Source organism: Cinclus cinclus, chromosome 7 (genome assembly GCF_963662255.1).
Source record: "Cinclus cinclus chromosome 7, bCinCin1.1, whole genome shotgun sequence".
Taxonomy (NCBI): domain Eukaryota; kingdom Metazoa; phylum Chordata; class Aves; order Passeriformes; family Cinclidae; genus Cinclus; species Cinclus cinclus.
The window spans coordinates 26,382,491-26,453,767 of NC_085052.1; the positions used below are offsets into that span (position 1 = coordinate 26,382,491).

General features: G+C 43.4%; 2 protein-coding genes across 2 annotated transcripts; one reads left to right on the forward strand and one right to left on the reverse strand.

The window, feature by feature from the left end:
- The first annotated feature begins 13,567 nt into the window (after positions 1 to 13,567).
- CDHR1 (cadherin related family member 1) lies at positions 13,568 to 57,651 on the forward strand. Its single transcript, XM_062496506.1, has 17 exons — positions 13,568 to 14,074; positions 14,836 to 14,931; positions 22,999 to 23,144; positions 23,964 to 24,014; positions 24,838 to 24,927; positions 25,412 to 25,498; positions 27,321 to 27,437; positions 29,029 to 29,172; positions 31,467 to 31,545; positions 34,386 to 34,486; positions 36,217 to 36,420; positions 39,470 to 39,622; positions 43,670 to 43,834; positions 45,923 to 45,990; positions 48,477 to 48,705; positions 49,638 to 49,892; positions 57,100 to 57,651. Exons 1-17 carry the CDS (start codon positions 14,014 to 14,016, stop codon positions 57,649 to 57,651), a joined length of 2,598 nt encoding a protein of 865 aa, XP_062352490.1. The 5' UTR covers positions 13,568 to 14,013.
- Positions 57,652 to 61,977: 4,326 nt separating this feature from the next.
- Positions 61,978 to 65,523, reverse strand: LRIT2 (leucine rich repeat, Ig-like and transmembrane domains 2). The gene is made up of 3 exons (XM_062496046.1): positions 65,414 to 65,523; positions 64,246 to 65,027; positions 61,978 to 62,780 (listed from the first exon to the last, which is right to left on the reverse strand). Exons 1-3 carry the CDS (start codon positions 65,521 to 65,523, stop codon positions 61,978 to 61,980), a joined length of 1,695 nt encoding a protein of 564 aa, XP_062352030.1.
- Between the last annotated feature and the right edge of the window lie 5,754 nt (positions 65,524 to 71,277).

The window sequence follows — 71,277 nt, forward strand, 5'->3', positions numbered from 1 at the left end:
GCCTTGCTCTGCAGTGTTCTTTGTGCTGGCCATGTGCCATGGGCAAGCTGCAAAGCCACTGGGGGACCAGCTCAGTGTGGCTTGAGGACAGGGTCATGTGTAATCATATATAACCACACTGGCTACTTCCTTTGAAGCAAAACCACTCATTTCCTAGGATGTTGTCATTCTATCAGAAACAATTGCTGTCCCAGAAAGCAAATGCTTCAAGCCAATGTCAGTCTATGGCTTCTGACCAGGAAATAGGGAGAATGTGCTGATAGTTAGGGTAGATAGAAGTTAGATAGACTATGCTGTTTAATGTGTCAGTTGCAGAATTCATGCTCTGGAGAGGCAGTAGCACCATCCTGTATCTATGAAGATCTTCACCTGACTATGGAAACTTCCAGCAGCAGCAAACTTGATTGAGCAAACAGTGATTGAGTACCCTCATTAAAGGGAAAATAGGCTGCTGGGAGTCAGTGACCTCCAGCAACCTAATGAAAAGAAAAAAATTTCCATCACATCCCTGTTTATTTTCAGATCACTGCTAATCTAAGCCTGCCCATACAAATATGGCTGAACTTCAGATATTGAAGTTTTGTGCCATTCTCCACACTTCCAATTAAATCTCTCAATTTTCTCTCTTTTTCGTATTTGTTTTACAGGTATAACTTCTAAAATGGAAATAAGGAAATACTGCAAGCCTTGTTCTCAGCGAGTCCCTCCAGTGATTCCTGGACCACTTCCACAGCTAAAATGAGCAGACTGAGAGGAGGGTGAAAAGCATCTGCCTACATGTACAAGTGACAGTGCTTCACTGTCTTGAGGACCCTCCTTTCATATTGCTTTTTGTTTGGGAAAAAGTTTCAGTACTGTTTATTTATGCCTTCACTCAGGCATCTTTAGTTAGTATTGACCTGGCAGAGTCAGGCAAAGTTGTCTGGCTGCCACCAGATTTTGTTTCTGTTGAATATTCCTCTGCACCAAGCAGGGATTTAGCTCCTTGAGTAAGAGAATGAGGAGATCTGGTTGAGACATAGCTGAATTGCACTGGTTTGCATTTCTAAATTACTTAAAAGGTGGTGAAGGGCTGATGCTTTTGTTTCTAGTTATCAGTATACTTGCAAATGCAACCTTTGCTTTGAGTCATTTATTTTATATTAACAAAGGTGTTTGTATGATCAATCATTAATGATTTTTCCTGCAGCCCTTGTGCTCAGTACTTGCAGTCCACTTAAAGTAGATTTCTACAAATGATAAAAATCTCATCACTTAGAAAGGGCTGGTAAACTAGATAAGCAGACTGTTAAATTAGTGGTGATGGGCCAGATGCAAGTAAGATTTTCAATATGTTTTCCAAGGGGGCTAAATCTGACTTTAAAATCAAAGTGGCCTGGTTTTTAGCTGCCTTTGGAGTGTCATCAGGTGGTTATTAAAGAGCATCCTGAAAAGATATTAAACCTAATCAGATTTCATCTGTTCCTCTGAAGCCAGAAGGCAGCTGTTCTTTCAAGACAATGGAGTTGTGCGATCACCTCAATAAACAAAGCTTACTGGAGCATGAAATAAATGCTAAGAATAATACCAAAGGGCTGAATAACAGAGAAACTGAAGCACCTGCTGATACTTTAGTCATGTATCTTGTGTCCTTTCCTAACTGTCCTCTGCATTGCTGCTATTTCCCTGCCTGGGGGAGAGTCCTTAAAACTGAATTACTTGGTTGTTCATAAATTCAGTTTTCCTTCTACTGAATATGAGGAGAAGTAGAAACCTTTTCTGCTGCTGGGCAAATTGCAGATTGCAAATAGTAATTTTTCTGTCAGTACTCATAGTACTAGTCTTAACATAATTGTCAGTATAATAGAAATGGTTTTGATGCCCTTCACAATTTGGGGAAGTTGAATGGGAACAGTCAGAGGTCTGTTGTAACTCACACAGGCAAATGCAATTCCAAAAGGTCGAGTTTATGGACACTTACTCAGGGTCCTGCTCTTACTGAGAATGTTTCTATTGTACTGAGCAATTGAACCTATTTCGGGGTCTTCTGTGTGCTTGCAATTACTTTGTTTTCATATTGTTTTTGAGAGTAGGTAGATCTGACACTCAGCTTTCTATTTTTGAAGACCTGACCATGCATAGCATTTTTTATATCAAGGATAAAGGAACTGCCAGTCCTTCTTGCAAGACCTGTGAATCAGGAGGTTGGTGAAGGAAAAGTGTTTCATTGTTTGGTTGCTGGTCAGGGGGCCAACAGATCTTATTTCTGTTCTTTTGTGGAATTTGCAGGAAGACTCTGTAGAATATAACTGACAACTAAATGTAAAAAGCATTTTTGGTATTGTTTGATGCAGGGTTTTCTCTGTAAAATATGGCCATGTGTTTACAGCTCTGTATAAAACATCACTAACAGGTTTGGAGGTTCTGTTCTCTAATGTGAGTTTAAGCCCTTTTCTTTTATATCTGAAAATTGCTCTATGATCTTTTTCTTTGCCTTACACCCTCCAAGCAGCATGCTCCAAACTCTCCAAACCCTCCTTCAGGCAAAATGTTCCCTCAGATAAGAAAGGCATAAACCCCAGCGACCAATTCTTACAGAAATACTCTAGATCTCTGGAGAGATCCAAGTACATAAATTAATGCACTTAAGTATTTTTACTTCGTTTCCTAGGCTGGCCTGAATCCCTGGTCGGGGGATATTCCAGTTAAAGATGCTCCTTGTCTGAAGTCCCAGCCTTGGCTGAGCAGACTAAAGCAAGAACCTCCAAATTATTTCAGTGTGGATTGTGACTGCTGCCCAAATGCTTTGTTGCATCATACAGAGTTATCAGAATGTTGTGTGTCCTCTCAAAAGTAATTCCTCAGCAAAGTTGGACTCTTCTGTACACCAGGCCATTTCCCTGTGTGGTAGAACAGAGCTACCATCTGATCATGGTTTCAATTACAGGCATCTGTTCTTCCTTTTGTTTTCCTTTCACTTCTACATGTATTTGTCTGGCATTACCAGAAGAGAAACATATTTGCTCAGTGGCTTTTCAAAATACACAAACTGTATGCTTATATAAAGTAGTAAATTTATCTTGTCCAAGCTGACAAATGCATTTTTTGTATCTTGTGGTTTTGTGTGTATTTGGCTGTCAAGCAAGAAAATTGCACAGCCTTTAAGTTGCTATAAAGATGTTTCTGAAGTGTCTCTATGCCTGACAGAACAGATGTTGAATCCTGGTCTGACCCTGTCAATTAAGTGAGCCAGGTGGCTCCTCACTTTGTTTACAGCTTAATATCACCAGCTAACACCAAATCAGTCTATTTTATTTGGCACTATGACTGTGAATTTCCAGGAGCAGGGGAGAAATTGTCCCTGCTGACAGGGACTGTTGGTGTAGAGGCAAGTTTTGGGATCTCTTTTTTTTTTTTTTTAAGTGTGTAGTAGGAGAAATAAAAGTAAGTATTCTTTATACAAAATATTATCCAGAAAGGTGTAACAGGGGCTCTTGATATTGGCTTTTCAGCTTTCTAGACTGGCTCACAACTGATGCAAGGACCTAGGTATCCTCAAGGAATTCAGAATTTTGGCTCTGGAGAAGTTCTGTTTATCCAAAGTGTGGATTACAGGGGCAACTTCTTGTGATTCCATTTGCTAATGAAAACTACAGTCCTCTTTGAACAGTGTCATCTCAAGCAATAAACTTTGCTGAAATATAAAAGCAGAAGGATAAATATATCCTGTGTAGATACACAGCTAACTCTTGCCGAAACTGAGTAGAGGACTCACGGTGGCTTCAGTATTCACTGGATCAAGTCTGAGGAGTTGTTGCCTGACTCTGTTTTGTCCAAAGTTATGTTGCTAACAAGTTTAGGAAAATATTGTCAGATTGTGGAGGCAGGTCAGATGCATGAGCACTTTTTACCAAAGTTTTTTCTGAGGAGAATTTACCCAAAGCCTTTCTCTTTTGTCCCTTTTGTAGATTGAGGGGAAAACCCACTTACACAGTTTTGTGGGTTTTTTACCTCAGATCAGCCAGTTGTTTTTAGATGTAAGCAGTTACCTTCATTATAGCTAATTGCTCTGCAGGACTCATTTTTTTTAATTGCTTCTGGGGAGTAAGGAGAGCTCTCTGATGGCAGAAGCAAGGGTGTTGGTTGCAATCCATGCATGCCTGTGGTTCCAGTAGCCTTCAGTATTATAAGACTTAACAGCAGCCACTGCATAATCTACCTTGGTTTTGAACACATAACTGTTCCATCATGCTTTGTTTTCTGATCTTAGAGCAGGGCTATCAGCACAGAAGGAATTCCCAGAAATTACTTCTGTTTTCAGTGTCTCAGTAGTGGGATCTCTGCTAGAAAAATTCAGTATCTAGATATGGATTTGTTCACGTTGTCATTCAACCTTTCTGCCTACACCTGTTTGTGTGTTTCAGATGTACTGACTGTGAATATCTTTAAGTGTGAGGGATTTAATTCCACACTTCAAGGCTGATGCTCCACAAGGGAGCTAAGGACAGATTTCCTATAGGATAAGCACCTTACAGTCACAATGCCATCTGGTCAGGCTCTGAACACGTTCTCAGAGAAATCAGGTCACTATGTGCCTGTGAGCAATCCTCAGGTGAACGTGACTGGTCTGGCTTCTGCAGCCTCACAGCCACAACAACCTCAGCTCTCCCAAGAAGCTCTAGCACCAAGCCCAGCTTCTGTCAGGCACTCAAGCTGCATCTGGGATGTTCCTTTACAAAGTGATTGGTCCCAGCTGCTCCTACAGCACAGGCGCTCAGGGCTGATGATATCTAGACCTAGACATCTGGTCTAGGAGGCATGGGAGCCCAAGCATTGAAAGGTTCCACCACACAAAAATTTGATTGTTAACTGCCCAGCAGGCACCTGTGCAGTCATTTAACTCCATTGCTGTGCACTCTGTTTGTGATGTGTGGTGCAGTCACAACAATGGATGCATCCTGGCTAAAGGACTCTGAGTACAAAAGCCAAACATGTTGGAGGAGGGTTTCCTTCAAGCACATGACAAGAAAGGTGCTGCTTAGGTCCATGAAGAAGAGTGATTTTCTGCTGGGTTTTGTCACGATTTTTGGTCTTCAGCACTGATTGCACCCTCTGGGGGAAAAAGACATATTCCTGAGGCAGCCTTTAGTGCTTGCCAGGTCTCTGAAAATCAAATCTCCATAGCATGTGCTTCAGATTGTCTCCCAAAACTGAAGTGCACTGGAAAATGCTGTCTTTGCTCAGTGGATCCTCCACACAAAGCTTGCAGTTTGCATTGCCTCAGTCAGCACCAGCTGTGTGACCTGTTCACCAAGCAACACTAAAACCTATTTGCATCACAGATTTCTCCCCAAGGGATTAATATGACTGTATAGGAAGATGTTTTCATAGAAAAAAAAAAAAGAAGAAAAGCTCTGAAGAAGTCCATCTGTTTACAAATGTTATCAGAGAAACAGTGGGGTGGTTAAAAACAAGATTCTGTATGAGCTGAGATAATGCAGCAGTGTCATCAAGTCCCTCCTTTTAAAGCATTCTTTTTGACTCCATGGCTTTCCAGTTGTTAACTTCCATTACATGGGAAACAATAAATGATGGAAATTGTCACTGAGCTCTTATCTTGATGTTGTTTGAGTGTACCAAGGTTAAACAATTCAGCATTTTCCTTTTACTTAGTAAAATATATACCAATACTGCTGCTTTATTCTGCACACATCTTCAGAAGTGTGATTGATGAAAAGAGAGAAAGCAAAAAAGTGTCTTGACCTCAACCTCGCTCCACCTTTGATAGTCTTTGAAAGGAACTCCTTTTACATTTTCATTGAAGTCAAGACTCAGCAGTTTTTAAAACAGATCCTTGAGTCTAAGCAGTAAGTCAACCTGCTCTTCATAATTTTATTATAAAATGTGCTTTGCACTTTTTTCTGTCTTTTGAACAGGAGAGTGTCTTTCAATTTGCTTCCTCAACATTCTTTCCATGCTTTCTTTTGTTCCTAAACATGTCAAGTCTTCCTCCTTGTCAATTCTCATTGAATAGGAAATTAATATTTCGCCTCTTGGCATGATGGTTCCCCACCCCTTCTTTGTCTATGTGGGATCTCAAAGAAATCCTGCTGTCTGAATTTCCTCAAAGGCTGAACTACATTAATTTGTTTCCTTGAATTTCTGTCCATGATACTGACTAGAGTGTATATTTTCAAATAATACATTTTTTAAATGGTGCTGTATTGCCTTTTTTGTTTTCAGACATAAATTTTGTACCAAGGACACACAGAGAATTTCAACAGCTCTGTTTCAAGGCCCCATATAATCACCTTAAATCCACAGTATGAGAAGGGATTTTTATGTCATTTAATTTGTATTTCGCCATTCACTGCAATAACTTTGGACTGTGTAATCTTAGCTAGCAGATGTGAAAGTTTTTTCTCAGATATTTTATCCATTCCTCAACTTAGCATCTATTGCTGACATTCTTGCTACATAGTTGTCTTGATTTATCTTAATGATAGATTGTTAAAAAAAAAGAGAGAAGCCAAATATAACATTTAGAGATAAAGTACTAGAAAGTATGGGAGGAGATGGTGAGAGCATGGTGCTCATAGGTAGAGCTAGTGGGAATGAAGAGACAATCTTCGGGCTCTCACCAGGTTAAAGTACTTCATTTGAGAACTGTCATACACACACTGATTGTAGAAATCTCTCCAGGCAAAGAGTAGATAGCTGATGGAAAATGTAAGTGGGAATAGAGCAATAGTCCCACGTGTTTTGGATGTAAATTACTTCAAAGCTGAGTATTTAACATCCTTGTAATAGAAAATCTGTTGACACATATCTTGTTTTTTAGGCTAAGGACAAGCACTGCTTTGGTTTAAGGCTGCCTGGATACTCAGGTTTCCTCTGGACACAGCAGTCCAAGGGAAAGCCCCCCGGATATGCCCTGGCCAGTTGGGTCTCAATACCCTAACAAGGTTAAGTACCTCATCCCTTAGTCCAGTGTGAGAGTTGCTGAGTTGTGGGATTCCCTTCTGAGAATGGTTTAAGGCACACCCCTGCATTCCCACCAGAGATCATAGGAAGAGCCACCTGCAGTCACAGTGTCATACATTTACCTGAGTAAAATCCAGGGGCTGCATCAGCCCCTGTGGCCAGAGTGCTGGTGTGGTTCAGAGCTGATCTCTAGCAAGGGCTTTGGTTCACCTGTAGTCTTTGCATTCATGCCATTCCTGTCCTGAGCAGCTGAGTTTGGTCAGATGTGGCAGTGAAAGGAGCACGTTTCATTTTCATACATCCCCTGGTTCAACAAGTCATGTTGCAGTCGTGTGAGCAGGACATCCACACAGGGATATCCATGGCATGCACACCAGCCAGGGGGTTTATGGGGAGAACACAAATGTTTCTTTGCTCTGCCTAAACAAGTCTCATTTTTCTCAGCCAAACTGAGTAAACTATAAAGTCTTGATTTATTCCATATTCACCCCCCCAACTCTGAGTTATATGTATAATTTTTACAGGCAAAATAATGAACAATGCTAATTATTTTGTAAATAACTTGGACTGCCTGTCTGCTGCTAAATGGCATCCTTCACACAGATCTGTGTCATGCTCCACAGCACCACATCCATCACAGATCATGCTGCTGAAGTGAATGTAGGCTATCTAAATACATCTGGATATTCTAGGGACTATTTGTTCATTTTCCATCCTTATCAAAAGAAAACTGGGAGAGTGATTCCTAGTTCTAAGGAAGCAAAGTTACTGAATTGTAAATGGATTTTGCAGTGGTTGTTAAAAGCCTCTAAGCTAGTTAAATGGATAACAGGAACTTTAATTACTTAGCAGCTGCAGAAAATGTTCCCCTTTCCTCAGTTACCTGCAGGACCTTTTTTGAAAATCCTATAAAACACTTTTTGGCAGACTAAAACCAGGAGAAGCTGTATCTGAGAAGAAGTTACTTCTTTTTCCCAGGAATTCCCCAAACCTCTGCTGCCACCCACAGTGAATGAAAATAATTCATGATAAATCATCCAGGTAAATGGTCTCAGATTTTTTTGTGTAGGCTAGCATTTTTTTTCTAATGGGATGAAAACACCATCTCTTTACCTGTGTGGAAAACATGGCCACCACATTTTGTTGGGAAAGCACTTTGTTGTATGTTTTAAAACCACTGTGGAAATGCTAAAACTGGTAGATATTTGGTGTCTGTTCTCCCTCTGTCTTCCAGACATTGTAATTTCTTAATTCCTTTGGAGATAAAAACATCATAGCTGTGTGTTTCTGTTCTTGTTGTCCAAAACAGGAGGGGTTCAAACCCAAGGGGCTCAAGTTGATATAATGCTGGTAGTCACATCTCTAAATCTTGGTTTTCCTTTCCATAAATGGGGAATGTTTTCCTTTTTCTGCTCTGTGTGTGTATCTTCCTGAATCAGTTGAGTTACAAAGTCTTTTTCACGCTATGTGTTTTATCAGGCTTAATTTTTTCTGTTGAGGGTGGTGAAATACTGACACGGGCTGCCCTGAGGAATGCCCTGTCCCTGGAAACATTCAGGAGCAACCTGATCTAGTTGAAGATGTCCTTGCTCATTGCAGGGGTTTGGACTAGATGAGTTTTAAAAGTCAAACCATTCTAATACTACCCAGGTTTCACCATTCTCCTGCACACTGCTGAGGTTTAGCATAGCTGCTTAGTGGAGCCTGGAATTACTGAGAGAAGAAAGGTTTATACATTTAACCAAGATCACTCATGATCACATCAGTATCCTTTGATTACTTTTATGTGAATTTAATGATCTTGGGCTATTTATTTATAGAGTGTCTGCTCTAGATATGAAAACTGAACTTAGACCCCTAGGTGTCAGAACTATAACAATCAGCTCATTTTCCTGTTAGAATGTTAAATTAATTTATTAATAGCAAGAAAATAACAGTGAGAGGAAGAAAGAGGTGTTTGTTTGTTTGCATTTTAATGTGTCATGACTACCAAAAATTCCACGTCATTTTAACAAATTTGCATTTCTTAAGTGATAAGAGTAGGCGGAGAGATGCATAAACTCTCACTTAGATGTGGCAAATTTGTTCTGGCAACAGGGAGGATCAGAGTTTAGTGGTAATGGCCAAGGACTCAAGCACACATCTCTGATTAGATTTAACCACTAAAACATAGGACTAATTCTCTTTTTGCTTAATTCCTACTGAGCAATATTTGACCTATTGCAAGTCTGTCTCTCTCTCACAGCTGGTAATTCACAAGGTAAAGGTGGGCATTGAAGACTTCTGAGGGACTTCAGTCTTTTCTCTCCTGTCAACAAACTGGCCCAGGTTCTTGCAGATTCCCCAGTTCCTATAGTTTCTCCCAGCAATCAGACAAAAAGTTTGGTGCTGTGTTATGAAAATGTAAAGTCTGGGTGGTGTAAAATTCTTCACCACCAAAACCAGTCATCTGAAATATCAACAGCTGTTTCTGGATTTCCAGCATCATCTGTATTCTGTATTAATGGAAATTGGTGGAGAGTGATGATATGCCTCAGTACAAGTCACCTCTCAGTCCTTTGCAGGGAGATTTTTAGGAGGAAGAATGATGTGGTTTGGGCAGGCAAGAGTGTTTTGTTTGGTTTGTGGTGGAAGCTGTGCGTTTAACTGTGTCTCAGGTCTGCTGGAACAAGAGTACTCTGATGCTTCCCAGGTGCCAGCCAAGCAGCAAACACCCAGGCAGCAAGTGTGATGGTTATATTTATGTTACCTCAGCATGCCCTACTGTTCTGATGGTGTTTGGAGATCAGCTGAGACAATTCTTGCTCACACCATGCTGTGGGACTTGCTACTTGCCCTTCAGTGTGCAAGGGACAGCCCAGCTGGGGCCAGGGCTGTTGGGGTGTCTGTCTTACCAATGTCTTATGTTCATGTCCCTTCCTTTGTTTTCAAGCTAAAAGACAAACCTCCCAATCATTTTCAAGGTGTGAGAATAGGGAGAGTTTTGAGAAAATTTGGCTGAGGCTCCACTTCTCTCCTTTGCAGAATTGCATGAGGAATTCTGAGTGAACTGTGCTGTGCATGATGCCTCCAGGTATCAATAGTAACTCCCACAGCTCCTTTTAACATGTGATTTACAAAGAGAAGGCCACAGTGTGATTTGGTGTCTTTCTGCACATGCTGAGGTTTATATGAAGTGTGCAGCACTTTTTATGATGAATTTATTTACATGCACAAATGTGCACACAAAAAATGCTGAATACTCCTCTCCAGGGTAATGCTTAATGTCATATACACCCTGAATTCAAGGACAAGCTATAAAAAAAAGTAGCTTGAATTGTTGTTATATGAGTGTGAACTTTATTACTTATCAATACTTGTCCAGAGCCCAGAACAGAGGAAAATGGAAACATAAAATCTGAAGGCAGTACATAGTTATTAAAAAAGCAAAGCAGGACAGTGGAAAATAATACCTGTTATTTCTTTCATTTTATTTTTCCCATGATTTTTAAATTGCAAATGCATGTAAGCATCCAAAAGCTGATTGAAATGCAGCTCATGCAGACCTCCCATTCACATGCCAAGCAGGCAGTGCCCAGGTGGGCAGCTCTAAGGTGAGTGATTTCTCTCTGTGCCAGCTCAGCCAGTGCCCTGAGTCCAGCCAGCCAGCATGGGTGGCAGCAGGTGCCAGCTGGGATTCCAGTGGCACAGCAGGGCACTCCTTCCTTCACTCAGCTGTGAAGAGGCTCCCACCATCCCCACCCCGAGCCCCTGGTGGCATTGCTGGGTAGTGTGAGAGGGGCTGTGCTCCTGGGGAAGTTTAGGTGCCCTTTGTTGTTGGCATCTGCTGCCAGTTCTAATCTGGCCAACATTTTAGGCTGTGCTTTGGGACTAGGCTCAAGAGCAGCTGTCTTTGTGGGACCCAGAGTTCCCCCATTCAGGGTTGTGTAAACTGTTAAATATTCATTGCATCGTTCAACATTTAAACCTCTATTGTATAAAAATTAAGTTTGTCTAACAAACTCCAGTAGATATTGCTAATCAGTGACCCAAACTTCTGTTCTGAAGGTACTGAATCTTTCCTGGATGTTTTTCATACTCAATAGTAAACAAAAACCTGGGAAACCAGTTGATCCAGATCAGGTGGGTATATTTGAGATCAGATGGGTATATTTAATTCTTCTTTTATATTTCTTGCTGCTCAATATGCTAAAAATGTGTGAAATAGAAAGTTTCTTCTACATAGATACAGGGATCCTTCCATTCTCAAAAATGTTGGGACAGAAGGTATTGCTTTCCTGAAACCCCTTCCTGCCCCTTTTCTTCCAAAGGTGAAAGTTCATCAAAATAACTCTGGATCCATGAGCTGTGTTAGTTTTGATCAAAGTTTATTTTCTGACAGAAAAAATGACTCTGTCGAATTTGGCTGTGTTAGGTACAGATCTGACTGTGCATAGACACATATTAGCTGGGTTTTCAAACTGTAAGGGGATTAAGAGCTCAAACTCATTGAAATTCAGGAGGGAGGCATTTTGCTTCCTTGAGATGCAGGCCCTAGAGATTCAGATCCCCAGGGGATGCAACCAGGGGAACAGATAGCTATTAACTTTGACAAGAGCTCTCCATCACTTGTTCTAGGAAAATACTCTGCAGAAAAAAAAAAAAAAAGTGTGGTGTTAGTTCTGGGTTGAAGAGACAGATAAGAAGACATGTAGGCGCTATTTATGTTTTCTTTTGGGTACCATGCAGGTCCATTTCTGTGATTTTATCAGTGGTTTAATACTATTTTTGACAGAGGTGGGATGATTAAATCTGCATCAGGGACTAAATTTATATCCATCTTCTATATGTGTGTCTGCTCCCACACAGTTTTCAGCTTTGAATCCCCGTATCACAAATTTAAATGCACTAAAAATACATTTGTTTTTCATAGTTGCCTCCTGCGAGTTTCCCTGAGCTTTACAAGCCACTGCTGCAGTCACAGATTGGTTCAGTGTAGAGCTTTTGTAAATAGTGCTCTACAAATATAATCATACAGAGTCAGAGCAAAGGTCTGATCCCACAGGAGATGGTCAGAAAGAGATCAAGATGTCAAAGAGCCTTCCCTGGTTTAACTTCCAAGCTTCTGGCAGGTGTTAATGTAGTGCTGTACTGAAGCAGGGTTTGCATCTGTGTCATCACATTTGTTAGTCATCGATGAACCCAGTCTTCATTAATTTGTCTGATCCATTTGCAGCCTTCTTTCGTCTTTTACTCTCTGTACCATTTTCTGGCAAATTCCATTATGGGTGATGAGTTTTGTCAATACTGACCCAGGAGTTCTGCTTTTCTCCTTCCGAAAGCCTTACAGCTGATTTGCTGTGCAGGCAGAGGTGTGCTGCCAGCAGCACGGTAGATCCCAGGGGACCTGCAGGAGCCCACAAGCCCTGTCCACAGCACGGGAGCAGCACAGCGCTGTGACTGCAGCAAAGGCTTCTCCCACCGCCCCCTCCAGCGCTTGTTCCCCCTGCCAAGGTCAGGGTAAAGCCCACTATAAATGTGTGACAGGATCTAATTGCCACCTCCTTCTCTAGGAACAGTACATAGGAGCTGCCCAGCCAGTGCCTCCCCACCATGAGTGATGAAGGCTGTCCCTAGAGCCCTGCCCATCCTCAGTTCTGCACCCCCAGGCCAGGGCTGGGAGGGGAGAGTGTCTTTGGGCTCCTGTCTGAGGAACATGACCCTGCTCCCCCTGGAGCTTCAGCAAACTGTGGTTAAACATGTGGATGGCTGAGGGAGCCAAGGACCCTCACCGCTGCCCTGTGTGAAGCTGTTTCCTGGCTCTGCACCTGCTTTCAGCGTTTCCACTGCCTGCACCCACCTCACCTGTGCCACTGCAGCCACCCAACAAGGGTCACTGCCAGGTAACGTGTGCGGCTCTTGCCACATTTTAAAACACTGAGATGCGGAACTCTTGGGCTGATTAATTTCTTCGACCTATTTTTTTTCACTCTGGCTGTTAATTAAATAACCCAGAAAACTCCATTAGCACATCCTTAAAGGTCAAGTGCTTTGCTGCAGGTCAGGTTTAAACAGCTCAGCCCCAGTGTAAACATCTCAGCACCTGGCAGCCAGGCACTGCAGCATCACACAGCCACAGAATGGTCTGAGCTGCAAGGGACCACAAGGCTCACCGGGTCACCTACAGCCTCTGATGGAGCCCCTTTCAGAGACATTTATCTGTGAACGTCCTCGGTGTGGCTGGTTTTAACCATATCGTGTACTGGAATATAGACATATTTTAGTTAACGCAAACACCTTCTATTTGTCAAAACAAGCAATTTTAAAAAGCCACTCTGTAAACTTTTTCGATGTGTTGATGATTAAACACTCTTTGTAGTAGGTTGAAAATTGCCCGCTGAAAGTAAAAGATGCTTTCAGCAATTCATGCAGTTTAAGAATTAAATGATTGGGCCAACTCATAAAAAGAACATTTTTATTTCTGCAGTTTCAATAGGCAATGTTGTGTATTTTTTTGCTATCATAAGTGTTTTCTTTAAAACGGTAACAATAATTTCCATTGTTTTTGCTAATAATAAATTTTCTTCTTTTGTAGTTTCTTAATATTACCAAAGCTAAAATAAAAAATAAACTTATTTTAGCTTTTAAAAACAGAGAACTGGCTTAGAGAATTAAAGATAGAGTTCAGAAAGAAAACAAATTTCTACTTTACCCTCCCCCTGACTTTTATGTTTGGACAGCACAGATACAGTGCCAACAGCAAAACATGAGAGTTACAGTGGTTCCTCCAAATCTTTTCTCAGAGACGAGTCCCACAGCTCCCTGCAAAGCAATTGGTCTAATTAGGTGGTAGGAAGGAGCTTCTTAAAATTCCTCAGAAATTAAGACGTGTCATCCGCTTAACATCTTAGCATCTGTTACTGCCTCTTCCACGTTTCTCCACTACATCAGTCTGAAGGGAGCTTTCCTGGATATTTCAGAGACATAAAAAATAAAATAAAATAAAATAAATAAAAACAACAACACCCAAGCCCTTACAACACAGAAGAAGTTGGTTCTTTCTGCAGTGGGATGAAGCATGTAAGGCATTTCACCCCCTCCTTATTTCTCAGTTTGGTGCATGTTTGCCTGGGTGAGTACAATAACCATTTTGTTAAGTAAAAATATAGGAGAATACAAGCATGACCTTAAATCCTGTAGTTATCCTTACTGGTGTGCTGATGTTGTTCTGAAATATTTCCCTTGGCAATTGGTTTTTGTGAAAATGTTACCTTCTGTGTTTATATATTTGCAGTTTTGTATCAAATGGGCTATTTTGAATTTCTCAGTAGAATGACAACTAATTTGTTGTTTTTTGTTTTGTTTTTTTTTAACTTTGCTGTTGTCTGGCAGCAAGTAAGTATTTAATTATGGTTAATTGCTCGTAGTAGGCATAATTTTAAGGCAAGATGTTTTTAGAACACTGGTTAAGAATACTGGGTAAGGCACCAAGGCATTGGGAAAGTTTCAGGCTTGTATGTGTAGAGTAGAGGAGAGGTGTTCCATCACTGCAAGCTGAAAAAGTTAATTTTTCATTGAAGCTGCCTGGAACTGGCTGAGATTGTTTTAGGGAGACCCTGCTATTTGTTTTGTTTCTGTCAGTTTGGAGGTTTTTCATATACTCTCTATATTTCCTGCTGTGTAAATACTGGCACAGTGGCATGTAGATGTAATTTTATTAAAAATATCTATACAGATACAGTTCTGAAAGTCCATTGCAGCAACTGGGTGTGTTATGCACTCCTAGTATTCCCAAAACAGCTCCTGTTTACTGAGAGTCAGGTAACTGAGCCAGCCAAATAACTGTCACCTACAAAATGCTTTTGTTTGGCTTCTGTTTTGTTTTAATTTCAGTTCAGGCAAATTATGCCCCCTATTTCTTTGATAATGGAGCCAGAAGCACAAATGGGAACATGGCACTTCTCAGCCTTTCGGAGGACACGCCTGTTGGTCAGTATTAAATTTTGTATGTCTAAACTATGGAACTGGAGTTGCCTGCTCTTATGATTAACATATGTATTTTCTTGTGGATTGTTGATATGCTGTGATCTTATGTGTTTTTCACCCAAGCTTTTAACTGGCCTCAATTTAAAATGGCATGTTTGAATTGTAGCTTCAATTTAAAAACATGAATTCCAGCTCCCTCTTTTTTGGTCCACCAATCTATTCACAGCTTCAGAGCACAGACCTTTGGGGTCAGAAATAAACTCGAGGTTAGAGGCTTCTTACCAGTTCTGTAAATGCTTATGAGAAGAAAGCCTAGTTTCTAGTAATTTTATCAGCCTTGATAAAAGCAAGCTGTACACTGAAACGTAAGGGACATGATTTTTTCCAAACACATTTTTAATGTTTATATACAAATGATAGAAAATGTTTCTACTTGCAGTAAAAATTGTTTTGTCTAAATAACTGAATTTTTTTCCAAAGTTTTATTTTTAGTTTTGCTTTATTGAAAATCCAAAAATTGATACAGATTCCAGCCCTCTGACACAGGTCTATTTAAGTCAAATAAGAGCAAAAAGTGATTTATAATCAATATTTTCTGTGGGGGGGAAATAATCTCCTAACACCTAAACAATTAAATTAAAACTATATTAAGTGGTGAACATCACCTTTACTTCGAACTTTGCACTGAGATTTTATTTAGGATTTTCTTCTGTTTGTCTGTAGCTTTTCACAGGCTGAATTAGAAAAATATTTAGTTCATGCAAACTGGGTAGCGAAGCACCCCTTTACTCGTGCCTCATGCAGAGAGGAGAGCTATGGGTGCACAGGGGGTGCCCCCAAACACCCCCTCGCAGGGCTTAGGCAGCTGGGGAAGGCCAGGATGAGGGAGGGATCAGAAGGCACAGCCTGCTCAGAAAGCCTGACACTGTCACCCACGCCTTCTTAAATCAGAACAAGGTCGCTCTCAGTGCTGGGCAGCAGCTGCCTGGGTTTGCTCAAAGTCTCCATTTCTGACCCAGTGCTGTTAATATCATCCAAGACCCACGCTGGGCCTGCTAGAGGGTGGGGAGACGGGTATTTGGAAGCAGCAAATTCTCCTTTACCTGCTCAGTTTGAGAAGAGGAGGGGGAGAAGGCAGCACATAGTGTAGAAGTGACACATCATGATGACGACCTTAAATGGAGCTTGCTTACCATGCAGAAGGCATTCCCTATAAGTTTGCTCAATCTTAAGTGGAAACCTCAGCTTGAAGGCCAACAGTGATGTAAAAATGTAGTGGCACTTGCAAAAGCCAGAGGAAGACCAAGGAGCTGCAGTTTTTGCTCTACTTGTGCCTGGATCCTCATGGAAACCACGCTTAGTTCAGCTTTGGCAATCCCTACAGTTCTGCTGATTGCTGGAGTTAGATTAGCCAGTGGAATCACCTGTCCAAGTGTAGATAAGGCTTGTAATGCCAGACAGCCACAAAATGGGACCCCAAGTCAGTTTGTTTGGGGTGGTGCTTGCCAACTCCACCACTGAAACCGCAGGCAGTACAACTCTCTTGCCATCCAGCTCCCACTCCTGGTGTGGTCCAGCCTGCAGACATTCACAGAGCACCAGCCTCTCCCTGCCACCACTGGGAGCCTCCAGGCACCTGCGTGGGGATGAGGAGCTAAAGATGGCACAGAGCCACAACATGGGAAAAATGTCCCTCCTGTCAGGACTGCAGCACCACATGGTCTCTCAAGTGACAGCATTCCCTGCAGCAGTGAAGTACAGCAGTAATTTCCACTGATCTAATCTGGTGCTCCAGCAGCCAAAAAAAAAAAAAAGAACAGTGTGCCTCAACAGCAAAACATCAGTGTGAGGGATCAGAGCCTGTGTTAGTGCTCTCCTAATTAGCCTGAGTAAGAGTAATGATATATGTGATGGGCTTCTGTATGTGCTTTTGTAACATTAGCAACCAGACTAGGGACATAGAGGTCTCTGGAGAGTTTGTGCTTTGCCTGCAGCAGTGATAGAGCTCAGGCTGCTCTGAGAGTTGCTGTGCCTCCTGCCTACTAGCTTCACCCAGGATGTGCTCACATGTATTTAAATTGGCTGGCTTGTACTTCTAATTTGCTGTAGGTGCTTTAAAAGACAAGAGAGAAGCAGCTTCTCTCTGAAAGCTCCAAAAGACCTGTAGAAACCCTGGGGAAAGGGAGCTAAGACCTTACTTTTGAGAAGACCAAACATGGTTGCCTTGTCACACAACTTCCAGTGCTTCTTTGGGCTAATTCCCAGAATACCTTGGCAAACAGCTATAAGTACTGCAAGGTCCTCTCTTCTGAAAACACTTATAGAAGTTCCATTGGAACATGGTTGCTTGGGATTTACTTAATGCAAACTGCTGCTTCCCATGTCAGCGTAGCCACTCCCCAGGGAGGCTTTGGCAGAGATAGACACAGAGGAGGACACAAACAGCACTGACACCTCAGTGCTGCAGCACTGGGTGTGCTTCCAGCTTTGTACAGGGCAAGAGGACCAGAGTTCACATCAGACCACAGCCAGATCTTTGTGCCAGAGCTCAGTGCTAAATGGCTACCAGGCTGGCCCTTTTCTGTGGCACTGCAGAGGAGTCTCTTCTTCTTCATCACTTGCTCTGATCTCCTCCAGAAGCAGGAGAAGGAATCTGGTCTCCCATGTCCATGTGCAGTTCCAAGCCTCCACACTTCTGCAGTCATCTCTCAGGTTGAGCAGGATAGTCAGTGACAAAACAGGGGAACTAAAACATCTATATGTTTGATTCTGGATGGCTTCACTCAGGTTTATGTGCTGCAAAAATCGAGAGGTTGCTATTATATCTTCCCTGTCCTTACATAAAGTTTGGAGTCGTGGACAGGATGTTTTTCTTGGCAGCAGTTGGTGTCTGATCTGTGCAATGCCATGGAGAGCAGCTTTAATAAACCTCCAGAAATTTTACAGTCTTTGGCCCTGCTGAGATTTCAAGTGGTTGGCAAAGTAGTATGTGTTAGTTATATTCCCAGACATCTGTAGGCAAGGGACATGCAACATTTGGGAACACTGAAAGGACATTATGGATTCTCTGTGTGGCTGTAGAAAGAGAAATTGCAGTTCTGCAGCTGTGGGAACACATCAAATTCATTACCATTCTCATATCATCCTTAACTTGACCTTCTTTTCCCTTGCCCAGTTTTGCTTATTTACAGATAGTTGTAATTTGTGTACCAAGTCATCATGAAACCAGCAAGGACTATTTTTGCATGAATGCTTGAAAGTACCTGCAGATTCCCAGATCTTATTTATTGCTGCAGGGCATGAGACCCCCTAAGGGTAAGAGGGGCCAGAACAGAAACCCCTTTCAGTGCCAGATTTAAGAAGAATGGGTGAAGATATAAACTGAAGTAGCAGTTGGTGTTTGTGGCTTGGTGGGGCAGGTGGGTAATTAGCTCTTTGCATGTGTACATACAAAATGTGCGTGTGCTCCTAATCAAGGTCTTAAGGCAGGAGTGGGATGCTATTTCAGGTTGTTTGTTTCATCTTACCTCATAATCCTTGTAAGCCTTATAGTGGGGACAGAGTGGGGCTGGGAACAGCTGCAGAGCAGGGGATTGGAGCATACTCAGAAGGCCTAAGTTCATTACTCTCTCAAAGCCCAAATATCGTCAATGCTCTGTAGATCTCTGCATGATCTTCTTGCATTTCCCTTTCTGTTTTTTCCCTTGCCCCCAAGAAGGCATTCCTTCCATCAAAAGCCAGTTTGTAGTGGCAGATCTTTGATCAAAGCTACAGCTGCCAGCTACTCACCCCTGCATGACTGATCCCTTCAGATCCCTCCATCCTTCAAGCTTGTCCTGTTCCTACACTTTCCTGGTCTCCTTTCTTCCCATCATTCACAGCTGACTGTGGAGAGCCTTCTGTCCTCTGTGGTACCTATCATTCTTTCCTTGTTTCTGTCACTCTGGTCCACCCCTAGGAAAGCTGGTAGCTGTAAGAACAGAAGTGTTAAACACAGCCTGCCTTCTGCACCCCTGCAGCAGTGCCAGACATGCACAGAGCAAAGCCCCCTGCAAAGCCGAGCACTGCACAGAGATGCTCTGAGGACTCACAGGTGTTACAGCCTTCAATTTTGTTCTGATTCTTCTGACAGAAACTGCAGACACATCAGAAAATTGCACTCAGGTGGCTTCTCCTTGGAGTTGGTTGCTGTGGGTGCCGCAGGGACATATTGCTGCTGTCCTTGGGGTGGTGGTCCAGGCCCCATGCTGAGCACTTACTGCCATATCCCATCTCTCCAGGACAGCCCTGGCAGCTGCAGGGAGTGTTTCAGCTGCTGCTGTAGCTGCCATGGCTTTTGGGCTGTTGCTCCTGCCATGTCTCTGCTCTGCCAGCTGCCTAGTGCACCATGGTGCTGGGAAGGAGCAGGATTCTTCTGGGTATGGCCCAGAAGGAGCAGTAGCAGGCAGTGAATGGGAAAGGAGCCGGCTTTGGGGAAGCCATGGTGTGTGTCCGTGACGTCCATCCCTGAGCACCCCCTGTGCTTGGGGTGAGTATGGTGTGAAAACAGCTGTCTGTGGCTTTGTGCTAGCTGTCCATCTCCTTTTCTGCTGGGGAAACGGGCCCTTGCTGAGACAGGTGGACAGTAGGCATATGACCCTGGGCAAGGTGGTATTTGCTGTGACATTAGGAACAGAGGTGTCTTGTGCTGGGAGCATGGTCACGCAGGTCCCTCTCAGCATCTTGTTAACAGATGTCAGCTGTGGTGGCAAAGGAAATGGCAGGACTGAACATGAATCCAAAATGTGCTTGGCTTGTTTAACTGACAGGGAAGGGATCTGATTGCTGAGTGTTGCACAGCAGAGAGGGAAAACGTGTCTTCAGTGGGAAGGCAAAACCAGCCCCAGAGCCCAGGGCAGATACTGTGATTAAATCTAAGTCAAAAATGAAGTAAAATGGAGCAATGGCAACATGAGACAGCCATTTAGGCCAAATGGCAGAACAGAGAGAAAATTACTTCTAAGATGGAATAGGAAAACAGAGTGAAAAAGCCTGGCATGGTTCCTGGGAGGAAACCACAGCAGGAAGCAACAAGTAGCTCCCCAGGACTCCCCTGTCCCAATCTGCTGCACCATCCCCTGGGTACTCAGAGTACCCAGCTCTTCTAACTGTGGTATTTGCCATATCCTGAAGTAAAGACTCTTCTATTCCCCTATTTTTGACAGGGAGAGGCTGTTTACTTGGTATCCTCCAGTAAGATTTTAGCTGTCTTTTTCATTTATTTCCTTTTCAGCAAGTAGAGGCAGCACACTGAGAACAGATTTTTAATTGGCATTAACACTGTGCTGAGAAGTGTTCCTGAGGGTGTTAATGATATGGAGAGTACTGTGCAGTGAAATTACAATTTGGAAAAAATAAGGAATTATAATGAGTTAGAAAATAAATTTTGATCCACAATCTAATTTAAAAGTCATGCGAGTATTTTGTATTATGAAAAATGAAGTACCAGCTTTAGCTAAAAAGCAAACAGTCCAGTGTAAAAATCAATGAAGTTCATCATTACTTGCTCCAAAAGCTCAGAAATCTCAGTCTGTACCAACATCAATTAGCATTATTATTTAGCAACAAAAAAGTTCCTGTCTTCCCTATAAGAAACCCTAAGAAATGTCAGAAAGGAAACCTTAAGATTTAAAGAACAAGCCCAGGTTCAAATGCATTCACATAAACTTTCAGTCTGTTCACCAGCCCTGTGCCCCCTGAGGAGTGGTTTGCCTTTGTGTACTGCTGGTATTGGTATTTCAGGGCAGCCACAGCCACAGCAGAGACCTTGTGCCTGGTGGCTGCTCTCAGGTCCAAGAGAGCCCAGAAGTGGTGTCCATCCTGTTTCTCCACAGCACAGAGAGCCCTAGAAACAGGCAGGACAGTCAGCGTTGTGTCAAGTGCAAGGAACAGGGAAAGGTAGTAAGAAGTGCAGAAAACAACTGAGAAGTAGAGACTAATGACCAAAAAAAGGCTGCAGAAAAGCACTATATGTATAAGGATATCAGTGAGGTAATGACAACTGACACCTTAAATCTCCAATTGGACCCAGCTGTGATATTAAGACAAAGCTCTTGATAAACAAAAATAAATGAGTCAATGCTAGTGCTGCAGATCCCTCCACAGTTTTCAGATTTCTGTCTCTTATATAGATAGTTGTATGAGGAAGCAGGCATCCTTTCAGGATACTATTTTATATCGGTCCCAGTTAATTAGTCTCCTTTTATTTCCTTGTGTTTAGAAAGTTGTTACAGTCAGAAGTGTCTCATCATACTTCTCATTGTCTTTCCCTAATAATTTTCAGGGATCACGGTTACAGATGTGTTGTTATTTTCCATTCTGTTTTGTGGGAAAAGTACAAGAAAAATGTGGAAAAGTTTTTGGTAGTTTTGTGAACTGTTGCAAGTCTTGATTGTTTGCTGGTTGGCTGAACCAGCTTGTAACAGGGTCTCTTTGTTAGTGTTCTTGTGGGTGTGTTGGTTTTTGCAATTTTTCTGTACAAATGTGCCCAAATATTTTCCTGGTAATTATCATAAGCGAGTTTACTCATAAGTGAGCAAGATTCCACATAGTTTGGTATAATCTCTTTCAAGACAAGAAGGCAGCCGTGCTTTCCAAATATCACCACTGATGGCTGGATGTCCCATGTCCATTAAGGCCTCTGAACAACTTCACAGTTTGCATGCCAAGGAGGAAGCAAATGAGGTCCAAAATGTTGCCTTGAAAAACTGAGGAAACCTTCGAGAAGCTGACCTGTCAGTGGTGTGGGCAAAGTTCTAGAATGAAACAAAAGCTTACACATCTGGTCAGTGATCTATGCTACTGAAGAAGGGAGATGAGAAAAAATTATCACTTTTGAGAACTGAATTAAACATCTCTCAAACTCAGGGCCAGAGTAGTTTAAAACCAAAGTCTTAGTGTTCTTCTTTAACTTTATGCTAACTTTCTTAGCAGGGATCCTTCCATCCTATACTTGGGTTGCATGCATGAGCAAAACTCACTAGTAACCAGTGAGTCACTTGGCTGCAGTATTCCCAGTCAGAGGGCTTTGTCAGATGTAGAGCACAGTTTCTGTGCTTAACCTCTACAACCTGAATATCTCAGGTAACTTACCCAAGGCACAGCAGATTGGAAGGAAACAACAGTGGTTTATATTCCAAGCACAGTAAACTGGTGTTTGTAAACTGCTTGAAGTTATTTGGATGAAAGTATTAATGCACAGTAGAATGACAGACATGTAAATTTAAAAAATAATACTAATAAACACTCTCATCATGCTTTGAAAATATAGGTGTTATAACTCCCCCAGGAATTATTATTTATAGTACACAAAGTCAGTTTACTGGAAACACTGGCACCAACCTCTCATTTTTTAAAATAGAAATAACAACTTTTCTTCAGTTTCTGAAGGAAATACATAGATGAGTTTGAAAAATTTATTAATTGATATGAGCTTGAGTGGGCATGTCAAGTAAAAAACTTAATGAAAGAGAGCTAATGAGTGGGAGTGAAGTAGGAAAGAAGACTTTTGCATAGATTAATTCTGAGACTGGGAAAACACTAAAATGTCCTTGCACCTCCCAAGTTCCAGAGCTCAGATCCAGTCCTGCAGGAGCTCTCCCTGAAGGGATATTGCCAAATTCTCTGCATGCTAGTTTGCAGTTCTGTTGCTACCACAAAGAAGAGATCTGTGAGGGCCTTTTGGTGCTGCTGACATTGTACAAGAGCATCACTTCTGGCTCACCTGGGCTGAGAGCTGGTGAAGAATTTGTCACCTATGTAAATCCTTGGTTATGAACAGTATTGACCTGGGTACAGCTCCACAGCAAAGGGCCTAAAGTGACAGAAACCAGCCCTGATGAACTCAGTTTTACCAGCTGGCTAAATCAGGACTATTGAACTACCTGCTTATCCATATTTCCCAGTTAAGTAGGTTTGACTGACAAAAGCTTTTCCTGCTGCATCGTAGGCAAGTTCCTAAGGAACAGGCCAGTGAAATGCTCACTGATTGAAATGACTACAGGGAAATGCTGTTGAATATCGTTTTTTCAGGTACCCATGTGTACACTCTGAATGGAACTGATCCAGAAGGAGATCCTGTGACATATGACCTGACCTACGAAGCTGGATCAAGACGCTACTTTTCTGTTGACAGGAATCTTGGAAATGTTACTTTGATCGAGGAGCTTGACAGAGAGGTACAATCAAATGGCACCACTCCAGGTGTTTGTAGAATTTCTTTCAGTTTAATTTGATCTGAGGCTTTGGGAGACAAGGCCAGTTTATTAGCCCCTGAAGCATGTAATAGAATTTGCAATTCTAAGACATTATGCTTCCCTCATCATGTTGCATTCCAGTTGACTTCTCCCACTAACATTGCTATCAACTTTTTCACCTGCTGTCCGTCCATCTTTTTTTGAAAGAGAAGTTTATTCTTTATTTCTATCTTCCCCCACCCACACCCCAACAAGAGCTTAGGGGCAGCTACAGCCATCAAATCCTCAGACAGGGGACTCTCCTGTCACTAGGGAGAAGTAAAGATTTGTGTAAGCAGTGTTTCAGGATGCTCCTCTAGTACGTCATAGCCCTTTAGCCAATGTAACTATGCTGATTAGCGATGCCTAAAGGCAGCCTTATTCTGGGAATAAGGCATTGAACCCTTCCTATCTCCTCACTGAGAAGCTTACACAATATTTGGTAAACCCTTTAAAAATCTGTACACTAAGACAGAAGAATTTTGAACCAAAGTTCCATTTTGGGGAACATTTCTTGAAAAAGGTGACGGGTTTTCTTAAGCACTTCAGGAAGCAACAGGGATTACCAATACCAAAGCAACCATCTCCTGACCGTAGCCACAGAAGGTTCAAGGACCTGGAGCTTTCTGGCCCCTGCTGGGATTGCTTTGTGGTATTAGTTGTTACTTTCATCTGCCTGCCTAGACAGGTTTAAATCTGCAGTGTCTTTTCCAATCAGGATAAACACCATCTCTTTAACAAAAGAATTTTCTTAATTTACAGAAGGAAGATGAGATTGAAGTTATTGTCAGTATTTCAGACGGCCTGAGTACAGTAAGTATTTAATTATGGTGTAGCTTGTCAAGCTGTCTCTCCTCACATACCTACTCCTATTAAATTACCTTAAAGGGACCACCTCATTTGATCAGAAATCATAATCTCATTAGAGTCTTACCTCCTGTTCCAACAGCCACTGAACTCACAGTTACTCAAGTCTCACTTCATCTCCTTGCTCAGCTATTTGAGGATAATTACAATGTAGTGTGAGCTGAAATACTGACTTAGCAGCCTGCAGAATTACAGCAGCTTCCTATGAAGTTTCACTGCCAGCACAGTCGGATTTGTGCCTAAGATCTGGAGGTTTTTGGAGAAATGTGTGACATTATAGGAACTAGTGCTAGGTGCCCAAGAGCTGCCTGTCCCCGTCCCCACCCCCACAGTGTTTCTCTAGCATGATGTTAAGAAGATTTGCTTAGGCTGAGATGGTGGGGGCTTTCTTTGCTGCTAGATAAAGCTCTGTTCACGTCTAATCATTAAAAATTTATCTGAGGCATTGAGCACACAGTCCTACTCCCACAGATTTTCTTGGCATTTGTTCAATTTATGGACTGATGGTGTCACAGCCAGGATAGCAGTGTGCCAGTAGGAGGATGTGGGCTTCATCACTAGAGGTACCATAAAAGTGGGACCCTCTTCTTATCCACAAGACTGAATCAATCTAGAACTCTTCATCATCTCAAAGAAATTAATTGAGATTACTACAAGAAATTTTTGGGACATCAAAACATCCTACAGGCACAACTGCCCTCTGTAAACAGGAAATAATGGGATTCATAAATAAATGGAGTCATCATGTGCTCTTCATATTCTACTCCAGGTTTCTGAAAAAGTCAGGATCCTTGTAATGGATGCCAATGATGAGAGCCCAGAGTTCATCAATACACCTTACATTGTCCAAGTCCCAGAGGTTGGTGAAGTCCCTTTGCATACTGGAAATACATTTCTATAGGATGTAAACAGGGGATAATATGTTTTCAATAAAATAGCAAGTTGTACAGGACAGACTTGTATTATTTTGGTTTAGGGTTTGGGTAGATATTTATTATTCCCTGCAAGCCTGGGGAATAAGTCTGTAGGTACTTAGGGTGTGCTATTTTTGAGGTAAATTCCAAGATGTAAGTCAATGTGACTTTTTAGAATTGACTACAGTGGGAATATGATACACCCAGTCTCAGCTAAAATGTTCTGTTATTTTTATTTCACAAAGTGTTTCTTCTTGTTTTCCACTTTTAACATCTTCCCTCTCCTTTCTGCTCTTTGGTTCCCTCAGTGCTTTTGCACTCTTTCTACCATCACTCTTTTTCTGCCTCCCTCCATGCTCATTTTTCATTTATTTTAATTCACCTAGTTTTCTGTTTCTGTGTGACTCTGCTAATTCTTTCTGGTCACAGAACACTCCCTCCAGCAGCAGTATCTTTAAGATTGAGGCCATAGACAAAGACACGGGCTCTGGAGGAAGTATCACCTACTTCTTGCAGGTAAAGTATTGTCTGTACCTTCACAAATCGTCTCTCATTTACCGAGATTTCAGAAAGTAGATTTTAAAACGATTTTTGGCATTGAGTGCACTGCTAGCCCCTGTAGGACCAATTTTGTACCATGCACAAGAAAATAAGCATTGGCAAAAGGGATATTATCTGATGGCAAGCAGCCAAGGGTGGTCCAGCAGGCGGTGAGGGGAGCTGGAGTTGCCACTGACACTCCTGTGCTTGCCAGCAGGACCCCCCATGGCAGGGCTCTTACTGGCCCTTCCTTTGGGGTGACAAGGAGAGCAAGATCAGCTCGTAATCTTGTATGCTTATGGGATTTTGAAAGCATGAAGTAGCTTTCTTTAGGGACCAAAACACACTGGAAACATAAATGTGCCCTTTAGTGTAGCAGGCTGGTGCATAATTGATATCTAGATCACAGTGTGAAATGAAATGGAATCTTCTCCTCCCTGACAAAGCAGTGACTGCCTGAGACACCCTTTCAGTCGCTGCCCACTGGTGAAGAACTGAAAGGACTCCAGATTTAAAGCTGAACTTCTGTATTACAAATTTTCTGTATGCCACAAGGGCAATTTTTTGCATTATGTCTTTTAAATTCCTTCTTCCTACAGGAAGTTTAATCCAGGTTATCTGCAGTTGCCCTTATTCAAGAGGAAACGTGAAAAAAAAAGCAACCAAAAAACAAAGAAAATTTGTTGCAATATTTAATTTTGGATACAAATTTGGAGACAAATTACAAGATATTTACACAGCACTAAAGCAAATCCTCTCAAGAGCTTGGGCATACCATGAAAGAACACTTTGATTGCCTTGTTGAAATTTAGCTTTGATTTCCCAAATTATGACCCATGTGCAGGATTTAATTTTGTACAGGGCTTTTTCCAGAGAGTTGATAGAATATGAACCAAGGGACAGCAATTTCAAAATTCTATGTCTAGTTTATAATATATTTGTGTGGCAAAGAAAGGATAAGAGACATGCGAATTTGTAAAAAATTCTTGCTGTCTCTTTGGGCACAGTCTCTGAGAATTCTGAAGTTGCACAGAAAAAAGCTCTCCACAAGTATGATATAGTCAGGTGGTGATGTCTGCTGAAATGGCCAAAATGATCTGATAGTGGTCACTGTGTCTGGATACAGGAACACAGGTGTTTGTACAGGTATCTCCAGTTCAGAAGAAAGGAGGGAGGCATTTTTTAGGCCTTTGTTAAAATTAGATGTCCTTTAGACTCTGTACATCACAAAAATCACCAGACCACCACTGTGTTTGACAATAATGTATACATGCAACCTTCCTGATTTTTTTTAAACCAGTAGAGCCTTGAAACACTACGGGGCAACACTGTTTCTTTTTTTCTCCCTTTTCCCTTCATCTTTTTTCTGTTAAGTCTCCCTACCTCTTTCCACGAAATTAACTGAGTTAACCAAAGTTCAAATTTTCACAATTAAATGCTAAAAGAGTAAAAATATCTACAAGTAACTGATTAATTCTGAATAATGAAAGACTTGTGGTCGGGTTCATGAATTCTTCATAAACACACAGAGGTGAAATTCATCAAATATATTATTCGCCAAAACAGTATCATTATTCTAGTCCTCTCCCCCAGCAGATGAAATAAAAGATTAATCCCTATGACAATCCTATCTCCATATGTGTAATCTGTGGCTGTTTCTTCTTTTCTTTTCTTTTCTTTTCTTTTCTTTTCTTTTCTTTTCTTTTCTTTTCTTTTCTTTTCTTTTCTTTTCTTTTCTTTTCTTTTCTTTTCTTTTCTTTTCTTTTCTTTTCTTTTCTTTTCTTTTCTTTTCTTCTAGAACATCCATGCTAATAAATTCACAATAGACCGTCACAGTGGAGTCCTGCGCATCAAGCCAGGGGTCACTCTGGACTACGAGAAATCAAGAACACATTTTGTTGTTGTTGTGGCCAAGGTAAAAGGCTCTTATGTGAGACTAGAGGAGGTGGGGTGTTGTGTTTGAGTGGGACCAGTTAGTTTGAAAACAAGTGCTGCTGAAACATGAAGGCAGCAAAGTTAGTCCTGCCGTAACATCTGGAGGTGTGGGGGGCAACATGGAAAGGTGAGGGAGGAAAGGCAGCAGGTGTCTGCTGCTGGACAACACCTGGAGGATTTAGGAGGGGGTTTCCCACGTTTCGTTCGTGTCACCTGTGTCAGGTCACCTAGAAGTGAAGGGTTGGTGTATCCAGCCCTGGCCTCAAGAAGTACCAGCCTGTGAGCTCAGGGCTCCTCACGCTGCCCAGGGCACAGCCACCACCACAAGGACAAGCCCCTGGCAGGCAGACAGGACACAGTCACTACCCACGGTATGACACAGGGTAGACCCAGCCCAACACAAGTGACGCATTTCTTTTCTGGAAATATCTGTGAATGTTTCTCTTTTTTTTTGGCTTCTCTGCTGCCTCATGGCAGGAGATTATTTAAATCCTGCAAATATTGCTACATATCCCTTCTTGCCACTGTCTTTCCCAGCAGTACTGTGCCTGTGAGTGCTAACAGGCATTAAAAGTTTATAGATTCTGAAGTCTCTCACAATCCTGTGAGAACCTGCCACACAGACAGACTCACATGGGTGGAGAGAGGGCAATTTTGCTGTAACTTATGGGGACTTCAAATTGCTCGTATTTTTTGAAAAATGTATGGACTTTTTCATGTGTTTTTTAGCCAGGGCTCATTGGAGGAAAAATAACAATATTTTGCTTAAATTCTGCCTTTGGAGCAGTAAGGAAGAAACAAAAAAATCAGTGTATCTTTTTAAAAAAATGGAATTTTTAGAATTGTTACTGCAGACCTGTTGAACAATTCACACTCTTACACACCAACATGATGACTACTGACCTACAGCTGGTGCTCTGAGACTGAGGGTGTTAAAAGCTTCTGAAATAGCGAGCTGTCTTCCTAATTGGCTCTGCTGTGCCAGTTGTGCAGAGCTGGTTGTAGCCAAGTCCCCAGAGACTGTTTACACACAGTGTGGCTGTCTCGCAGGTTTTGGCTGCACAGCTCCTTCTGTGCTTGCACTTTATCACATAGGACTTCCTAGGAGACTTTGAGCATGTACACTGTTTATTTCCCTCTAGAGATGCACTACCTTGCTACAGAGCACTGTCCTGTGTTCATGACAAGGTTCTGTGGGGGATGAAGAGCTGTAGACCTTGGTCGCTAACTTTTTGCATCAGTTTCTAGCATTCTTTTTTTTTTCCTGAAAAAAATGCCCTTGAATTCCCTGTCTCCTCTCTAAAGATCATTTATGACTGTATATATTGGCTCAATCACTTTAAATATAAGAAATTACTTATGAGGCACTGCAAACTGTCTTGCTAATCATAGAGAGAGCGGGACAAATGGAAAAGAGAAGGGAATAGGGCAGCACAGATTAAATCGAAATGTTCAGAGAGGGAAAGGATCCCTGGAACTGTGCTTCTGAAGGCTCATGAGGTCCATGCACTCCCTCAGCTGATTTTCAGGCACCCTTCAGCACAGGCACCTGACAACAACTTCTTTTCTAGGATGGTGGTGGGAAGCTCAGGGGAGACAACAAAGTGTTTTCAGCCACAACAACAGTTACCATCAATGTGGAGGATGTTCAGGACACTCCCCCTATGTTCATCGGGACTCCTTACTATGGATATGTCTATGAGGACACGCTCGCAGTAAGTTCTGGTTTTCATCTGTGGGAGAACAAGTGCAGCCTTTCCCACCTCTGTTAAGATGGCTCTAAGGTTTCTAGCATAGGCTTAATTGGAAGTAGGACTTAAACCCTGATTTGACTCCTAGGTGGAACGAGCTGACCAAATCTCAGACTTATTCTTACTGATGTCTGCTGCAATTTTGTCATGCAAGGCTTCCAACTGTTTTCATTAAAGTCAAAAAGGATTCTGCCCATCTACATTGATCTAAGCCCAGACAGTGAGAGCTCTTCTGTAACTCAAACCTCCAGAGGCACTTGGCTGAAAGCTTAAGCAGGCTGCCAGTCACCTCACCCAAACACATCATGCTTAAAAGCCTTTGTGTGTCTGTCTGGTCTGTGGTCTCACAGTCTTTTTATTTTCTAGCTCAGATCAGTCTGCTACCAACAGTTGGTTGTACAAGGTGCAGATAGAATTTACACCCAAATACTGCAGGCTCTCTCGGACAACACCTGGGCAGAAGCAACCCTGACATCCCCAAAATGCAGGACACTTTCTGCTCAGTGATGGCTGGTTAGGCAGGATGGGCCAGGAAAGCCTCCTAGGCCTAAACTCAACCAGATTATCAGTCAAGCAGGGACATAATTAGGAAAACCATTTTCAGCCACATATTCTTGAAGCTACAAACAAATAAGTTTTCTCTATATCTAAGCAGTGACGTGATTGTGTATGGATCAGTTTTTGCCCTGATACATAAGATTTAATTAAGGTTTTCTTCATATATAAGACAAAAAAAATGATATCTAAGCATGAAATTACCCAACATTAGGCTATTGATCAGTTTAGCAGTGTGATTGCACTCTGTCCAGCTGACCTTCCCTTGAGTTTCAGGAAAGGCTGTGTCTTACTTTCTGTCCAGAAATGTACACTTCAGCCCATGCATGACTACATACTGCAGTTCACTGCAGAGGCTGTTACATTTCAGCAGGGTAGAGAAGTAATGCTCCTGTACTTTCCAGGTGTTTAGAATGAATGATATTATGTATATTGATTTATTCTGCATAGTTACATATAGATCTTGAAATAACTATCAGGTGCTCACAGGAGTTAGTGTTTACTATGGAAATGAGAATCAATAAATGTTAATTACATCCAGCTTGAGCTCATAACTTAGACCATTATGATATAATGATGGAAGCACGAATCAGTCCTTCCCGGTGTGGGTTTTGCCATTCGAATGGACTCCGCAGAGAAAGAGTCAATAGCTGATTTTAGTGGTGTTTGTGCATTTGGTGTTAATTTTGTAAACTTGCTTCTTTTCTCCATGGTAGAGTTGTCAGGATTTACAAGTACTCTGCCACCCTCAAAGGGACTGCACTGCATTTTGCCCAGTAGGCAGATTTTATTGCTGCTTCCAGCATAAATGATAATAAATACAGTTCTGTATTTCCACTTGCTCTAACAGAGCCTTGCCCTTGTTTGAAAAATTCACTCAAGGGCTGTCATGAAAATGCTCCTTGTTGCCATTTGTGATTCCCTGACAGTTGCTTCAATGTTCTCCAGTTCTGCAGCCTCAAACAGTAACACTTCAGTTTAGAGGCCTGAATTGCACAGCTCATTGCCACTTGGGTGAGCATTTTAATGTGACACTCATCATCCCTCTGAGCTGATAGGAGCAGTCACATGAGCAAATGGTCCCCAGTGTACAAATTCTGTACGTATGGCCCACAGCCACGTTACTTGTGCACAAAGACAGACAGTGAAGGTTTAAGAGCAGTTAAATCAACATCATTTTCATCACAATTTTATGCACTAGATGTTCTGTGGGCCAAGTTTCTCTGTGATCTCTGTTTGCTTCTAGTGCCTGAGTGAACTTAATTAGGAAGGACCAAAGTGACCCAATGACTCCTTGGCAGCTGCCTGTGTCTCAGCACACTGTGTGGGACAGGGCACAGGAGCCTGCACAGAAGTGGCCAGAGGGAATCTTGGTAGTGCCCCAAACTAAACTCTGGGTTTCAGATTGGCTGCTCCAAATCCTCTGTCCACACCTGTGGCTCCAGGCGGGTGTCCTTGGCCACAGCTTCCAACCATTCCTATGACAGCCAGCCCCAGGGCTGAGACACCCATGGCCACACAGGGTCTGCAGCCATTTCACACCCAGAGCAGTGTGCTCCCCACAGGGCACAAGCACAAATACCCACTCTGCCCCCAGCACTTCACTGCAGAAAGACTTACAGGAGTTCCATTTATTAATGTGCAGTTGCAATTCCACTGCTCCGATCTCAGTGCACAGACTGTGATTTCCCATTTCTTCCCAGGGCTCTGAGGTCCTTACTGTTGTTGCTCTTGATGGAGACAGAGGAAAGCCTAACAGCATTCATTACTGCATCGTAAATGGTGAGTAGGCTTGTCTTATAAGAACTTTGAAGGGCACTCAAAACTACATCTGGCATTAAATTAGAACGGAATATACTAGAGTTTAATAAACCTGAGACAAAATCTCAGGAAATAATACCAGGTACCTCAAACAACTTCAGGGCCCTGTACAGCAGAGAATAGCCAAGATTCCATTAAGTGAGTTTTAGTATCTTCTTCACAGAACTGTGCTTGGAGCTGTTAATGTTGCTGATTTGTTAGGCATCAGTAACTTGCTTGTCATTTCAGAAAGCGTAAAGGGAGATGCATTCACTCTTCTGAGCATCTCTATCACTTAATCTGGGAGGTGAGATAATTCATTGGGAGACCCAGACATGCCATTTGGAGGGATATTTTTATTAACACAGTGATGAAAGTGGTTAAAGAGTCAAACCTCTGATTTCTTGCAAGAAATTATATTTACCACTGAAGAGACACTGGCAGTACACTGAAGTGGAAGACTAATGCTTTCCATCAGCTATTCTGAGAGTGTCTGTCACACGTCTTTTAATAGCATGAATGTGAAACTTAGCTGAATTGATGATTCATTAGGTGGTGAGGACAACAGCTTAGAGCAATTAAACTCGAGGCTACAGCTTTGGGGGTTTTGGGTTTTATACTCTCTCCCTTCTAAAACAAGGCTTCCATAGCAATTGGGCACCCCAGCTCACAGGTGTGAAAGATCCCAAAACTTACTAGGAGAAATCTGAGGTGTAGTTGAAGAGCTATGGAGTGAGTGCTTCATTGTGTTAAGTGATCTAAACAGCCAGAACAGAGAGATACACAAAATTCTTGTGTTGGTGTGGGATGAGACTCATGCTGAGGTCATTTCTTAGTATGAGGGAATAAATAGGTAAAAGAAAGGTAGAAACATTGAGGAAAAAAGGGTTGCAGAAGACAATAGGTAGAAAATGAGAAAAGGTAAAAAGATAGGTGCAAAATGAGGAGCAAGAACAAGTAAGTGGGATGAAAATATGCTAAACAAAGGAGAAGTTAAGTAAGGAGAACAAGTGAAGGCAGAAGAACCAGGGGAAATGTCAAAGGGAAATAAGATTAATGAGGAAAGACACTGTATTTCCAAAGAAAATAGAGAATGACTAAAAGGGTTCTCTGTTATAAAAAACAAGTAACTGTTTAGGAAAGAGTGGGAATGGAAGATGTAAGGGGATGACAGATAAGTACAACAAAATATGACTTAATGGAGAGCAGGTTTTTCTCATGCCCATTGACAAAGGGTTTTGTTTGTGTGAAATGGAGAAGAGGGGAAAGGAATATGCTTTTAGTGCATAGAAAGTTGAAAAACAGAGAACAAAAGATTGTAACAGGTTTCTGCCCCTTCACCTCAGACACTGGCATTATTTTTGACAAGCCATTATTGCAATAACTGCAGGCTGGGACGTCAAAGGACAAGAAAACACTAACAGCAAATAGATATTGCTCTTAATAAGCATTTCTTGTCCTGGGAGCGTGAGATAATAATAGGAAATGCTCCAATCTTCTGAACATGTTGTATGGAGGAACACACATACTGCTACACATACTCCAGGTTACCAAATTCCCTGGGATAACTAGACAATAACATGAAGTATGGTGGTTTGAAACCACTATTGACTTAAGCTTCTTCTCAGTCAGAATATATTTTGCAGGCCAATGTATCTTAATAATTGGGTATTGTGAGTCAATATCTGTTCAATGTTGTGTCTAGAGTGCTTTAATGAAGTTGCAGTTACTTGTAGGTATTAGCAAAAGAGGATACTATTGGATGGCTTAAAAATCAGCATTGGAAATGAGTTTGAGAAAAATAAAAATGACTGAGCTTTCAGGTCATCATCCTTTATTTCTGAAGGTTTGATCTCCTATATTTAAAGGGATTTCTTCTCTTTTCCTTCCAATGTTAGACTGCCACAAAGCACAGGATGTGGCAGGTACTGTGCATGAGGTAGCATCAGGGCTGCCCTTCCTGGGCACCAGCCTGCACCTGGCTGTGATGTGAGATGGTTCCTGACATCCTGGTGAGACACTGCTGCCTCTCTGTAAGCTGGCATTTGCTTCAGCACAAATACACCAATCTCAATAAACTGCTGCCTGGAGCTGGTATTCTCTCCAGATCAATGGAAGTTGGGTAGCAGCAGCAAAGTCAGCCTGCAGCCCTGTCCTGCCTGTGCCAGACTCTGCTTCAATTCAGAAACCTTGGGGTCTACACCAGATACTCCAAAAAACCCTTTTTTTTTTCAGGACAGCCTTGCAACAGGCTGAAAGCTCTTTTTTGATAACTCCCTGTTTAAGACAAGAAGACACTTTCTCCAGAGATGCTGTCTGAGGGAAGTGACTGTGTTTCTCAGAGGCAGATTGTCAGACTTCTCACCTTAGCTGATATGAGTGAGAAAAATGTTCTTGTTTCTAAAAGACTTCATTAAGCATTTGCTAACTGCAATGACAAAAGTCTATTTTTGTCTAAACCAGCATATAAAGAAGACAGCGTAATAAAAACTAATACCAAATTTGCATGCCTGGATGCTGAGGCTTGAGGGGTGCCCAAGCAGGATGGGAAGAGCAAAATGCTGACAGTTGCCCATAAGGGAAGAACTCCACCGAGCCTTTCCTAGGGGAGGAAAACCTTTTTGGCCCTCATCTGTGTTTTTATCTCACTGTGACCAGCCATAGAAATGCTTCATTTTTGTAGAGTGGCTTCAGACCTACTGATAGATATGGATACACATATGGACAAAGATGTGCTTAATGAAGTGTATAGTTGATTTCCCAACGCTTGTTCAAAGAAAGAAAGTGTGGCACGTAACCAGAGCATCTTGGTTTCATTGCAGGAAGTGAAGGTTCATTTGAAATCAGCAACACAACTGGAGCCATTTCTGTGATAAAAAGCCCAAATCAGCTCAAGAAAGAAGTGTATGAACTAAAAGTTAAGGTAGGTGCTGTGGCCACTTTAAGACTATTGGTCTAAAATGCCATGACTAGGCACGATTGGTCTAAAGTTGTTTAATTTAAAGCTGACTTTACCTGTTTCAGAAACTACCTCCTATATTTCAGCAAAGTGCTAGATAGTATAAAGCAGCACTAATTGCTTTTGTTGGGATGGTGGGATATTACTGTTGAGGTATTTAGTACCTCAAATTGCTTCTTTCAAATGAAATCATCTTGTCCTAATTTCATCTCTGAGGCTAGAGAATCAATGTCCTTTATAGTCTGTAGATACCTGTTCTCTGTGTTTCCAGATTTTATTGCTAAACTGGGAATTCATGTCTTGAAACCTCCATGTTATGAGATAGGTAACAGTTAAATCTATGATTAGTAATAGGACTGGGACAGATCATGCAGTGTCATGTCAGCATGCACTTCTGAGGTACTCATCAGCCACACACAAACACATGTTCACACCTAGATGAGCTAACACCTCGATGAGCCAGTACTCATGTGACAGGTTGCGCTATTTTAAGCAGTTTCCAAAGAAAAAGTGTTTAAAAATGTACAATTAAATTGTGAAGACGGTATCAGTTTTCTTCAGCATGTTGGAACTGCATATTATTACTGTGGTAAGGACAATGCCAGCTTAAAGGCAGCTTTGAGGAATTGCACACTGCCAGAACCAGTGTGTAGCATCCCCAAGGGCACTTGCTTGCTCCTGGGTTCAAGCAGTGAGCCGTGCCTGGGAGAACATGGAGTCCTCATGGGCTGAGTTTAACTCGGACACCATTTCTTCCTCTATCAGCTCTGCTTCACTGCAGTCTGCTACCGCTCCCCAGATGCAGAATGGGTTAAAGCCTTGCAAGCTTTTCTGATCTCCTGATTATGTATGTGGTGACCCAGAGCTCATGCAGGCTGCAAAAGCTGTTAGAGGAACCAAAAAGGTGCTATATTACCCAGTGTACGTAGTGACAGGCACCTCAGTTGCCAGACTAATGCCTTCAGAGAAAGTGCCTTTGGTTTTGAGCCCTTTGAGCAAAAAGGCATGTTAAAAATAGCTGTTGTGACAAAAATACCAGCCAGTTTCTGTCCTGGTGGAAGAAATGTCTCAGGTTCAATCCAGCGAATCAGACTCCATGTTGCAGTTATTGAAACCCAGACAGATTTGATCTTGTGGTTCAGAAAAAAAAACAGCTAGGTTTGCCTGCCTGTCTAAACTTTAAATTAAGCTCACCTAAACATCACAGCAGAATTTTGAATCAGAGACTAAATCTCAAAAAAAAAAGCACTTTTCAAATATTTACCTAAATGCCACAAGTACAGTTTTTCTCACAGTACTAAAGGCTGCAGTCCTTGCAGCAATGAGACAATGAACTACCTGTGGTACCACAGCAAATTTAAACATTGTCTTCCTCTTCTATCAACACTTTAGGCAAGCAATCACCTTACCTCTACTGGATTGTTTTTAGAGAACTGTTTTCACCTAGACAGAGTTACTAAGATCACAGAATTAGAGAGAGAATCAACTGGGGCTCTTCTGGGACTGGTTTATTACCATAATCTTATAATCACCATAAATTTCAGTGTGAAATGGACTGAGGTTTTAGTGAAATATAAGTCTGTGAATCTTCCTAAAAGCTAGAGTGCTTTGTGCAAGTGGAATAATACCTGAACAAGAATCTGAAGAAGGAGAAAACAGTTTCATCATTCTTTTCTTCCTCTCACCTGCTGCAGGCATCAGAAGTCAGTCAGGAAGGTGACATCTCTGAGCACACATATGCCATGGTGACCATACGGGTGGTTGACCTCAACAACCATCCACCAACATTCTATGGAGAAAATGGTCCCCAGAACAGGTTTGAACTCACCATGTATGAACATCCCCCAGAGGGTGAAATCTTAAGGGGATTGAAGATTACTGTCAATGATTCAGATCAGGTAAATGGAAACTATGTGGACTTTTGGTTTTCCTGTCCTGTTTTCCCAAAGACTAGGAGCTGTCAGACAGGGAAATGGCATTTTAGAAACTCAACTGTTTCACCTGCATTCCCTAAAAGCCTAGGACAGACAAAGTAATTTTAGGGTCCAGTACCACAGAGAGCCTGGACCCAGGAGTTCTGTTTGTCTGTCATATGCTGTTATGCCAATGGGAAGGGTGGTCCTAAACCAGGTCTTGTGGTAATTGAAGTTGAACAATCCTTATGAACTTCTCTAATTACCGGTTGTGTTCAGTTGTGGCCAGTGTATTGTCTGAGAACCTATTCCCTTTGAAGATTTTCTTGGGGGTTCCAAGCCCTTTAGTAACTTCAGGTGCAATTACTGCCTGCATCTTTTTGTGGCCCTTATGTTACAGTCAGGGTCTGCATTGCATGGTTTGATAAGTCTTTCCTACTGGTCTGATGTTTCTAGGTAGTCTTAAAAATTATGCCCGAGCCAAACTGACTCTTACCAGATAAAGGAAAAGGAAAGAACACTCCATCCATCTCAGCCTGCTGTCTAACTGACCTGTGATGCCTCTAGGTACTATGGCAATGGTTGCTATAGGGACCCCTAAGCTAAATACTGTATGAATGACATCCATCTGAGTTAGCCTCAGGTTAGGTAGTGACAAGAAAAAAGCTTAATGCATCTGAGAATTGTATTACTATTGGAAAGAGCTCTCTTCTGTAACTGTGCTCAGCATTGTGCTGGTGTGATGGTATTGTACTTTATCAAACCCACTGGCTTCTTCCCCCTCCCTCCTGCTGCTCTGCGGCGAGCAGATAAATGACTGCTTTCAAAGCAGTGCTACGTCTATCCCGCTATTGTCACAGGGGATGGTGCTCCAGAAGGGGAGAAACAAAACCCATCTCTTCTCTTTAGAGACAAAATATATATCTAGGCTGACAAAATATTCAGGCTGCAAGTTAGGCAATAAAATAAGCAGAAAACACTGATAAATACACTGTATAGATTTTTCAAGAAGCTTCCTGGTACAGTGTAAGGTATCACTCTAGGGGGGAGTGGGTTGCTTTTCTTCTAAGGCAGAGAATGCAGTGTTTTCCTTCCTATCCAAGATGATTCTGTAGAGAAGAAAATCAAACGTGTGCCTGTCTCTGTCACAGCTACTAGAGACTCTTTTCTTTTGGGGGAGTGGATGATACAATTGAGAAGGAGAAAGAAACTGTGGTTTAGGCCTACAGTTTGATGGAAATGCCATGCTTACTAGCAAGAAAATGATACAGAAATTTCTCTCCCTCTTCAACAGGGTTTAGGGCTCAGTGCTGCTGTTCTTCCAGTAATTCCTGCGTCCCATGGCTGTCTGCTTGGAGACACGCAGCAGCATGGCTTGCTCTGAGCAGATCTGGGTTCAGTGGACATCAGTGGCAGAAATAACTCATCTGTTGGAGGGAGGCAGTTTTCTCCCTATCCCATGTCACCCTTCTAGCCATGTACAATCCCATGTGCCACACACTTTGTATGACTTTGTCTGACTTTGTATTGTCAGATTGTCCACTCTTCCCATCAGCACTATTTTCCATAGTCCAGCAGTTCTGGCTTTTTTTGGCTTTACCATCCAGCAAAAGAGATCCCACTATCATCACTGTAATTGTGGGGTGGGTTTGTGTAACCAAACAACACAGACCACTGAGTCTGGATCCAAGGTCATTCTGTTTCCCTTAAGGGACTACTGCTGAATACTTTTTCTCTTGACATGAGCTAGGGCTGCTCAGGAACTGCTTCTAACAAGCTCTCCAGGGAAACAGCTGAAAGTAAAGTTGTCCTGTTTGAAAGTTATTATTAGAAATTCATCACCTCAATATTCATGCTACAGAGACAACGTGGCACCAGGCAGGCCACGTAATCTGGCTCTTTGTCACAGTGTAAATATGACACTGAGAAATTGGTGAACCAAGAGAGTTTGGTGAGGCAGGCTCAGCTCATTTTCACATCTTCCCTGTAAGGCAGAAATATGAGAATCCCCCTTTCATCTTTTCTTTTACATGCTCCAGTTTGGTTTAAAAGAATTAGTCTGGCCAGCTGGCTCTGGCTCACTCTTCCCATCTTGCACACAAGTGGCGATAACCTTTAGGATACTGCTGCTTCCCATGTTCTCTCTAGCTAGAAGGTTTATCTATGTAATGGGATTTGCCTTCTCACTTCACCTGGAGCTGTCAAGTGTGTCAGATCTTGTTCTGCACAAGTGGAGCTACTCTCTCCCCGCAAGTGCATCAGCTTCCAAAAGGTTTGGTATTTGTACCTCTGGCCTAGGTTAATCCAGTCAGTGCAAAATGTGGAGTACCACCTCTGTTTGGAAATTGCCTATCTTTGTGATTTTGCATCATCATCATGCAGAATGCATGAAGAACAATTCACACAGCTAGTTATTAAAACACAGGCTGAGTAATTAAAACACAGGCTGGACACTTGGAGTGTTCAAGGCCAAGCTGGATGGGGCTCTGAGCAACCTGGTCTAGTGAAAGGTGTCCCTGCTGTGGCAGGGGGTTTGAAATGTGGTGATTTCAAATGTCTCCTCCAAGCCAAACGATTCTGTGAGACTGGGTTTGTGAGGCTTGTGTTGTCCTTAGTCGAGCAGTTCAGTTGTCTTTCCTTGGTAGGAAGCAGGAAGAGGCAGGACTTCCTTGCCAATATGCACGTGGTGTCATCTCTGTCTAGCTCCCAGTGCGTGGCACGAAACCCAAGGCTGCTTGCCACAAGATTCCTCTCTTAGCCAGGCCTGCTGCAGGGTTTTTCCATCATGACTGAAAGAATAACCAGGCTTGTCAATCTATTTTAAGAAAAGCTGCGTCTGTCTTGTGACAGAGGCTGGAGGGATTATATAACTAAGCTTCTTAGTGGTCTCCTGCTCAGGGGATGGAGAGCAGAGGGTTCTCAGCAGTAAGGCTCACTCTCATTTTATATAGTTTGAAGAAACAGAGCAATCTAGACTGTAAGATATGCACCATTCACTGAAAACAATCAATGTCATATCTGCTTTTATTCACAGGGAGCCAATGCTAAATTCAACCTCCGTCTTGTTGGGCCTGGTGGCATCTTCCGAGTGGTTCCTCAAACTGTCCTGAATGAGGCTCAGGTTACAATAATAGTGGAAAACTCTGCTGCAATTGACTATGAAAGCTTCAAGGTGTTAACCTTCAAGGTACTTCTGCTTTCCAGGTCCTCTTGTTCAGTGTATACAGTATGAGTATGATGGCATTTGCATCTGATATGATTTAGCTTCTTAATCCACCCAGAGCTGTTTGATGCATTATCAGAGACATGATAGTCCATGTATGGAAAAGTCATCTCTGACTCTTTAATGGATGCATCTGCAGACTGATTTCATCCAGTCAGTGCAAAACATTGATTCTATCTCTCTCTGAAAACTGTACATGTTGGTGGCTCTGAATCAGTCTAGACTGAACCCTGAAGGTGTTATTTCTGCACTCACAATGATGCATTCACAGAATGAAATCCTAATTTCTCTGCAGCTAGAACTTTACCTGCTTAGTGCTAAGTAATTTGATTCATGATCATGCTTTTGGATGTTGGCAGCCTGAAGACCCCAGCTGACTGGAAGATAATTCCCCAAAATTGCTCACTGTCTTTGTCAGAGTCTATCTATCTATCCATCTATATGGCCATTTGCAAGCTGACCTGAGGCTCACCCATGCTCTAAGCCAGCCATGCAAGAACCAGTTTCATCCAAAAGCTGGAACCTCACATTATCACCTTCCCTGATGGATTCTTTGGCTCATCAACAAGATAATTAAGTAGTCTGGTTTTCTGTCAGCTGCCTCTGAACATGAGTGTAGACGTTTCAGTTCCGACTGCAAAGAACTGCATAGACAATCCCTGTAACTTTTTTTTTAAATTGCCAAAATGATCTAGCTGAGTATTAACATATGCTAGTTTTGTAATGTACAGAGAGGGGCATTTTTTGCACAGTCCAAACCCCGAAATTCCAAAATTTTGTTCTCCCCTTTGCTGTATGGTTTGCTTTGTGCCCTTAGCAAGTTTCACTTCAGTATATTTCAGGCTTCTTCTCATAATATTCCTAAGTAATTTTGAGCTTTATAGGTTGTAGATGCTGCAAAAATATGAGGCATCATTACTGTATTAAAGTGCAAGATTCTGAAAGGGCCATAAAGTACTACTGAAACTAATTATAACAAGCACACATTTATTCAGGTTAAACTACCAAAAGAGCAGTAAAGGAGTTACACGTGGCCTCCTCATGAATGCAAATAGAAATCAAAGTAGTTAATGTGATTGCCATGAACACCAAAAGAATTAATTACCAGGGAAAGGGATATATATTTTTCTAGTTTAAGCAATTATTCACATTTTTTTTAAATTATTTCTACTGAAGAAAGACTTTCCAAAATTATTTCTACAGGAGACTATAAGACTTGGCTTAAAAAGTGCAGCCTTTGTCTGGATTCCAAATGGAGAAGGTGCAGATGGATTATATGGTAGCAATATATGGCAGCAAATACCTTACAAAACCTCATTGCTGGCTTCATTTTCCTGCAAAGTTCAAATCACCTCCTTCCCAGTTACAGTTGTCAATGTAGTCATTCTGGTTACAATTTTGGGTGAAATATATTTCTATCTAATCTGTATCTCACAACAGCTTTGAGAAGTTATCTTCAGGGTTTGGGGTTTTTTTCTGTAAGCAATGATCCCTCTCCTCTTGTTTGTTTTTGAAGAGTAAAATGCCAGAGCGTAATTAAAGCTAATTTGTCTGGGAGATGCACTGAAAAACTTTCTAAAGCAAAGGTTACTAGAGAAACCTATCTTCCATTTAGTGCTGGCTCTTAAATGTAGGTAGTAGTCAGGAGTTCCTTCATTTTCAGCTGTCTAAGAGCTCAAATGGGTTTCCCAAATTATGGCAGCTATGGGAATTTACTCATCTCTCCAGTCCCTCTGCCACAGGGGTCAGATATTGCTGTCCCACCTTGTTATGGGCTGCCACGCTTTGGGGGCTAACCTCCTGCCTCCATCTCCTTCAGCTTAGAGCACACTGTGCCTTGGCAGCAGCCTGGACATGCTGCAGACACTCACATCCACAGACTGGGACCAGGTGAGGCTGCGATTATCTTCAGCTGCCAAAATCAAACTCTATTTTAAAAATTCAGCTACCACTTTTAGGATTGCATGTTGGTTTGCTCTTCTGGCACTTAAGTATTAATTGTTGATATGTAGTACTGTGAAGTAACAGTTTTATGCTATTTTTTTCTCTCTCTGCATGAAACAAACAATACAGGTCTGCATTAGTTACTGCAGTCAAGTAAGCTGACAAAATTTCCTCCCTGAAGGAAGACGTTGTCAGCATGATGACATAGCAGGACTGTGGCTGCTGAAAGGAGAGGGAATAAAAAATGAGTGCAGAAAACAAAGTAAAAATACTGAGCTTTCATAAGGTCTACTAAGATGGGCTGATTGCAGCAGCAAAGATGATTTAACTGCAGATGTTATAATTTAGTTAGAGCTCCATGTGCACAATCAGCACCAAGATTTTACCTCTGTACTGCTTTAGGTGCTGAAATTTCTCATGAGGAGGTTTCTGCTGATGTCTGTATGGCTGTCCCTTCAAAAATTTCTTTTGCTGTAACACCACCCGAGACTCCCAAACACAAAAGTTAGCACAGTGATGTAGTGACCAGGCTCCCCTTTCAGAGCAGATGTGCTCTGCAGCAACTGCAAGCAATCCTTCAAGATTCATTTCTTCTCTTTATTTCCAAACATTACCAATGTTCACACAGCAGACACAGCTCTAGGAGATGACACTGAGATAGCCTTTTCCCTGTCTACTTGAACAGTTCCCCACCCTCTGCTTTCACCTGGAGGTGATAGAAATCTGGCACAGCAGAGGCTGGAGCGCAGCGTGTCCCCCAGGCAGCTGGCAGTGCCACTGCAGGTGAGCAGCACTCAGAGCCCTGCAGGGACCTGGGGAGCAGGGCATGCTGTGCCAGCCCTGCTGCTCCCTCCAAAGCTCACTCAGGCACTCACCCTCTTTGTGGGAGCTCCTGGGACACGTCTCCTAGGAATTAAAACCCCTGCAGCCAGATTTTTCATCTGAGCCTCTTAGATCTCACTTCATGTTCTGCTCACTAGTCTATTAGTAGTGTGCTATTTTCTTAGAGCCCTCCTGCTTTGTGCTAACTATGTCTCTGCCCAAGCATGAAAAGCAAACATTAGACCACTGTTTTTGGTGTTAGCCATTTGGGCTCAGCCCCCACAGAGCCCAAGACTGATGGCCTAGTGCTGATCCTGTGTGATGCAGCCACCCATGGGACAGACGCCTGGGACAGACACCCTGAAGGTCCCAGCGTTTCTCAGTACCCATTGTTGAAAGTGCTCTTTCTTGCTCAGCCACAGACCAACTGATTTTGCTGCTCTACCAGCTGAGGCATCCTACTAATGCTCCTCAAATCCAGTAGATTTTGCTTAGAAAGGAGCAGTTAGATGCAGTAAATACTTAGTTTGCTCTATGTGATTGCCTTTCAGATGAACAGTATGAGAATGTGTGATGTCAGAGAGCTCTGTTCTCCTCAGAGACAATTCAGAGGCAATTCAAAAGCCCCCATGTTATCTGATAAAGTCCTAATCAGCAAGAGGCAATGAGGGTAGAATTCCCATGAAGTTGGTAGTAGAAGTCCTCACAATCTTTGGGAAATGGGATTCTGCTGTACATGCCTCCCATTTGGGGTAAGAGTAACGCTGCTTCAAAACAACTGGTTCCATCTTTTACCCTGTTTGGTGCAGTTTATTGTTCCTGATATCTTTCCTGATGAAGAACTTCCTCTACAAAAGATCATGTTTAAATTTATGTGGTTATTCAAAATAATTCAGTGCTTATGTTTCGCAAAGTTCTAGAAGCTGCCCAGGGATGGTTGTTTGTCGGCTTCTGTTATGGCTTTTGGATGTGTGCTGGTTAGTAATGACTAGTCACATCTGTCACATGAAGTCTAATATGAACACACAGGTTTGAAGGCCTCTCCTCACAGCCTGATTGCCCATTACAAGCAAGCACACACAAACAAGCCGAGGCTGCATGCTGACCTGGCTCATCATCACCCTGGTTCTGAGCTGTCTGCTCCTACCAGGCTAAAATGCACCAATGTGCCATGGGTGGTGGAGGAAGCTTCTTTAAGAGGACTAATAGCTGCTTTGTAGTGATTTCTGGTTTTTCTCTTCTTAGCTTCTTGCAATAGAGATGAACACACCGGAGAAATTCAGCTCGACGGCTGACGTGGTGATTCGCTTGCTGGACACCAATGACAATGTCCCAAAGTTCTCCTCTGACTACTACATTGCCAGGATCCCCGAGAACTCCCCAGGGGGCTCAAATGTAGTTGCTGTTACAGTAAGTTTCATTCACCCCTTAAGAAATGTTCTCTTTTCTGGGTGCCCATGGAGACAGTTCAAGCACCTTAAAAATAGTGGACAGGGCAAGTAGCAAATCTTACTCACCATTTGACTTCTGGACCAAACTCCAATTCCTTTCCAGAATCAACAAAAAAAAAAAAAAAACACAAAACAAAACAAAACAAAACACTTTGGGGAAAAAAAAGTTTTAGACAAATATTATTTAGAACAAGGGTCATCTGCTTTTAAGCCCCAAATCACATGGGCTTTGAGTATTAAGAAAGCCTCAGCCAAATCAGTGCCCAGTGGGAAGATTCAGTTATGGCTGAGTGGAATTGGATTTACTGGATTTGCTTGCTTAAGTGTGAGTAAAAAGAAAACAAGATGGCTGCTTAGTTGCTATTAGTCTCCTCCTCTTGGGAGGAACTTGGCTGCTAAAGGCAGAGTTAAACAGTTAATGAGGGCAAGAATATAAAATGGAAGTGCTTAGGACTGGGAAAAAAAGATCCCTATGTATGCATCTTCTCACAGCAGGAAAAATATGCCTATAGATTTTCCAGTATCTTGCATTTTCATATAAAGAAAATCAGATTATTACATGGGCCCTGAGTGCTGGAGGAACATTTCCAGCTGCCCCTCTCTAATACAACTGCTGAGAATGGAAACAGCCCTCATGTCACAAAGCCCAGAAAGCTCCTGGCCACCTGGACCTCGGTGGGGGATGCAAGTCACCTTGCAGGGGCCACACAGGTAAGGATGATGGAGGCAGGTTGCCAGAGATCTCCAGCACAAGCCGGCAACAAGTAAGAAAAATAATTAAATAATCAGAATAATAAAGTGCTGAAATTTTAGCAATGGAAGAACCATAGAAGTGAAACATAAATAGTAGAGAAAAGGTTACTGCATTAAACTGATAGGAAAGCTATTAGAGACTTAAGCATTACTATCTCTGAGGTAATAGGAATTAAAAATTCTAAGGCATCGGCAGAAAAAAAATATTTTAAAAATGTTGGCAGAAGCAACAAAACTTCTGAACCAAAGTGTGCAGGAACATGTAGCTGAGGAGCCTGTGTAAAATTTAGTCATGTGCTGTCAGCTCAGTACTTGACCCAGATTCACAATTATATGTGTAAAACTAAGGTGTTTCAAGTACTCAGAATGGCAATTCTGGGGGAAGTCCCAGGTATGCAAATGTTTTAAGTAAAGTTAGACAGTACTAAACTAGGCTGTGGTCAAAATTATGGGTTTAGAGAATCTGACAAATACATGCCAAAGAACAAAACAAAATCTACCAGTAGAGCTGCAAGTGTGTTATGTTAATCATGCAGGAATCAAAGACATTGCTCCCCTTCTCAAATATTTAAACAGGAAGATGAATGAATCAACCAGCACCACCAGGAATTTTGATGCCAGGTTCAACAGTATCACCCCTCCTCAGAGCTATCAGAGAAGCTGACAGGGAACCTGGGAGCTTATGGAAATAGCTGCTACCAAATCAATAGCTTTCCTAAGCCTGTGCTAAGAAAGGAAGCCAACAACAGTAGGAAACAAAGATATCATCTGGCGTAGTTTTTCGCAATATTAAAAGTCACACGGGCACAAGAGTGATTAAAATAGAAACAAAGCTGAAATACAATGTATAGATTGAAACATTTGTTATTCATTACTTTGAATTGAATCAATTAAACATGCAGAAGCTTAAAAATACTCTATATAAAGTAAATAATTCTGTCTAGGGAATATTCATTAATGTTTAGCTGACAATTAGGAAGGTTTGAGAGCTGGCAGTGTGTTCATGTCACTGAGATGATCTCCATCTCTATCAAAGGAAGGAGAGGTAACTGTGGATGGATGGGGCCATCTAGCGTCACTCTCCCTGCCAGAACCCCCGGGCACCAGGGACAGCGTTCCTGGGGCTGGCAGGGACATTTCCTGCTGGTAGGTTGTGCACTTTCTAAGTGCATATTTGCTCATGCCGTTTCCCACTAAAAACGTGATGGCAAAGAGAGTGAGAAGCATTGGGCCTGTTGGAAAAATGAAATGTTTCTTTTTGCATTTTAGTAAAGTCTTTTTTTCTTTTCTTTAGGCTACAGATCCAGATTCAGGGCTTTGGGGAGAAATCAAGTACTCTATCTATGGAACAGGAGCAGATCTGTAAGTAACAAGTAAATAAATAAAACTATAAAACCTCTAAGAAGATTCCTAAAATAATTTTAAAAGAAAGCTAGCAGGCTCATTCTTGATCTGCTCATTTCCAAGGACATTTATGACATGTTCTTTGTGAGTTCTGTGAACAACAGTAACGCTACTGTGCTCATTAAACATCTGCTTCATGAACCCAAGGAATTCTACTCACAAACCCCCAAAGACATACAAGGCAGCTGAAGTATCAATAACACAGGATTTGCTCAATCACCATTTGAAAAACACTTGTAAAGAAAAGAGAGGTTTTAGTCTTGTTGTGAAAAGTCATTTCAACAGAAAAAGAATCCCTTGGTTTTTTCCTCTTCCCTTTCCATATGGTTTTACAAATAGCTCTTGTTAAAATAAATCAAGGAAGACAAGCTATTCACGATATAAACTTCAGCCTTGGAGGTCAGCTGCATTGGGTGTTAAAAGCCTTTCATATATTTAAACATAACAGTCCTGCATCAGGAAAAGGGAACCTGATGTTTACTTGATTTGGTAATAATGCCTCCCTCCCTCCCTCTGTCTTTGGGGACAGTGGTGGGGGTGGAACATCTTGAAACATTGGTTCCTTCTCACCATGTCCATCCCATCTCTCAAACTTGGCTGGGATCAGTGACACGGCTGTCACAGATACTCCTGCTGGAACCTGCAGCTGCAGGGCAGGGCTGCAGGGCAGAATGCTGGAAATGAACAAGCTTTTCAGGCACTCATCTCAAGAATCTTTTTTCCTCTGTATATTATCAACCTGGAGCTAAAGCTGAACTCTTCCTGTTAAGGTGAAAGCTGTTTAGGAAGCACAATCAAAGTCCAAGATCCAAGATGTTAAGGGTGAACCCCTTCTGTAGCCAGAAGGATACACATATGGGAGCATTTCCAGGATGGATTACTTTGAGCTCTTCACTAAGTCTTTAAGCTAGCTGCTAACTGCACAAAGAGAAGCAAGAGAAGGTCATGTCATGAAGGCAGACCTCTTAGGTTTAGAATGTAGCAGCTGGTGGAAAGAAGCATGAGAAGGTTGTTGACAAATGATTTGGGGGGGGGGGGGGAATTGTAAGTGCAACTTTATTCTGATTGGCATTATGGGGATGCTCAGATTCACTGTTGTTGGATGAAGAAATGATGATGTGAACTTTTCTTTTCCTTCTTAAGTATTCTTGTTTGTTTTCCTAATGCCAGAACGGCATAGCTCTGCAAGGTTGGGTTAATTTTCTAGCCCTGGCACCTCTAAAGCTGCTGAACACACAGTTTGATGCAGATAGGAGAATTTCAACTAGAGGCACGATGTTTCTGCTTGGGATGTTATATGAGTGGATGTGCAGTTGTGTGGGCAGAAAGACGAGTTGTACTTCAATTAAAAGAGAAATAGTTTTAATTGTTGAAGATGAAACCAATCTGATGGTAATCCTACTTTGGCAATCCAAGCTACCAGTGGGAGCACTTCTATTCTTTCACTAAAATGGGAATGATGAGCATGCTGTCTGCATGGTTAGGCTGGGCTGGGTGCTGAGGAGATAGCACAGGCAGTCTCCTACACAGCTGTGCCCACCTCGAGATCCAGGATTTCATCAAAACTTGTATTATGAGACCAGTTGAAGATTCTGGATTGCTAAATGCCCCTTTTATAATCATTCTCAACTGCATTCACAGTTGGAATACAGAAAATATTTTGCTACCCTGCATATTGATCTAAAGATATATAAAAACTTTCATCTGTTAAAAGCTCTACTGCTTGGAGCCTACACTGGCAGTCAATCTTAAAAAGACCAAAAAGTATTGGTATCTTCTCTATAAATCCAAACTTTGGGCTGACACTTTTGACAGTGTCTCTGTAATTACAAATGTGTAAAATTGAACTTGCAACAGATAAATCTGAACACCCACTCCATCCCAGTGTCAGTCTGTGGAAAAGTGATTATTTTTGGAGAAGATAATTTGCCCTGTAGTTTGGGAGATTCAAGAGCAGATTGTTTTCCTACCCATTCTGAGAAGTGAAGAGCTTAAATATGATATGCATCACACTTCTTTTAGCTATTTAGGTGTTATAAATCAATCTTAATTTATGCAGGACATAATCTATTACACTGTACTTTTAAACTGAAAAAAAAAAGTAAAAATAGATTCAATGTTTTTCTATTTAATGTAAGGAAATCACTCTGGGAGAAGGCCATCACACTGAGTATGTACTGTGGACAAAGACTTTTAATGGAAAATGCAGCTAAAATGGCACAAGAGAGAGAAAACTATGAGACCCTGATAGTTCTCTGGTTTTCAAGCCTAAAGCAACTAGACAAAAACTAGGTAGAGTGAAGGATTTGGAAACATCACCCAGAGAGGAACTAGGTGAAGAGTACCAGAGTCTGGGCACACCATTTCATGTTTACACCCTGAGGCAAAGGTGGGCTCTAAACACACATTAAGTGACCAGAAGTCTTCTCTTGCTTCTTTTCCAGGTTCCTAATCCATCCATCAACAGGTATCATTTACACCCAGCCCTGGGCTGTACTAGATGCTGAAGTGAACTCAAAGTATAATTTCTATGTGAAAGCAGAGGACACAGATGGGAAATACAGCTTGGCTGAAGTGTTTATCACCGTGCTAGATGTCAATGACCACTCTCCAGAGTTCAATGAAAACATCCAGGAAAAGACGATGATCATTGGATCACCAGTGAAGATAGAGGTGAGGGATGGCACCGTGTGTCAAAAAGCAGAGTGCTTTGGAAAAGCCCTGGCTCTGCTGTTTATTCTCAGGGGTCATGATAAGTGTCTGGGGGGGAAAAAAAAAAAGTGCCTTTTCTTGCAGCTTTATTTTGCACATCGATTTGGATGTAACAAATGGATTAAAGTGTGGAATTATAGTATTTGCTGACTGCTGAGAAGGAGAAGTAAATTCTATAGGCAGAATATAAAGCCCTGTTACAGTATTTGAACAGTCAGCTGGTGAACGATACTGGATTATACAGTGATCACAAGAAGCCCAAATAAGATAAGTGAATGAAAGTACAGGGTTTTGAACACTTAACCTTCCTAACACCCCTTTGTGTTCAACCACACAACTTAGTTCCCTTCATTTTGAAGAACTGTATTCAATAATCCAGTGTGGAACAGAAGGTGAAAAAATGCAGTAACAATTCCCAGGCAAAGGCACAGAACATTACAAACACTTAAATGCATATCATGAAGCCTGATGACACAACACCTAATGTTAGTAGAATAAATACCACAGCACAGAAATCAAGGCAGCTACAGTTTATGGCATGGAGCTAATCCCATTGTTCTTTATCACCTCATATTTTGTCCCCCACACTGTAAGAAGCTCCCAGCTGAGGACCATTTGCATTCTATCTACAGGTAGTAGAATGCAAATGGTGCTCACAGTTACACAGTTACAGTTCAGTTTTTCCTCTGATTCTGTTTCATCTCAAATAGAAATCACTTATAAAGAAAGGAGCCAGGTCCTGCTGTTTTTCACTAGAAAATGTAGTCTATCTTCCCAGATGAAATGAAAGGAGCCCAGTCATGGCAGAGGTACTATCAGATGTGTCAGAAGCCTTTTGTCCTCAGGCAAAGATACAAACAATAACACCTTTGTTTTTTACATTTCGCTACCAGGCTATAGACCAAGATGCAGAAGAACCTAACAACATTGTGGATTATTCCATCATGCAAGCAGATCCAGCCAATGTGTTTGACATAGACCAAAGCACTGGGGAAATCAAGTTGAAATCTTATATCCGATCTCTGGACATCATCCACAACATCACAAACAATAAAGACTGCATATGGTCATTGGTGGTCCAGGCCAAAGACCGAGGTTCCCCATCCTTCAGTACCACTGCAGTTCTGAAGATTGATATCACAGAAGAGGTAAGCAAATGTTTTAGAAAAACTCCTGTGGGAGACGATTCCTGAAAGGCACCAAAGGGTAGACATTGCTTGCTCCATTTCTGAGACTTTCTTGCCAGCTCTGTTTTGTAGAGTGTTTCTATAGCTTTGTGGTGAAGTTGGATTCTACAGCCACAAATGTGAAAGATATTTTGATCAGAAATATTGCAAAGATACAAAGGTGGGAGCATAATGTAATTGGGAGATGAGGCTTTTTGTTAGAGATTGTTAGATATGAATTAAGGTCTACAGACTTCTGAGAGTAAAGGTAAATCCTGACTACTAAATTTCTGCTTGTTCTGGTTTGAAAGACAGGTGTCTGCTAAGAAAGGCAGGAGCCTCTCTTTGAAATGGAGAATGTAAACCCCCTCCCTCCAAATTATCATAATTTTGAAATTAAGGGGATCTCAGGCAAAGATATGGGAAATAGGAATAACAGTTCTTTACTAGGAAAATTAAAATAGAAATACAGCATTAAAAAGAAAAAAAACCCAAACACTGCCAGAGTCAGAACACAAGCTGACACTCCATCAGTCAGTCAGGGTGTTGGTAGCAGTGCCATTAAATGGTGGCTGCATCCTCCTGCAGTGACAGATGTGGTTCTGTTGGAGCAGTGCTCCTGTAGAAGGGTGCAGTTTTCCTACAACGATCCACTGATAATGTAGATAGGGTCAGTTTTTCTCTGGAATGCAGTGGAAAAAGGCTGCTTTGGTGTCCCAAATCTCAGTTTTTATCTAGGTAGGAAAGGCTTGTCTCCTCCCCCTGGGTGGAGCATCTCCCAATGGGATGATGGAATTTTATCAGCCATGCAGTGGGACTCAATGGCCCATTAACAGAAGATATCTTCCTGGAGGTTGGGTTGTTGAAAAGATAAAGAACACTGCCCCACCTGGTTTCAATACATGGTGATAGAATACATACTTTTGGTCACATCCTGCATCGCAACCTAAGACACCGCTTTTTAATTTTCATCCGGGAAAAAAAAAACCTTTTTCCCTTACAAAAAGTGAGTAGAAAGCAGCTGGGTTCAGAGTGAAATAAATCAGATAAATCAACTGAAATTACACAGGAAAAGTGAGAAAAAACATTACAGAAATGTTTTAAAGTACACAGAACTTTGAATGGGAAGTTAATAATTGCAGTATTATTAGCAGATGAAACAAGAAAACTCTAAAGTGTCTTGCACATGTAGGTTGAGATTTTCCTTAGTCCAGCTTTTACATCAGCTGAAGAACAAGCAGCAATTTATGGCGTGCAGCACATGCTTGCACAATTCTTATTTATTGTAACTGCCTTGCCATGCCTTCAACTAGGTACCAGCAGGGAGAAAATGGGCTTTAAAGTAGATGAGAAACAGATCATTAGCCTGACAGTCTCTGGACCACACATATAAACCGGGCAAAGATGCAAATCTCATCCTACTGACAGCAGCTGGCCTTCTCTTTGTTTGGTTACAATGCTCCCACTGCTATAGGTCTGTTACAGTCTTCCTCTGTTTTCTACATCTCCTCTTATTCCACTGATACTCCTTATGAGGCACATCCATGTGATGTTTTCTGTACACAGTACGGAGCCTGCTAGACTGCCAGGGGACTCGGGTCTGCCCTGGCAGGGCAGATTTTGGGGCCAGCCACCCTGTGGGTGTTGGCTGGGCTTGCTGCTGCAAGACTCTGCCATGTGGAGCTGGGGGACTCTGCATGCAGGTGTCTGGTAAATCTAGATACTTAGCTGCTCTTCCAGATACAAAGGAAATGCACTGCTTAGCACCTGGATTTCTCATGGAAATGAAGTTTTGGTGGGTTTTATTATTTTCTTAACAACAAAAAGAATTGCTGCCCAGCCAAGAGTAGTAGTAGGTGCCCTCCCTGCCTTACTTCCAGGCTTCTCACAGGCTGCACGTCTCAGGAGTGTGTGGCACCGGGTGGACCCAGGCACTGTCCTCAGGCATGTCCCTGCTGGTGGCCACCAGCCTTCCCTTTCCTCCTGGGTGACCTGGAAACCTCTCTTGTCAGCAGGTGGGGCTGATGGGTGTGAGTGGAGGGAGGGTGCCCCACACCTCCCCTGCTGGGGGATGTGTCCCTGAACCAGCTGATGAGGGACAAATGGAAGGAAAACAGAAGTAGCTGATACTTCGGGACAAGAAGTTTCCTGAATCTCCTTGTAGTGCTTGAAGCAATAGCAGTACGTGATGTAAGATGGTGTCTTGTATGAACTCCCCTGTCTGCCTCCTTCTCTCCCCTTCCAGGGGTACATATCTGGCACACAAAGGGAGGGAGAGCTCGCCTCATAAGGTCTAAAGGGGAAGCAGAGAGCATGTGATGACATTAATTTCCTCACACACGCAGTTCTTTTCCTTCTTCCTATGTTCTTCTTGATGCCAAGTCCCAACAGAGAATCTGAGATAGTAAGAGCATCTTCTTTCTTCAAGTAGGTTTGTTTAGCAGGATCTGGGCTACTACTCTAGTGCCCCATCCTCCATAACCTTTTGTACATGTCTCTATTACTTCTTCCATTGCTTGCAATGATTTGGGTTGGTTGGGGCTGGGGAATTTTTTATCCCATCTTCAGCATCCCATCTTTTTTGCAGAAACAGATTTCAGTTTGCAGGCATGTGAGATGCAGTGCAAGTGTCCATAACCCTTGGTCACTCCGTGTCCAGCACAGTCACTGCTGACACTTCGTGAAGAAACCAATCTCCTGGTGTAGGCATACTGCAAACACACACTCTTTCTCTGAGGCTGTTACAAATGTGCATTTCATTCCTCTGTGCTCCAGCTGTACAAAGGCTCGTATTTCACTGTTTGGTGGGCATTTATGTATTACTGATTTTGGATAAGGAGGATATTTTTGAATGCATCCTCTAGAGGTTTCCTGCAGTGTTAATCACAGTAAGTAATTAAACAGGCATATTTTCTGATTAACATTTACCACTGCAATTAGCACAAGTCTGTGCCCTTCGAGATGTATGCCTTGTGGCTAAGTTCAGCAGTATTGCACATCAAAAGGACCTTCTTGTCTTGGAATAATACAGTGCTAAAAGAATCCAAAGGCCTTTTAATTTAACCGAGTCTGATTTTATGGAAATTGGTATTGAGGGGCATCTGTTAATATCCTATCCTTTCACAATAAATAAAAAATATCCTTTCACAGAATAAAAAACATATGCTGGAAAAGCCAGTCTTTTTCCATCCATATGTCTTATTCAGAAATCTATTCCTGCTGCCTGATATTTTTAGAGAAGGCTGATTCCTACTCCTGTTCCTGAAGGTTGGCCTGATGGGGGCATCCCTTGGCCTCTTGATGACTCCACTGAGGTTCTGCAAATGTAGAGGGGGTGTTTATTTACATCTCCTCACGGACTGAGGCTTAAGACCATATTTAGACAGCATAATCTGTAGTTCTTAATAGCTTTGGCCACTCATTTAGACTTCTAAATATAGCTGGTGAGTCACAGTTTTAGATTATCCTAACTGAAATGTTCATCAAAAGTCTTTAAAGTAACATGGAGATTCTTCTCCTCTCTCATAGTAACAGCAACCATGAGAGCTGTGGTTGATGGCACTGAACAGCCACATTTGCAGAGCAGTTAGCCTCTTCCACAGTTTTGTGGACTGGAAAAAAAATATTGGTTTGATTTGAGAAGTCTTGCCTCATGCTGGTGCTTGTGAAAATCCACCTTCATACAGAGTGATACAACTGAGCTTTGGGATAATCACTGCAGGGGCAGCTGGTGCTCTACCTTGGATCAGGAGTCATTTCTGAAGCAAATCTCCTGATCATCCCCACATACTGTGGGATGGCCTGTGCCTCACATAGCTCCAAGCCCACAGGGTGGACTTCTTTCAGAAGAAAATGTGTTTCAGGAGCACACCTAGTATGCCTGGGCACCAACACGCAGTGCCTCCCTGCAAGCAGGCTAGAACAAAACACTGAATGTGTGGAAGTGGGCTCCTCAGAACCAGGTGGCACATTGCACAGATTGTACAGATCCACTTGCTCAAGTCTACGCAGCCTGAGTTGTCTGTAACACAATAATTGAACCAAACATTTAAGATCGAGTCCAACTGTGCTTCCAAGTCCACCACAAAACTGTAAGTGCCACAACTACAAATAATCTGCAATAGCTTGAGCTCTTAACAGGTTCACCTACTTACTTAGACTCCTAAATATAGCTGGTGAGCCTTAGCTGCTCTTGTGGTTGAAGAGCTCAACCACATTCCTTTTGGGTCCAGCTTCTGGATACTTGGCCCACATGCTCTGCTTACTGCAACCCACACATTAGGAAAGGCTCTTGAGAAGCTGCCACAGAAAAAAAAAAAAAAAACCTCAGCAGAGCATTATCTTCTGTGAGCAGTGGTATTTTAACTCCCTTGATGGCTGTTAAGAAAGAGTGTTTCTTCCAGGTCCCAGCCCACAGAGATATGACAGCTTTCATTTAGTCATGTATCTGCCTTTATTTTATGTGTACCAGAAAAAACAGTACCTTTCAAAATGCAGCATACCTTTGATGAAACAACAACAGCAGCTTCAGTAATTGCAAAGTGGCACTATTTTTTGAGCTGACTACATGGCACTGCCGGTAATTGACACAAGGACTTGATGTTTTAAATGTGCAGTTCCCATAAGTCTCTCTGCAGCCTGGCTAAGATTATGGCATTCCTGGACTGTATTGCAAGTTATTCCTCCTATTTAACCTGCCAGTGTCATGCCCATGACAAATAGAAACTCTCCCACTGTGTGCTTACAAAATGCCTGATGTTTTTATGCAGAAAAGTTGTTGTCCAAAGCTAATTACAGTCAAAGCTTCGTATAGTAGAGGTTAAGTAACTAGAATAGAGGCTGAACCAGCTAGCTGTTAATGGGTTTAGTTTTCGTATTAATCATCTCTTCATCACTGGAAGGTCTGAACCGATGCCAGACTTTCTGAGACCAGGGAACTGAACGAAGCCAAATGTCAAAACTCTCTGTACAATTTTTATCTGTTGTTACCTCCACAGCTGTACTACACAGGCAACGTGTACTTCTGTCTAATCTCATTTATTCAAGGTTTTCAGATAGTCAAATAGTCAAATACTAGTCAAATACTCTTCAGCCATCAGCGCCTTCCTATAAAATAGATCTTGACAAAACTTGTAACAGGTGGACTCAGGTCACATACTACTTAGCAGGGTTTATCTGACACTAAATTCTTCTGACTTTCACATGAAGTTAAGTAAGCCAGGGTAGAATTTGCATCATCTGGTGGGATTTAAGTACAAAAAAATCCATGTAATGCAGGACAGCAAAGATAATGTGAGTCTAAGCTCCTCCAAAGTCATGGGCTGCTTTGCTTTTGGTTTCTAGTTCAGGTCCATTCCTAATTAAATACTGGAATAACTCTGCACAACAAACTGATGAAAAATTGTCCCTACCTGCCCAGTGACACTGTATGTGAGTTTCACTAGCATTTCTTTGCCCCTTTCTTGTTGGCAGTGGGACACATTCAGGATAGGAGAAGCATGGGCTTGATAATGTGTTTGAGGTAAATTGTGAAAACACAGAAATTAAGACAAGGAGGTGTTTATTAGCTAATTTACATGTCCCAAGTTTACAGATGTGACATTAATGACAAGAGGTTCTCTGAAGCACACTCTGGGATACTTTTAGTCATCTTCCCCCATAGACTGGGGAGGGCAAAGAAATGGGCATCCTAGATTTGAGTCACACAGGGAAATCCATCTGATCTACACGTCAGAGGTTCAAGTCCAAGCTACTGAGAAGGTTCTCCTTATACACACTGCCTTTGATACCTATTTTAACACTGCTCCAGAGGAGTCCTTTTCTCCCCATTGACCAAAAGCTGGGAGGTTAGACCTCTAACTAAAATGCAGATCACTAGACATGCAAAGTTTGGGTAGGATTCCCTCATGGAGTCAGACAGAGGACTGGGGAACAGTGGGCAGCCCTGACTTTCTGCAGCCACACATGACTTTATGACCAACTCTCAGTAACCAAACCTGCGTGTGAATGTGCCGTTTCTGAAGGATCTACTGGCCTTGCATAGCACTACTGTCTGTTCAGATACCACCTGCATTCACGATGAACTTCTCTTGGAAATGCAGTCCAAGGATGGGCTACCACACCCTGAATAAGGGTGATCCATGTGCCATGCTTCTACTCTTTATTCCCCAACCAGCCAGGTGTTTATAAGTGCTTCCTAACTTCTTTTACTCTTTCTGGATTCAGTTCAACATCATTGCAACTGCCTCCTCTCCTGTGCCTAGTTCAATACATGGCTCCTTTTATTTTATAGTCTCTCTATCCTGTACACGTTTCAGCCTAGTTCCCCAGCTGTATTTATAATATATACTGGCCTCTTTCAAATACAACCATGTGAGGGTTGACCATTTCTCTTATTTTTGATATTTCCAGATCAAGTCCAGGGTAAAATCCTATGTTTTAGGCCTCAAGAAGCGTCCATGGACAATATATGGAATATGCATGAGTGGCGTCCTTTCCACCATTTCTGTTACAATGGTGATCTCCACCATCATGTACTGGAAAAGTGTGAAAAGATCCAAGCTTCACCCACAGGGCAAAATCCGCAAAATTATACGGGGACCTCCAAGACGCACAGTGTGCTAAGCTGGAAAGTGAACTGGCCATTCATTTGTCCTTAATATGCCATATGTAGCTTATCTCATTGCTGATTTCTTTTCTTTCTACAAACAAAGCTCTTTAGCTCCACTTATTTCCCCTACCTCAAAGAGTTTTGTTATGTCTGTAAAAGAGTACTTGAAAACAGAATGCAGCTAACTACTCATTTGTATACTGACATTTTATAAGCAGAAGTTTTCTCTTAATCCTTTTCAATGCCATGCTCGGGAATTGAGCCAATTATTTTCTTGCTCCATTCTTGCAAGCTAAACACTATTGTGACATGCAAGAATATGCCCTAATTTGGTGGCAATATTTCTGTAAACTTTTGTGTTCAGGTCATCTACCTCACAGTACTATAATGTTTACCCAGTCTCCAGCCCATTTAAATTCTCCACCCCTGGACTGGACTGGCAGTGTGACTCTCATATTTTTTTTAGAGACAACTTCCATCAATCAGCTCTACTTGTAACATATTTTGGACAAATGAAATTTCTGGGTCACTGTCTGTCCCCTAGAGTAAGTCATGTGTTTTCTTTGTACTCCTTTACAGACTCTTCACAAAGGGCCTATGGCCACCTTTTTGATGCAAACTAAAGATAACCCCATGAAAGCCTTAGGAGTGCTAGCTGGTGTCATGGGCATAATGGTGCTGATAACTATCATGATCTCTACTGCCATGTTCTGGCGCAACAAGCGGTCCAACAGAGTCATGCCGGTGAGAAGGATCATAAAAAAGAGACAGATGCCGCCATCCCGGACAATCAGGATGGAGTGGTTGAAGTTCAAGAGGCCCAGCAACGCTGCAGAGAAGTTTGTCGTTGAGGAGGACGTCAAGAGCCTACACAATGAGAATAGCAACAACAATGTTCAGGTTCTCCCCGTGCCGCCGACAGCCCCCCTGCCCCCGCCACCGCCTGCCCTGGCTCCCCGGGGTGATGCCCCAGGGTGGCGGGTGCCAACCGTGTCTGGCTCCCTCACTCCCAAGCATGTAATCAAGCCACCGAAGAAGAAAGGTCACAGCAGCACGCACAATGCCCTCGTGTCTGAGCTCAAAATGAGGTTCGAGAAGAGGAACGCAGCTTTCGGGGAGCCCCACATCTAGGTGTGCTCAGCAGCCCCCAGAGACTGCAGACTGTGCCTGGGCATGGATGTTTTTATGTGCTGTCTCTTCCCTGTGTCTGTCAGCACCCTGTGAACCAGAGCAGCTTCTCGCTGTGATAGCCACCCCTCACCTTCTGCAAGTACCACGTGCTACAGTCACCCCCCGCAGAAGCACTGCCTCCATGTCCAGTCGCGACTGCGGTTCCTGCATCCGTGTCCCACGGGCCCTCCCTGCAGCTGTGTCTGACCATGGTGCTGAGTGCGCCCGCCACAGCCTCCCCAGGCGAACAGGGACTCAGGCTGCCCCGGTGTGGAGGTCTCTACCCAGAGCTTGGGTTCTCAAACAGGATGCTCTGCAGCCAAGGCCCTGGCGGATGCTTCTTCTGACTTGGTCTAGCAGGTGGGTTTGAGGTGTCTGAAAATGCATCACTTCAAATCCCAGACCCATTTTTGAAGACATTGGCCTGGCTGTGGCAGCAGCACTGAGTAGAGTTGCAGATCTCCTACAGCAGTGACACTGCCCTGTCCCCCGAGCACAATGTGCTTTGCAACAGCTGGCGGAGCGATGTGCTCATGGCCTGAGTACCTTCATTCCTGAAAGGTAAGCAGGCAGGCTTGGAGAAGTCCTTTGTTTTCCTGCAGTTTACGCTGGGTTTTGCCAGAGCACGTTGACATGATGCTGTGCTTTGCTTCTGTCCTGGACTTACCTGCTGAGGAGGGACAAGAGGGGCACCTCAGCCTTCCCTGGACCAGCAGGGGCAAGATTTGAGCACAGAAGTTCAATAGCAGGGCTCACTCAGCACTGCCTCCTTCTGACACTGAGCCCCAAAAGAGCAGGAGCCCAGCAGGACAAGGACATGAATAAAAACACAGGGAAGACAAGGTAAAACCAAGAGGTAAATGATACGTGGAAGACAGAGACAAGTGCAAGAAAGTTGCATATGTTGGTCAGGGAAGTGTCTGGAAAGATCATGTGGTGTTGTACGCTGCTAGCAGAAGGTGTCAAGGAACATATTTCATCACCTCTCCTGGCTTGTTACAGGGACTGGTGTGTGCAAAAGGAGGTGTCCATAAAATATTCAGGTTTCTGTTATCAGTATTTTTGAGTTAATTAAATAACAGTTAATGGGAGGGGACTGGCAGGGCAGCTGACAGGTTTTTTTCCTGTTATGTGACAGTAAAAAGGCACTGAGAGCAGAGCACTTTTTTCACTGGATCTACTCCACAGACTCCCCCCTCAGGTTTGTTTCTGGGAAGATGTTTTTTCAGCTGGGCCTGGCTCTTTCCCATCCCCTGAGAAGGCAACACGAACGGAGCTGGCTGAGGAACAGCACCCTGCACCCTGGCTCTGAGACCCAGCGCTGTGGAGGAGCTGTGCTGTCATGGTACCAGGAACATCAAGGTGGGGAGCAAACCTGACTGGACACACTGTGTTAATTCAAGGGGTTCGTGAGAGTTCTCCAGCTGTCATTTTTCAGTTGAACCAGCAGACCTGGCCCTCAGGATCTCCTTGCACTCCAGTAGCTGAAGTAATTCCCCTTTTTACACCAGGACTTCATCAGTTTAGGGAATAGCTTGTTGAATATGAAATTACCCACTTACAAGGAAAATCTCGTATTTTTTAACTTCAGTTCAATCTGCCTAGAAGCCATAGTGCTCGTGGCTCATGTCACCCATGACCTGAGCTAGCAGCTGTAGCCAAGAGGTGCAGGAGAGTGCCAGCTAGGGGTCATGGCTAGAGCGCTGCTCCCAGAGCCTGTCCTGTCACGTCTTTCCTTTTCTCTACTATTTTCTTGCTTATCCCTCCTCCTGGGGCACTGTGACATGAGGCCCAGGTTCTCACCTGTCCACTCACCTCATCCTTGTCCCCTGGCCATAAGTTGGCTGGAGCGAGAGGATGTGTATCCCCTGACCCCACTCCTGCTGCCCTGTGCAAGCACCTGCCTTCTGCTGGCTGAGTGTCCACAGGTTCTGCAATGCTCCCCAAAGTTCATGATTTATTCCCCATACCACTGTCTTCCCAGTGTTGTGTTATTGCCAGTATTCAGTGTTCGTTCTCTAATGAGGAAAGCCTATAAAGACCATTCAATTAAGTCAGATTTAACAGGAATTACAGGCTTATAGTCTTAGAGATTATATTTAAGAGGCAATAAAGATGTTTTATTACCATGTTGTGAGACTCTTTCCCAGTTTACTCTGTATTTCAACTTCAAGAAGATTTTTTAATAAATAAATTTTTTAAAAATCTGCAGAAGTTGCTTCTGTGCTTGGTGTGCTTCTGCTGGCAACGATGCCTTGTCATTGCCTGTTACGTGACCAGACAGCCACAGGCAGCCAGGCCACTCTTTAGGATGACCAAGTGGGCCCTTCTGTGGGCTGTGAGTCAGGAGAGGGGCTGTGTGGTTTTTGGACACTACCAGGCTGGAAGGAGAGGAGGTGAGCAGCAGGATGCCATTGGCACAGGGGATGCCATGGGCAGGGTCACAGAGAGCCCCTGGCCGAGCTCCTGTGGTACTACAGCCCACTGCAGCATGACCCCGGGGCAGGGACGCAGCAGGTTCAGTCTGATGCCAGTGTCCAGCGTCTGCGATTTGTTATGAACTTCCTCCACGTGGTCAGGGGATGTTTTGTCTTTCCCTGGCTGTTTCCTCACAGTGATTCAGCAGCTCTCTTCAGTCTACAGTGCGCTGTTGTCCCTCCCTGCTGACTGGGGTGGAAAAAGGCCAGTCATTACTGACGGTGCTTTGTTGATTACCTGCCCCCACCCACGGTCCCACACTGCTCTTCAACCAGCATCAGCTCATGCCGCTCTGTATTAGCTGTGCTGCGGGGGGCTTTCCCAGGACAAGGCTTTCCTTCTTGGCCAGCTGCTTCTGCCCCTTCTTCACCACTCCAGACCCCTGTGATTTGTACTGAAGCTGCCTGGCCTCCTCCATGCCTGCAGCCAAACCCCAGGAGCTCCTTGGAATCCAGGTTTCTTTGCAATTTGTAACTGTAAAAGGCCAGAGATGAAGCAGAGGACCTCTGTGTATTCTGAAAACCTGTTGTGTTTATTGTTTTGACACTAAAAGACTGACAGGACTAGGAAGCCCTGTGAAGTATTAACAGCGAGTCAGCAGTGACAAACAGAGCTGTGTTCAAAAGCTGTGCAGTACGGTACAGCAGAAGGAGGTGCTGGGGGAGGAATCATAGGGCCTGAGGACAGAAAGCATGGAATACACACACCAAAAAACAAAATACAATTAGAAAGCCAAGATACAACAGCATGAAGCTCACAACAGCTAGGGTGTCTACTCTAGATTCTTCTTTTTGAGATAATCTATAATGTGTATAACAAGGGCTGTGGGTCTATGGGCCACATGCTTTGGTTGTGCTGGAAAGCATGAGGTCAAAAAAAAAAAAGAAAAATAGTAAGTCACATGTCCTCAGACCCCCAAGAATCACAGCACTGAGCTGCTCCACAAGCGAGAGGCAGTCACTTTTACACGCATCTTTGGGCTTTTTTTGCCACTAGCAAAGAGGCAAACTTTGGTTTCAAAGCAGCAGGACAGGCAGGCACCTGTCTGCATTTAGGGAATGTGCCTGGCTTGCATCTTCAGATCCCAGCCCCATGCTCCACTATATTCTCTGCCCCTGTCCACTTGTCCCACCAGTCTGGTTCAAGCACTTGCACTTTTCCTGTTTGTGGTACAACCAAAGCTGTGAATCTCTTAGGGCTGCGTAAACCTTAAGGAGGAGCAACGAAAAGAAAATGCAAAACAAACAAAAAACCCACCCTCAAAACCAACACCTCTGGTCAGAATAATTTTTCTCCAACTAAAACAAAATCTCTTCATCATGTTGACCCACCCAACCCTCTCCATCATTTGTTGTCGCTGGGCTGTGACCACAGCCGTGCCCAGCTCCCCTGTCCATTCCCAGGAGCTGGCACACAGAAGCTGGCACCTGGCAATGGACAGAGCTGCGGGCACACAGAAATAGCTAAACACACACCTATGTGAGTAAGGGGACGCCTCTGGCCTTTGGGCACAAGCATCGCTATTGGTTCGGGGGTTGTTTTTTGTTAGTGCCGGTTTTCTTGGCGTGGCAGCGCGCGTTGCTCCGTGGCAGTGCTGCAGGGGCAGCTCCACGCACACCTGTGGCCGGACAGCCCGGGCACCTCCATTCCCAAGGCTGCCCCAGCCGGCCGCGAACACCGGCGGCGAGCCCGCCGCGCCCCGAGTCCGCGCAGCACAGAGCCGCCCCGGCGCCGTCCTTCCAGCAAACCGGCTCCGGCTGCGGCCCCAGGGGCCGAGCGGAAGGTGCCGCGGCGGCCGCGGCCTCAGGCCTAGTAGAGGTCGGCGCTGTTCCTGTGGGGCGGCCGGGCCTTGCCGGGCTCCGGGCGGTCCCGTGCGCCGCGGCCGCCGTCGGGGCGGCAGAGCCCGTCCTCGCTGCCGGCGGGCAGGCTGTCCAGCGTGCTCTCCTTGCTGCCCGCGGCCTGCGCCGGGCTCCCGCGGCGGCGGCGCGGGCAGGCGCTGGGGCAGCGGGCCAGGCAGCCGGGCAGCGCTTCGGCCGTGCAGGCGTACATGCCGGCCGGCACGGCCAGCACCATGGCGCACACGATGACCACGATGTGGATGAGCTTCTCGCGCTGCTCCATCTGGCTGACGTCGCTGCCCGTGACGAAGACGACGCACTGGCCCTTGCGGGGAGCCTGGTTGCGCACGGCCACGCACACCTCGTACTTGGTGGCGGGCAGCAGGTCGGTCACCGAGTAGGTGTTGACCCCGGGCCCGATGTAGATGGCGTCCTTCTGGGCGGCGTCGTAGCGGCCCACCAGGAGGGTGTACCAGGTCTCCCCCGGCTCGGCTGCCGCCGCCGCCGCCGCGAACCACTCCAGGGTGATGCCGTACACCGTCTGCTTGGCGATGCGCACCTCCACGTGAGCGCCCGGCTCCGCGGGGGCCGCGGGCGCCCAGCCGCGGGGCGTGGTGGACGCCCACGGGGCCACCACGCGGAGGTTGATGGCCACCGAGGCGTTGCCCAAGAAGTTTGCGGCTGTGCAGGTGTAGTTGCCGGCGTCTGATGGCCGTGCCGCCGGGATCAGCAGCTCCGAGCGGACGGCGTCCTCGCTGATGGGCTCGGTGGACACTGCGGGCAGAGGTGAGGGGTTCAGCACGGAGCCCTCGGGCAGCCCCGAGGCCGGTGTGGCACGGGGCCCACGGAGGACCCGCCCTGCCCAGGGAGAAAGGAAGAGGGGCAGAGGAACGTGCCAAACCCCGCAGAGCTGACGGCAAAATGTTGTCCGTCTGAAAGGCAGTAAACGCGCTGGGACGCCCAGGCGTGGGAGACGTGCAGCGTGTCCGACCCCTGACCCAGTACAAGCTGCTGGGGAAGCTGCTGTGGGCACAGACCGAGCTGCCCATCTGCCATCAGCGTTCTTAGGTCAGGGCAAATCAGGAGAGGCACTGAGGAGGCACACCTGTATTTTGGACATACGCTCCATCCTCTGTTAGGATTAAAAATGTCCGTCTCAAGAGACTCAGACCAAAACAGGTATATGAAGCCAGAAAGTGTTGGGCTGGAAGTGAAATGCAGTTTTAAGAGCAGTTTGAAACCATGTTACCTACCCAACCAGAGGTGTGTGGCTGTGGTTGAGAAGAAATTATATGTAATTAATCAGCATGTGCTTGTGGAAATATGTTCAAGTGCTGCTACAGCGCTGAAACTGAAGCAGATATCAGCCCAGGATTAAGGGCTAATGCTATCCTATTTAGTTAGCTGGTTTATTAGGGACACACAACCTGTGTGCTGGCTGCCTGTAGGTCTTATTATCTTACCTGATGAAAATAGCAACTTGTCCTAATGAAGGCTTTGAATAAAAATAAACATGAGGGAGGATGAATTGGGAGAAAGAGGGAAAGGTCTCATATTACAACATCTTTGCTAAAGAATGTAAGAGAGACTTCAGGAAGACAACAACTTCCATTTCAGTTGGTAGAACATGAATGGACAGACGGGAAGCAAGGCTCCACAGTTCTGTGGTCTGTGTAATATTTCTTGAGGGAATATTTGAGGAGTAGTATAGGAGCATGCAGGTCTGTGTGTATATCTGTGTGGGCTCATACAAACACATCTACATGCAAATATAATTATACAGAGTGTGTGCATATATGCATGCAATATGTAATATACCGTAAAATATTTAGTATATAATACATAGTAAATATACATGCATATTTAGATAACTACATTTTTATTAAATATGGACAATTAATATAAGATTCGTAGCTCCTACATCATGTATCATGAGGAATGAGCTGCTTCTCAAAATCCACAAGTAAGATAATTTTATAAAAATGAGGCCATGCTCCTTTTATCTTTGACTGATATACTGCATGAAGCAGCTCTTATGCTGGTCAGATGTGCTTAGATGCACAGGATGATTAAGATCATTTGGATTACTGCCACCACAATAACTGTGGTGCTCTAAAGGGGCTGGGTTGCTGTGGTGACTGTGATGGCCTGCACACCTATGTAAGTAGAATAGTACAGCATAAATTTTTAATGGGGGGAAAAAATAAAAGGAAGCAGAAGAAGAAACAGCTTTGCTTACCATTAAATGCCCTTAAAAGTTTGAGTGCATAGGTCCACCAGACAGCTGGGGAAGGACTGGCTTGCACAAAGCAGGTCAGAGTGATGTTCAACCCTGCTGGCACTGTCAGGTTGGTGTCAAGGGCTGAGGTCAGGGGCTTCATGCAGCTGTTAAGCTCCACTTCATGAAAAAACTTCCCTGTCCTGAATTTTGGGCCTGAGCAAGTTAAATAGGAATTCATCAGAATAATAGGTGGGCCCACAGACTTGATAAACTGGACAAATCCCCGCAGGCGGCAGTCGCAAATCCAGGGGTTGTCATGGAGGGCCAGGACAGCGTTGGAAATGGCTTCTGGCGGCCCCTCCGTCCTCTGGCTTTTCTGGTAGACAGGCCAGTTGTAGAAGACATCCCTGGATATGATGGTAAGCTGATTTGAGGATAGATCTAAGTAGGTCAGGTTGGGCAGATAGCGGAGTGCATGTTCTGGAAGGACATCCAGCCGGTTGTGTTTCAGATCCAGGATTTTCAGAGTCGGGGTGTCTTGAAATGCTGTCCAAGGCACGGAACTTAATTTGTTCCCTTGCAAGCGCAGTTCCTTCAGAGCTGGCAGATATTCCAGGCTCTTGATGTGCATCACTGTGATGTTGTTAAAATTGAGCCACAGATATTCCAAGGCACTAACGTTCTCAAAAGAGCCACGAGGCAATTCTGTTAGGTGAGAATTTTCTATTCTAATTTTCCGGATGTCCAGAGGGATGTTTGCAGGGATCTGCCGCAGCAGTGCAGACATGCAGAGCAAACTCCTAGGGAGGAAACCAGAAAATTTTCCAGGTCACACACCACATTTTAGGCCAATAAACCAGTTCCCTTATGCACGTCTACAAGCACTTGAATAATTATAAGGTATTGTATATAGGGCATGCATAAGCCGTCCATCCATCCCTGGGGTTTACACCAATTTTGCCATAAAGAATGTATCAAGTCATAAAAATGGCTATGTATGTAACTGCATTTCTCAGGGAAATACGAGAAATCTCATTCTATGCTCAAGACAGCACAATTCAAGTATTAGAGGTGGCACTCCGTGCATCAGTCTGCTTGGCTTTGGTGCTCACATCATCAGCAAGTTCCTCCTGGGGCTGTCTGAGCTGCTTCACTGGTGCTACAACAGGGGTAACAGTGTTCTTACCTTCCAAAGTTGTCCTGAGAACAAGAGCATCCTGTGATGCAAGATGAAACTGATGGGTTTATCTTGTGGAAGGCCAGAAGAAGAAGAAAAATATGACAAACAGGGTCCATATTCTCCTTTAAGAAAGCACTGTGCAGGGGTTTGCACCAAACATGCCAACAGCCTCCAAGAAGCAAATCCTATTTGCTGTAATCTTCCTTGACGCAGAAATAAATCCTGCTGGGGATCCAGCCCTAAGGAAGACATGTAGTGTGGTTCTCAGTCCGTGTCCAAGTGCTAAAAACCACCCGCAGGGCCACTCTTTGCATTTCTTCTCCAGCTGAGGGGATTCTGACAGACATATTTATTTGGTTGGGAATATGATGATGGAGCCAAAACCTCTTCCTTTGCCAAGCCCTTGCAAAGTAATTAACCAGGCCAAATTATATATATTTTTTTTTAATTTCATGGGGTCTGTCTCTGTCTCCTGTATTTTATTGACTTTTGTCAAGGCAGAAGGCCATGGTAAGGGCCAGACTTCACAGCTGAAATTTGCCATGGTGCCCCATTGCACAGTTCATCCGCCCCCAAACTCTGCCTGCAGCTCTGCAGGGTGCATTCTGCTTATGGTGAGGGCAAAACCTGCTCCCCAAACTAGGATGTTACAGCACAAAAGCATAAGCATGGCACCTTTTACCTCTGAAACGACTCCTTCTCCCCACAGTAGCTCGGTTCTTACATGTTGGTAGTGAAAATAGCAGCATATCTGTGGCCAGTCCATGGGTTTCTCTGGCAGGAGTATCTTGGAAGTTAATCTCTATTGTATAAATACAAAATTTCAGTGCTGTTCTGTGGCTCCCCTCAGAAGACACATGCCGACTACCTTTCAATCATCCTGAAGAACTAAGACATTTTGAGAAAAGATTTTGAGTAACCAAATTTATGGCTCTCTTTTAATCCAAAGCAGCAGGTCTCAGTTATGCTTTCCAAGGAGTTCTGCGTTCTCCTGGGGCCATCTAGTGTGAATGCGCATCACTGCAGCCTGCACAGGAGCACGCCTGGGAAAAGGGCTGCGCTTCACTGCCCGTGTGTGTGACGCTGGGTCACCAAGCAAGATTAGCCTGAACCTGCTTAACCTCTAACCTGTGGGACCAGGATAGAAAAATATTTAAAGTGTGGCAGCTTAGAGCTATATGTGGCTCTCAGGGTCGTGCTGCTTTCAGCTTGCAGAACACACAGGCTTGATTCTGCAGTGTTTAAATCAACAGGTGCTTTTATTTCATGGCAAATCAGAAAAACGAACTGGTGGGAAAACTTCTGGGCACCGATAGAGTGCTCTGTTTCTGTTCCCCATGTACAGGGAGCAGGCCACAAGGAGTGGGCCTGTGGGGACGCTGTTGCTGGCAGAGCCTCACATCTAACCACAAGCATATATTGTTATGGTTTGTGGTTTTTAGCTGAAATACTCCTTATTTGCCCATGGTGCAGTATTTGATTTTTCAACAACTGCCCTGTATGCAAACATGTCAGTGAGCCGGGAGTGAAGGGGAAAGGCTGCTGGTCTGTAGCACAGCCCATGCAGCAGCTATAAATCCCCCACTGGGGGAGTGGTGGCCGCTGAGGAGTTTCTTGGTGAAGCTGCTGCTGTTGCAGTGGGGGTGGCACCACTACAGCCTCTGTCACCTGAGGCATACAGTCCTTGTGCGCTTTCCGTGTAACCAGAGCAATAGAGGGGACACCCATCAGCAGGGCTGGTTTAACTGAGGATGTTGCAGAACAGCAGTGGCAGCTGCCGTGGGAGGGTGTGTCCTTTTCCAACATCCATCATTCACTGAAGCAGAGGGACTCAAGGGCCCCCACTCTCACCCAGCCAATGCCACAGTCACTGGTGCCTTTGGTCTCTTTCTGTGGTCTGCCATGAAAATATTCCCTAATAAAACAATTACATTTTTAAATAATAATATCTTTGTATTTTTACACTTTACAATAATAAATACAATTTTACAAAAATAGCACAAAGTATAAAATAATATAAAATTAAGTAATAAAATTATTCTATATAGTAATATAATATATAATGATACCATAATGATATAATTTTACTATAATAAAATATTATTATTTTATGCTTTACAACAGGCAATAACAGTAACAAACTATTTATGATGTAGTTAGTTAAAAAACTCATGGGTGTCAGGAGCAAATCCTGGAGTTTGTCCATGTGTGAGCTGCAGGGCTGGGGAACAGAAAGCTTTCACCAGAGGCAGAAGAAAATCAGTGCCTTGATATATTCAGCTTTACAGGGGATGGGACAACTCCCTGTGGTGGGAACAGTGGCAGAAGCCCCCCGAGATCACAGGCATGTTCAGTCATGCTGGACAGGTGGGAGCCACAAGGGATGGAGACACCCATCAGTGCCTGGGATTCAAGGCAGATTGGATAGAAAACAGCACTCAGCACCAGGGAGGTTTGGGTAGGGATGCTCTGGCTGTGCCAATGGCACTGGGAGGGACAGTTGGAGGGATTCACCACTTTTAAGGCCCAAAATCTCCATTGCTTGAAAGGAAAGGCCCTTCTTTGCCACCTTGCCACCTCTCCTCCATGGCCCATGGGGAGGGTCCTAAAGTATGTGTCAGCTACGTCAGATCTTCAAAAAAATCTCCCCTGAGAAGTGAGGTGTTACTTATTTACAGGTTTATAGACTACTGGAGTTTCTCTCCATGTACATCTTCAGGCATAGAACAGCTGCACAATGCCCAGTGTCCTGGGATGCAGGAAATAAAATTATATCCAGGGTTCTCTGTTAGAAATACCTTATTTTAAATAAATTAACTGCTTAATAGAAAAAGAAAACCCAATAAAAATAATTCCAGCTGTTTTCCTTTTCCCACATGAGAATTCCTGCCAGTCCCACCTATCTTCTACAGGGCTGGAAAACAGCATTTCAAAGAGTGGTGTTAGTACCATGGGCCAATGCTCTGTCTGTTTTCAGGCTGATATTAATTTGCTGCTTGAGAGGCCATTTATCTAAGTATATCCAAACTCCAGATGTACTCAGAAGGTTCAGTATTAACCTGAGAGTCCAGTGGTGAATGACCTTACCAAAGTTGGATGAATTAGGGTAGAGAGAAGATGGAGGAGAAAGGGGGGGAGGGGAAGTAAGGGAAATAAATCCCCCAGTGTTAGCCACAGCCATTATGCTTATGTTCCCTACTGGCCTGGGATTTTGCTGCCTTTTTAATTCAGCCCAGTTTATGCCTGCTTGTAAATTTAATGGTCACTGTTGTGACAGCAGATGTCCACTAAGTTCAGCTGCTCTTTAACATCATGTGGCATCCTGGCTGAAGCCAAAATGCAGAACAAGCTGTCTAAAACTCAAGCTGTCAAAATAAATCTGCACAGAGACAGTGTCTGCTAGTCTATGGGAAGTGGAGTTGAAGACACTGCTCTGATTGCCAAAGCAAATGCCAAGAGATCACTGTGTGCTGCCAGCTATGTCTGGGGAGTCAAACTCCATATTGAAATTACATTTCTTCTTGTAAGAAATCAAGTGTGGGCTGATAATTTTCAATTAGTCCCTCTGCCATGACTTTCAGTGTTAGAAATCACTGTAATCAAGGACATAATCATTGAAGGCTGCAGTTTGGTGTTTCAGACAGTACATGTATCAAAGTGTTTAAAAAATTGACATAATATGGTTTAGTGGGCATGGTAATATCCAGCCCAAGCCTGTTAAAAAGGAGTGCAATAGCAGATGTTTGCTTTGGTTCTTAGAGCTCATCTTGAGAATTGACTTTAATCAAGAAAGAAATGGTTTGCTCTTACCATGCTGAAACTAGGTGCCTAGCAGCCCTTCCATGACAACAAAACAGAAAATCCAATGAGATATTTATCTTCTCATGTCTAATACCACTGAAAATCTGACCCAGAGCCTTGAAGTCACATAACTTCCTTAGTGGTTTGAAATTTCACAACTTGTCAAGTACAGGTTTTCTCCTCTGACCAATGCCAGACAAGACAGAGCAAGTTTGTACCTAGTGCCTATTGTGTATGAACCACCAGTGCCGTAGAGAAAGACTTGTCTTGAACAGCAGCAGCTGAGATGGTAAAGCAGTGCCTCAGCTGTCAGACAGTGAGAGTGGGCACAGGAATGAGAGAAGTCACACTCATTCTATTTGGGATCACTATTTATTCAAAGTACAAAAAATATCCCATAGAGTCTGTAAAATGGAACTTATCCACAGTGAATGTCCCAGGATGATCCCTCAATGGGGCACAAGCAAAGAGTGCCAGTGCTGGCCCAGCTGGTGCCTTCTCCAGAGCCAGCTCACAGACCAAGGCTTGCAGCACGTGGGAGCTGCTCCTCACTGGGGCTGTGTGCACCAAATGGCCCAGCTCATGTCTCCAGTCAGCTGAAAAGTGAATACTTCTTCTTGTTCCCTGTCAGCTCCAGCAGACCTGACTTACAGTAAAGTCCTTGGGCACTAGGTGCACTCTGTTCACCACAGGAGAACTTGAAGACAGCCTTGGTTCTTCTGGAGCTTACCTATCCAGGGCCATGGTAGACTGAGTTCTGCACAGCCCAATGCTCCTGCTGCATATGTGGGCAGGACCCAGGCTTATATACAGCAATCCTTGCAACTCAGCACAAAAACTGCTGCTGGAAAGACAGTTTTTTCCTGACTCTAATCAGGCTGGGACAAATGAACTTTATAAATAAGGAATAGGTCTATTATGTACCATGTTTCATCAGTTAATTTGTTGCATTAAAGTATATAATTTTACAAAACTTTATTTGTAAACCTAAAAATCTACACAGTCCAGTGACAGAAGTAGCATGAATGATTTTATACAGAGGTTGACAAATTCTCCCAATACAAGAGAAGTTCCTTATCATCCATGCAAGGAATACAGGGAGTCCTATCAGAAACTCTTGTGATGTGCCCCTGTTGCAGGTATTTATGTTGAGATCAAATGACTTGCTTTTTCGATCAGGCCAAGTAGTCTGACATAAGTGAAACCCTTCCATACAAGGAGGACTTGGAAAATCCATACAGGGCTCCATTCCAACCAGTGAATTTTGTTAAGCCACACTGGACATACACATCCAGAATGTGAGTGGAAGTCCTTCCAATAAATTTACACGCACATTGCAGAACAATTCAGCAAGCTTTATCCGTTAGCATTTCAACTTGGCTGGATCTTTCCCATTCAACATTTGGCAGAACATATATAATTTTCTCCATGAATAATATTTATTACAAAGAGAAAAATGTTATATACAGTATTACTACACGAGGGACTTGAGTGGAAAATTACACATCTGGGAATCACTTTGTGATAAGCACTCAGATTTAAATTCCAGTGAAGCTGCAGAACTTAAATGACTGATCAGTTCACCCTGACTGTGAAAGTACGTTTAGGTTAATATTAGACAGGTATTTTTCAGAGTCCTCGAACCTGTAAAATGTTTGAAACCCAAAAGACTGCACTGAGCTTCTGCCACCACTGAGACCATAGTCAGGAATGGCTGATGTCTGCATGGCCAGGGTTCTGACACCACATCCCTTTCTCCTGCTCTGCGCAGAGCAACTTCTTTCCATGACCAAGTCACAGGTGCCTGGCTGATCATGTGGGCCGCCTTCACAAGTTTTGCCAGGAGCACAGGCAGCAGTGACAGGGCTGGCTGGGAGATCTTCACAAAACTGTCTAATGTAGGTTTTCCAGTATGATTTTTTAAAGCATTACACCGCCACACACAATGTGCAAAGTAGTCTATTGTATGATTTTTATCTAGCACAGCTGGTATAAAACATATTCTACTAATTACAGTACAGATACAAAATGAGGAGTGGATTGGGTTTTGTCTCTTCATTTCTATCTCC

Excerpts from the sequence above, each read along its gene's own strand:
- LRIT2 (XM_062496046.1), bottom strand. The coding sequence starts at position 65,523 with ATGGACCCTGTTTGTCATATTTTTCTTCTTCTTCTGGCCTTCCACAAG. Across the intron at positions 65,028-65,413 it reads TCTCAGGACAACTTTGGAAG|GAGTTTGCTCTGCATGTCTG; the intron begins GTAAGAACACTG and ends TTTCCTCCCTAG. Across the intron at positions 62,781-64,245 it reads ACTTTTAAGGGCATTTAATG|TGTCCACCGAGCCCATCAGC; the intron begins GTAAGCAAAGCT and ends CTCTGCCCGCAG.
- CDHR1 (XM_062496506.1), top strand. The coding sequence starts at position 14,014 with ATGAAGCATGTAAGGCATTTCACCCCCTCCTTATTTCTCAGTTTGGTG. Across the intron at positions 29,173-31,466 it reads TCTATGAGGACACGCTCGCA|GGCTCTGAGGTCCTTACTGT; the intron begins GTAAGTTCTGGT and ends ATTTCTTCCCAG. Across the intron at positions 49,893-57,099 it reads AGATTGATATCACAGAAGAG|ACTCTTCACAAAGGGCCTAT; the intron begins GTAAGCAAATGT and ends ACTCCTTTACAG.